The 70,611-nt window shown below is 40.1% G+C and overlaps 1 protein-coding gene, 9 long non-coding RNA genes and 1 pseudogene across 15 annotated transcripts in view; 10 read left to right on the forward strand and 1 right to left on the reverse strand.

Moving 5' to 3' along the window:
* Nucleotides 1-8,905: 8,905 nt before the first annotated feature.
* Nucleotides 8,906-9,298, reverse strand: LOC117150098. Its single transcript, XR_004460662.1, has 2 exons — nt 9,187-9,298; nt 8,906-9,128 (listed from the first exon to the last, which is right to left on the reverse strand). It is a non-coding gene; the product is annotated as an uncharacterized LOC117150098 (long non-coding RNA).
* A 1,221-nt stretch (nt 9,299-10,519) lies between these two features.
* Nucleotides 10,520-12,607, forward strand: LOC117150097 (annotated as a pseudogene).
* A 1,094-nt stretch (nt 12,608-13,701) lies between these two features.
* On the forward strand, nt 13,702-16,382 carry LOC117150102. Its single transcript, XR_004460666.1, has 3 exons — nt 13,702-13,790; nt 13,988-14,270; nt 16,340-16,382. It is a non-coding gene; the product is annotated as an uncharacterized LOC117150102 (long non-coding RNA).
* Nucleotides 16,383-19,848: 3,466 nt separating this feature from the next.
* LOC117150100 lies at nt 19,849-20,264 on the forward strand. The gene is made up of 3 exons (XR_004460664.1): nt 19,849-19,965; nt 20,069-20,153; nt 20,211-20,264. It is a non-coding gene; the product is annotated as an uncharacterized LOC117150100 (long non-coding RNA).
* A 3,503-nt stretch (nt 20,265-23,767) lies between these two features.
* LOC117150101 lies at nt 23,768-24,183 on the forward strand. Its single transcript, XR_004460665.1, has 3 exons — nt 23,768-23,884; nt 23,988-24,072; nt 24,130-24,183. It is a non-coding gene; the product is annotated as an uncharacterized LOC117150101 (long non-coding RNA).
* Nucleotides 24,184-32,519: 8,336 nt separating this feature from the next.
* On the forward strand, nt 32,520-33,110 carry LOC117150099. Its single transcript, XR_004460663.1, has 3 exons — nt 32,520-32,687; nt 32,791-32,875; nt 32,933-33,110. It is a non-coding gene; the product is annotated as an uncharacterized LOC117150099 (long non-coding RNA).
* Nucleotides 33,111-44,657: 11,547 nt separating this feature from the next.
* LOC117150107 lies at nt 44,658-45,361 on the forward strand. 2 transcript variants are annotated; one of them, XR_004460673.1, is made up of 4 exons: nt 44,658-44,760; nt 44,822-44,996; nt 45,100-45,184; nt 45,242-45,361. It is a non-coding gene; the product is annotated as an uncharacterized LOC117150107 (long non-coding RNA). The 2 variants fall into 2 exon arrangements; XR_004460674.1 differs by having other exon boundaries at nt 44,669-44,734.
* Nucleotides 45,362-50,252: 4,891 nt separating this feature from the next.
* LOC117150105 lies at nt 50,253-50,956 on the forward strand. Of its 2 annotated transcripts, none has more exons than XR_004460671.1 (4): nt 50,253-50,355; nt 50,417-50,591; nt 50,695-50,779; nt 50,837-50,956. It is a non-coding gene; the product is annotated as an uncharacterized LOC117150105 (long non-coding RNA). The 2 variants fall into 2 exon arrangements; XR_004460672.1 differs by having other exon boundaries at nt 50,264-50,329.
* A 4,891-nt stretch (nt 50,957-55,847) lies between these two features.
* On the forward strand, nt 55,848-56,551 carry LOC117150104. Of its 2 annotated transcripts, none has more exons than XR_004460669.1 (4): nt 55,848-55,950; nt 56,012-56,186; nt 56,290-56,374; nt 56,432-56,551. It is a non-coding gene; the product is annotated as an uncharacterized LOC117150104 (long non-coding RNA). The 2 variants fall into 2 exon arrangements; XR_004460670.1 differs by having other exon boundaries at nt 55,859-55,924.
* Nucleotides 56,552-61,427: 4,876 nt separating this feature from the next.
* Nucleotides 61,428-62,131, forward strand: LOC117150103. Of its 2 annotated transcripts, none has more exons than XR_004460667.1 (4): nt 61,428-61,530; nt 61,592-61,766; nt 61,870-61,954; nt 62,012-62,131. It is a non-coding gene; the product is annotated as an uncharacterized LOC117150103 (long non-coding RNA). The 2 variants fall into 2 exon arrangements; XR_004460668.1 differs by having other exon boundaries at nt 61,439-61,504.
* A 7,561-nt stretch (nt 62,132-69,692) lies between these two features.
* LOC117150095 overlaps nt 69,693-70,611 on the forward strand; it is a 1,307-nt gene continuing 388 nt past the window's right edge. Inside the window, exons 1-2 of one of the 2 annotated variants that reach the window (XM_033316934.1) lie at nt 69,693-70,101; nt 70,174-70,596. In XM_033316934.1, the coding sequence (XP_033172825.1) occupies nt 70,363-70,596 (234 nt within the window). In that variant the 5' untranslated portion in view covers nt 69,693-70,101; nt 70,174-70,362. The remainder of the gene's footprint in view (nt 70,102-70,173; nt 70,597-70,611) is intronic. The other variant, XM_033316935.1, reaches the window with a different exon arrangement.

Genomic DNA, 70,611 nt, shown 5'->3' on the forward strand with positions numbered 1-70,611 from the left:
TTTGGCTTGACGTTCAAGCCTCGGTATCGAGCTTTTCTAATATGGACTTTGGACTTAAGGGATATGATCAAGTGAAGAGAAAAAGCTTCTGACTTTAATGTTTTATGCTTCTCTGGATCAAGTGCACTTGCTCTTGATACAAGGGCTTTGGCTTTATAATTTGACACTTTTGTTTTCGAGACTGCGAGTCCGAAGTTTGAACGTGGGGACGTGAATGTTTAGTCTACTTGTGGGTGATTATTGGAGTTGGGATTTTTCCACTCAACCTTGGTTTTGAGGATCTTATGACCGTCCATTATGGTTTGGGGTTTTTTCCATTCAACCTTGGTTTTGAGGATCTTATGACAATTTGTTCTTATATGATATTTGTTGGGGTACATAGGGGGTGTATTTGGGTGTACATACTGTATGTGTAGTGGTGTGTAGGCATATGCTTAAGTCTTAGGGACTTATGGATATGTCACTATATATATATATAGATTTATGCGTGTGCTTATTTTTATAATATATATATATTTTTGTGTGTGACAAGTAAATGTATATCTTTTCACGAATATGGTATTGTAGTAAGTGCCTATGCAATATTAAGAACAATTAAATAAAATAGCATATTAACTTATGGCAGCACTTTGTTGCTAATGTTTATGTTATGTTTATGCACGCAGTTAGGCCAGGGCGGATGTAACATGATCACCCACTCGAAGGCCACAAAGTATAAGTGCATTGCCCACTCGAAGGCAAAAAAGTATAAGTGCATGGTCAGCATTCACACGCCGACCAAATACATATTACATACGTACATACATATCTCGCTCTCCCGATAAGCCCAGATATATAAGATATACATAAGAACGCCGCTCCGCCGCTGGCGTACCCGGCAGCGCAGCTACGCGAATTAGCCTAAGTCCAAATATATTGAATACTGTAAGAGCAGACACTCTTTAGACATTGAGCTGGCAGAACCATTTCTGCCTACTCCAAAATATAGGAAGAAAATCGAATAAATAAAAAGTCAGCCTGACGGCTGCACTCAACTACGAAACAAACTCGTGTTCTCAATTGGGGCACATCTTTACATGGCGACCGTGACAGTCGTCCAACGCTGGACGAATTGACCCAAGTTAGTGTCAAGACAAAGGAATACTGGACTGGAAGAAGACACAAAGGAATAATTAAATGGAACCAAAACTAACCTAAAAACTAAGGAAGAATTGACCAAAGCTGGAATACTGGACTGGAAGAAGACACCACACAAGGAATAATTAAATGGAATTCCCAAAACTAAGGAAGAATCTGAGTGAGTAGAGTTCTATTGAGTATGGGAAAACACCGTGGCGGTTTGAAAACTAAGCTGAATAAACGTATAGCCCACGTAAGGTGGCTAATATACGGTCAGCAAACGCCACCGGTTTGGTCGACAGCTCTAAAGCTACAAGCAGATCTAGACCACTTGCTGCAATATCAGCAAGAATTAAGGACCCATAAACTCGAGAAAACTCACTCAGATAACATTAAAAATATACCCGAAATTAATGAATTCCAAAACACCAGGCATGTCCAGCACCAGCACCAGCATTAACAAAGCCAAAGAAGTCCTGCCCCCCTGGCTGCGAAGGAATCTGGAGTCCCCACTGCCTGGGGACTTGTGAGCGACCATCGACGTCTTCCAGCGGCGAAGAAATAGACAGCAGCGAGGGAGTGTCAGCGTGCACCCCCGGCGACGCCCAGCTGACACCCAACAAATAGACAGCAGCGAGGGAGTGTCAGCGTGCCACCCCCGGCGACGCCCAGCTGACACCTGATGAGCATCATCAACAGCAGAATATAATAATAATATATATAAATATATAGTAAATATAAATATATAGATAAGAAAAATTGTAAGAAATATTGTAAAACGGAGCATATACTATTATGCCCTGTTAACCCAATATGGCCCGTGAAGCCATAGCTAGAATCAGGCAGGCAACAATGTAAAATACAATTTTTTTTGTACTCTTGCGAACATTGAAAGATTTTATAAATAGATAATTCCAAACATAAATGTCTATAGAGACAAATGAAATAAGTAAAACTGAAAATAAAAGTATATACAAAGAAAATTTTCTATTCTATTCTCCAAAATATAAAATTAGTATACCCAAAATGGGTCTAATAGACACTAAACTGTGGACTCTACAGCCAATGTAATAAATAAAGTAAAGTCCAAAATGCAGACTTGTTCTGGATAACCATAATACTAATTGTAATTGCATTAATTATGGTATCCAATGCATTAATAAAAATATACAAACTGCATAACAAGTGTCTTAAGAAACGATACCGTAGCACTGCTAACGGTATAGATAATATTTAAGGAAGATCTTTAATAAAGTCAATTATGAATGAAAATACGAAAAAATTATATGAAGAAAAAATAATAAATAAAAAATATAAAACGTAATATTGAATTTATCTAGATTAAAACTAAAAAAAAAATATACAAATGCATAAATTTGAAGTTATGAGTATACCACAGCATGGACTGGGAAAAGCTTGTTGATCAGATAAAAGATCCAAATGAAAATTTCAGAAAATCCTATAAGTGCTTAACGCAAAACAGATCAACACAAGCTGTAACAATTAATAGGAATGCCCAAGTCTTGGTAAATAGTTATAATGAAATCAGAGAGTTGATCCAACAAAATAGAAAGAATTTGGAACGCAAACCGTGTGCTAAGGCTTTGGAACTACTGGTGACATTAAGAGAAAAATTAATACTTATAAAAATAAATTCAGTCTCCAGATAGAAATTCCAACCATAGTAAACACCCACTAAGAATAAATTTGAATGAAGACAGCACTAACTCTGACGAGGAAAGATAGGACTATAGTCAAGGAAGACATTAAAGAGGAAGATCTTCACGATCTAACTATACCAGCAAAATTAATGCTGAAGAACGACGATAAAACAAATAACGCAGCCGACTCCGAAAATAACTTAACCATGGCAGAAGAAGCAGCTGCCATTAGGTCTTACATTAGGGAATCGCCTGCACAGTGCCAGAATTTGATGGGCAAAAGATCCATTTACAAAGATTCATTAAGGCAATCAAATTGGTAGACCTAGCTAAGGGACCATTTGAAGACATTGCAGTTGAGGTCATTAAGTCAAAAATAGTTGGCACAATTTTGAACTCAGTGACAATGAAACGACAATTCCAGCAATTATAAACAAATTGCAGAAAGTAGTTGTCGGTGAGACATCCAGTAATGTCAAAGCAAAGCTAGCAACAGTTCAGCAGAGAGGTAAAACTGCAACGCAATTTACCGCTGAAGTTGATAGCCTGAGAAAACTTTTAGAAGCTTCCTATATCGATGAGGGTATACCTCTAGAACATGCCACTGGTCTAAGCACCAAATAGGCAATTGAAACCATGATACATCGTGCTGAGCACGAAAGTATCAAAACAGTACTGGAAGCAGGGACTTGCACCACTATGGATGCAGCGATAAGCGCATACATAAGAACGAGTACAAGAGTTACCGGTGACATCAATAAAGTGATGTACTTTAGAGTAACAGACCCAATAGAGGATACGGAAATGCCAATAGAGGTAGTAACCGCGGTAGAGGCTTTAATAACAATAGTATTAGAGGCAACTACCATAACGGTTACCAAAATAACGGTTACCAGAATAACGGTTATCAAAACCGCTATAATGGAAATAATAACCGTTATAATGGCTATAACAGAGGCCGTTATAATGGAAACAGAGGCCGTAACAACAGTCAGAATAACTACAACAGAAACAATGCCAATGTACGAGTAATCCAAGAACAGGGAAACTCGCAACAGCCTTTAGGTACTCAGTAGAAGAAGATCGTAGAGTATACACCATCAATTATAATCTCAACATATTTTCTACATTCATTCATGCCAAAACAGGCGTAAAACTAGTTTTTCTACTTGATACAGGTGCAGATATCTCTATTCTCAAAGAGAACTCTGACAAATTTTCTAATATTCAAATAACCAATAAAATAAACATTCAAGGCATAAGCCAACAGAAAATTCAGTCTCGAGGACAGACTTTTATTGAGATACAGACAGGTAAATACGTTATCCCACACGATTTTCATTTAGTAGATAAAAACTTTCCAATACCGTGTGATGGAATAATCGGAATAGATTTCATAAAAAAATATAATTGCCAAATCGATTTAAACCAAGAAGAAGATTGGTTTATAATTAGACCAAACAATTTGAAATTTCCAATATATATTCCCATAGCATACAGCTCTGGTATTAACACAACGTTATTACCAGCAAGATCCCAAGTTGTCCGAAGATTAATAGTATCATCAAAAGATGATAACATTTTAATTCCAAACCAGGAAATTCAAACTGGTATTTATGTTGCAAATACAATCGCAACATCAAGTAATACATTTGTCCGAATTTTAAATACAACCGATTCCGACCAATTAGTCAATATGGACACTCTAAAATATGAGCCACTTTCGAACTACAATGTAGTTCAGGCAAATAGTGAACACAGAAATAAAACTGTCTTATCTCAATTAAAGAAAAATTTCCCCGAATTGTTTAAATCACAATTAGAAAATATATGCAGCGAATATATAGATATATTTGCATTAGAATCAGAGCCTATAACAGTTAATAATTTTTATAAACAACAGTTGAGATTAAAAGATGATGAGCCAGTATACACAAAAAATTATAGAAGTCCTCATAGTCAAGTGGAAGAAATACAAGCCCAAGTTCAGAAATTAATAAAAGATAAAATAGTTGAACCATCAGTTTCACAGTACAATAGCCCTTTGCTATTAGTACCCAAAAAGTCAAGCCCGAATTCTGATAAAAAGAAATGGAGATTAGTAATAGACTATCGCCAAATTAATAAGAAACTTTTAGCTGACAAATTTCCACTACCGAGAATAGATGATATTTTGGACCAACTTGGTCGAGCAAAATATTTCTCCTGCCTTGATTTAATGTCAGGTTTTCATCAAATCGAACTGGATGAAGGCTCGAGAGATATAACATCTTTCTCAACCAGCAATGGCTCATATCGTTTCACGCGATTGCCATTTGGCTTAAAAATAGCGCCTAATTCATTCCAAAGAATGATGACTATAGCATTCTCCGGAATAGAACCGTCTCAAGCATTCCTTTATATGGATGACTTAATAGTCATAGGTTGTTCCGAAAAACATATGCTTAAAAACCTCACTGAAGTTTTTGGTAAATGCAGGGAATACAACCTAAAGTTACATCCTGAAAAATGTTCATTTTTCATGCATGAAGTCACATTTTTGGGACACAAATGCACAGACAAAGGAATTTTGCCGGATGACAAAAAATATGATGTCATTCAGAACTACCCAGTTCCACATGATGCGGACAGCGCTAGACGTTTTGTAGCATTTTGCAATTACTACAGACGTTTTATCAAAAATTTCGCCGACTATTCGCGGCACATAACAAGATTATGTAAAAAGAATGTTCCATTCGAGTGGACAGATGAATGTCAAAAAGCATTCATACATTTAAAATCTCAGCTAATTAACCCAACACTCTTGCAGTACCCAGACTTCAGCAAAGAATTTTGCATAACAACAGATGCAAGCAAGCAAGCGTGTGGCGCAGTTTTAACTCAAAACCATAATGGCCACCAACTCCCAGTTGCTTATGCATCCAGAGCTTTTACGAAAGGTGAAAGCAATAAGAGTACAACAGAACAAGAGTTAGCAGCAATTCATTGGGCAATAATACATTTCAGACCATACATTTACGGAAAACATTTCACTGTGAAAACAGACCATAGACCATTGACATATTTATTCTCGATGGTGAACCCCAGCTCTAAATTAACTAGAATAAGGCTTGAACTAGAGGAATATAATTTTACAGTAGAGTATCTAAAGGGCAAGGACAATCATGTAGCAGATGCGTTATCAAGAATAACCATCAAAGAGCTAAAAGATATAACTGGAAATATATTAAAAGTCACTACAAGATTTCAAAGTAGAAAAAGAAGTAGGAAAAGAACAATTGGATTTGCAAAAGCAAACCAAAGAAATAGCTTCAGAGCCCAACGTATACGAAGTCATAACAAATGACGAGGTACGAAAAGTAGTGACATTGCAATTGAATGACTCGATATGTTTATTTAAACATGGAAAGAAAATCATTGCAAGATATGATGTTGGTGATCTTTATACTAATGGAATTCTTGATTTAGATCAATTTCTCCAAAGGCTTGAATTGCAGGCCGGTATATATGATATCAGCCAAATCAAAATGGCACCGTGGAAAAAAATCTTTGAACACGTTTCAATAGATAAATTTAAAAATATGGGCAATAAAATATTAAAGAATTTAAAAGTAGCGCTACTTATCCCGGTGACCCAAATAAATAATGAAAAAGAAAAAGAAGCTATATTGTCTACATTACATGATGATCCAATACAAGGAGGGCATACAGGCATTACAAAAACCTTGGCCAAGGTCAAAAGACATTATTACTGGAAAAATATGAGTAAATACATAAAAGAGTACGTAAGAAAATGTCAAAAATGCCAAAAAGCAAAAACAACAAAGCACACAAAGACTCCAATGACTATAACTGAAACACCAGAACATGCTTTCGATAGAGTTGTTGTGGACACAATTGGTCCACTACCCAAGTCAGAAAATGGTAACGAGTACGCAGTCACTCTCATATGTGATTTAACCAAGTACTTAGTTGCCATACCAATAGCAAATAAAAGCGCAAAAACAGTCGCAAAAGCTATATTTGAATCTTTTATTCTAAAGTACGGTCCAATGAAGACGTTCATAACGGACATGGGAACAGAGTATAAGAATTCAATAATTACTGACCTGTGTAAATATTTGAAAATAAAAAATATAACATCAACAGCTCATCACCACCAGACAGTTGGAGTAGTAGAAAGAAGTCATAGAACTTTAAACGAGTATATACGATCCTACATATCGACGGACAAAACCGATTGGGACGTATGGCTTCAATATTTCGTATACTGCTTCAACACGACCCCATCTATGGTACATAATTATTGTCCATATGAATTAGTTTTCGGTAGAAGAAGTAATTTACCAAAACATTTTAATAAACTACATAGCATAGAACCAATATATAACATAGATGATTACGCTAAGGAGAGTAAATATAGGTTAGAGGTAGCATATGCTCGAGCAAGAAAACTTCTTGAAGCACACAAAGAAAAAAATAAAGAAAATTATGACTTAAAAGTAAAAGACATAGAATTAGAAGTAGGAGATAAAGTTTTACTAAGAAATGAGGTAGGTCATAAATTAGACTTTAAATATACGGGGCCCTATAAGATAGAAAGCATAGGAGATAATAACAATATTACGCTACTTACTAATAAAAACAAAAAACAAATAGTTCATAAAGATAGATTAAAGAAATTTCATTCATGATTGAATTTAAACTTATATTTTCCTTAATCATTTATACAAATTTTCCATACACTACGTATATTTTTATCTTTGCATTATAAAATCAACTATTGTTGTTCAAACAAAAACACAAACAAAATAAAAATAAAAATAAAATAATTTGCATTTAATAATCAAAATAACTTCACTAGGTTACGTTATTTTCAAAAGGAGGGAGATGTAGTATGTGCCTATGCAATATTAAGAACAATTAAATAAAATAGCATATTAACTTATGGCAGCACTTTGTTGCTATGTTTATGTTTATGTTTATGCACGCAGTTAGGCCAGGGCGGATGTAACATGATCACCCACTCGAAGGCCACAAAGTATAAGTGCATTGCCCACTCGAAGGCAAAAAGTATAAGTGCATGGTCAGCATTCCAACGCCGACCAAATACATATTACATACGTACATACATATCTCGCTCTCCCGATAAGCCCAGATATATAAGATATACATAAGAACGCCGCTCCGCCGCTGGCGTACCCGGCAGCGCAGCTACGCGAATTAGCCTAAGTCCAAATATATTGAATACTGTAAGAGCAGACACTCTTTAGACATTGAGCTGGCAGAACCATTTCTGCCTACTCCAAAATATAGGAAGAAAATCGAATAAATAAAAAGTCAGCCTGACGGCTGCACTCAACTACGAAACAAACTCGTGTTCTCAATTGGGGCACATCTTTACAGTATATTTTGATTTTAACTTATTGTAATATGGTTTGTGGTTTGGTTGTGATAAATGGCGAAGAATTTTGTATCGATTTTACGATTTAGTTTCTTTGTGCACTTTGTTTCACTGTTAGCGTAAACACTTAAATGCATTTACAAATGTCACTTTCACGTCTTTTGCGAATAGATGTTTGTGTCACAATTAATGTTACTATATATTTTTATATTTGATTTGCGTTTTTGCATACAAAATTGATATTTTCACAACGATCTTGCTTCACTGGAGGACAACTCTTGAATGATCTAAAGAATTTTAATATTGCCTTACCATAGCTGTGGTCTGTGGCAGCGACGTCGACGACGCTGACTTTGGCGCCATAGATGTCGCGACGAAAATTTTTATTATATATTTTTTTTAATTTTTTCCGTTGCAAACCCTGTGGTAGTAGTTGGGTAATACCCGTGATCGGACGACATTTACCGTTTCTCGGCTTAGCTGTATTTAGCTGTTAGTCGTGAGTCGGCGGTGGCGACTCGCAACGCCAGCCAGGCGACGTCGTCGACGCTAAGTAGGCGCCGGAGTCGTCGCGCAGAACTGCCGAATTGATATACATGCTTATATGTATGTGTATGTATGTATTATATGTGTGTTTGTATATATGTATTTTTTTTTTGTACGTTTTGTATGTATGTTCACATCAGCTACTGTAATGTAAGCGAACTATTCGACCGATATGAATTCGGCACCTCACACTGCCATATAGAGGATAGCGTGTGAACAAATAGAACACGGCTAACGAATACACTTGCTGATTGAACATTTCGTTGCGGATGGGCATAGGCGCCTGTTTCATCCGTGAGCCTAGGTGGCCCTTTGTTGATCGTTACGAGTGGGCATAGGCGCCTGTTTCACTCGGGAACCTAGTTGGTTCTTATGCGATGCACTTAACTTGTATACATCTGTATTTTCGATATCTATTATACTTTCACTTTGCCATTTATCACTTCCAATGCTTACTTTGCTAATAATATTATTCCAATCTGCATTGCGTGGGGTCTTCGTCCTCGGCTCTTCTTCTAGTCCAATGACGAGTCCGACTGCGCCAGTTACCGGTCGTGGGTTAGGGCAACTATGTTTCACAGTAGCATTGGTTAAGGAATGCTTAAACTGTTCCAATTAAACACGTCCTCGTTGGTTGAAGTGAACAAAGCGAATGTTTTTTGATAGTGATAATTGTGCTGCTCACAGGCAGCTCTTATATATATATGTGTGTGTTTTGCTACATAGTTCCGCAAGTAGATCGCTCTGTCCCTGTCTCGCATACTTCTGTAAGTTGTGTGTGTTGGTGCTGCTCAGAGTCCCGGTTGATGGCATAGGCGTAGTACGGGAAGTCTGCAGGGGAACACTGAAAGTGGTAACTCTCTGTCCCTGTCTCGCATACTTCTGTAAGTTGTGTGTGTTGGTGCTGCTCAGAGTCTCGGTTGATGGCATAGGCGTAGTACGGGAAGTCTGCAGGGGAACACTGAAAGTGGTAACTCTCTGTCCCTGTCTCGCATACTTCTGTAAGTTGTGTGTGTTGGTGCTGCTCAGAGTCCCGGTTGATGGCATAGGCGTAGTACGGGAAGTCTGCAGGGGAACACTGAAAGTGGTAACTCGCGCGCCTCTGTCGGTTTTATAATCTCAACTGACTTGCAAAATTGGGCTAGGCGCGTAGGCGGGCTTTTTCGATAGCTCAAAGGCACGGCGGAATATCGATATGCTATCAATTTCCCTGCAGCTCGTTATCGATATTTCGTGCCTTTTTTTTTTTGTGGGCTTATCGGCTATTATCTTTTTTGCCGCCAGCCTATCGCCTATCGGGCAGAAATACTAGAAATGTTCAAGTTAGTATTTTTGTATCGTATTGAGGACCCATGCGGGTCCCACCCCAACACCCTGGCGAGAAGGTTTATCCACCCCCCGAGAAAAAGAAGGCTCTCCCATCGAGATTATTATAATTATTTTTTCATGAAATAAAAAAAAAACAATTAAATATTGTTAAAGTAGTTTAAATTGTAAAGTAATGTATAAGTAATGTATATATTGGTATGCCTATGCTGTAGATTCCAATTAATAAAATTTACAAAAAAAAAACTATATTTGATAGGAGCTGTTAGAGTTTACAAAATATAATTTTAGGCCTTGTAATAAACGTCAAGTTCATATACATTGTCAGTAGAATATTTGGAGCTTCCAAATGCCAATCTACTGATTCTGGCACCATACCATACCTTTCAGGCCTTTGTGCTGTAATATAGAAGTAGCCCCGTGAAAACGCACTCAACTGCATTCGCTGTCTTATTTTAATTGAATTTAAGCGGAGAGCAGCTCTCGCGTTCGTCTAGTCGCGCTGGTCAGTCGTGGGGTGACAGTGTTGCAACTAAAATGGATTATGAGCCATCCGAAAAGATCATTGGTAATTTAATTTCCCTAAGTGGTACTGCGCTACTCTTCCCAAACCGTTGAACTTTGTTCCTTTTCGAGAAGAGCAGCAGATTAATGAAATTTTTTTCGGCAGATCGCTACCATGTCATCCGTAAATTGAGCTGTGGCGACTACTCTACTGTTTGGCTTTGCTGGGACTTGCAGGCAATGAGATATGTGGCAATTAAAATTTTCAAGTCGGCACCGCACTTTGACAAGACGATAAGGCACGAAATAAAGATACTCAAGACGGTGCGCGAGACCGATCCATCGAATCCACGCCGTCGCAAAACCGTCCAGATGCTGGACGACTTCAAGATCACCGGCCTTAATGGCACCCATATTTGTATTGTGTTCGAGATGCTGGGTGACAATCTCCTGAAACTCATACGGAAGTCCCAATTACGCGGTATTCCACTGGCCAACGTCAAAGCTATTACCCGCCAGGTGCTGGAGGGTCTTGACTATCTTCACACGTGCTGCCAGATCATCCACACGGACATAAAGCCCGAGAATGTCTTCCTGTGCGTGGACGAGCCTCATGTGCGCTCACGCTCCGTGGAGAATACATCTTCGGCTACGAATGGACCGCATTCGGACCTAACCCTTTCAACACTTCCTCCGCCGCCGCAAGCAAAGCACAAGGCTAAACAGGATCCGGCGTTATAGGAATGCAATGTCAACGTAAAGATCGCCGATCTGTGCAAATCTTGTTGGGTTAATAATCACTTGACTGAGGACATTCAAACGCGCCAATATCGGTCACTAGAAGTTATTATCGGTGCGGGCTATAACACCTCTGCGGATATCTGGAGCACTGCATGCATGGTATTCGAACTGGCCACCGGTGACTATATTTTTGAGCCACACTCCGGCGAATCTTACACCCGCGACGAGGACCATTTGGCCCACATCATCGAGCTGCTGGGTCCAATACCGCGGTACATTTTGTTAAACGCCACCTATGCGGCGAAGTCGTTTTAAGCCCTGGGGCCTAATGGACGTTCTTCTGGAGAAGTACGAGTGGTCGCAAAAGGATGCGGCGTCATTCGCTTCGTTCCTTAAGCCCATGCTCGAGCTCGATCCGAACAAGCGTGCCACCGCTGAGGAGTGTCTGCAGCACCCGTGGCTTAGATAAGATACGATGCAACCTGGTTGTTGGCTGCGTGCCACCCAGCCAGCAACAGCAGATGGAGGGGGAGCTCTAGCAGGAACCGGAACAGGAAAAGGAACAAGAGCAATAGCACTAAAAGGTGGATCACTGGCAGTAACAGCAGACGGAGAAGTTGGAAGGGGCTATATAGAATCTTCGGCATCGGTGGCTACTTTGGCTTCCATCTCATCAATTGCTTCCATATCGGCTGCAGCAATGGCGGCACTGAAGGACCGACCTTATTTGGTTGCCCCCTTCGTAACCACAGCCTCAGCACCACCCACTCCACATCCCCACGCATCCATTTCGACAAACACGGCCAGCACAGTGCCAGCTACACCTACACGTCGTCGCATCGCTCCCGAAAACGATTTGGACTTGGTTGAGGACTTGGGTGTGGCACTTGCTCAAATAGAGGACCCGCAGACACCCACCAAGAACAAATCGCATCGCTTTTTCTGGCGCAAGGCACTGCAACGTGTCTTCCAGCGTCGTAAGTGACGGCGTCCCGCTGCCCCGCTCGTCGCTGTCGTCGTCGCAACCTGGCTGAGATGCATCTGCGCCTGCTGTGCCACTGCGTGCAGCCCGCGTGGCCCTGCTCAGCTGCATCCGCTGGCGAACCCTGGCAACATACGCAACAACAACTTTTACTTCAGCAACCACCAAAGCATCAGCAGCCAACCAGCATTATAGCAGTCTCCGTGATCCAGTTAACTCAATTAAATTGAAATTATAATATTGTATTACCGCCTACACGAACACGTCCCCACGAATCCTGTACATAGGCTCGACAGTTCTCGATACCATTATTCATTTTTATTTAAAGCGACTCATAAGAGTGCGATGGTAGAGCAAGAGCAGTGCCGCATAGAAACCATATATGTGTTAGTGTACATTTACCCGAGATGGGAATCGGCAAATATACATTTATAAGAGTACGTAGTTAAATGAAATGGAGTCGATCCATCGATGGGTGTCTCACACGCGCCATCGTAGATTCGATGGAATAGGGCAGTAGGGCAGCGCGTCTGAATTTTTATAAGCATATGTATATGTACATGGATGCAGAAACTTGAGCTGAACATAACAATAATGAGAGCGTAGTTAATTAGTTAATCCTCGGCTTAGTGATCGACATGATCAATTTGAAATGGCATTAGTAACTCTTAAACACGTAACCTGAAATAGAAAAGCGAATGCTTTTCTATAACGTAACAACCACAAGTGAAAGTATCCTTAATTAAAGCATCCGCCTCAAAAAATCGTATTCTTCAACATTAAATAGTAGAGCAAGCGCAAAATAATTGCAGCTTTATCAAATAGATAAATGTTCAAGACACAGACACACCAAATTTGGCACTTTATCAAGACTAGAGCCACACAAAATTTATGAAATTTTTCTGCCCTATCACGTATATATAATTAAATGTGTGCAATACTCATATGTGAAAAAAAATATAATTTTATTTCACTGAATGATTACAATTTTTTATTTTTGTTGAAGAACACCGACCGATTACAATTAGGTCTCAAACTGAACTCATCTAATTATTCTGATTTGATTGACGTTCAAGCCTCGGTATCGAGCTTTTCTGATATGGACTTTGGACTTAAGGGATCTGATTTTACTTTGTAGGTGGAGGTACGGAGACTTAATGAGTTCTGTTCCGCATTCACAATTTATTTTGCCTTTACATTTTATGCAATATGTAGGTACAATTATTTGAATTTAGAGTTTAACATTGCATGAGGTGAGTTTGGGGCTTGGGCATAGTTAGTATTTAATATTAAGTTAGTATTTTTTTTGTAAGCTTTAGATTATAGACAGAGACATGGACTGGTAACATTATCGTCTTGCATATTTTGTTTACATTAATAAATTGTAGTGATTTTACAAAAAACATTGAAATTTAGGACTAACATTGTGTAATTTAGTTCTTTTCAGGTACCCCCGCCAGAAGGACGGAAGCATGGAGACGCTGAGGAGCCTAAGGAGTCATCACAGGTGAGTTTTTGTTGTGTGTTGGCTGCGGACTGTTGCGGCCGCTGGAAGTGGGCCACTTGCAACCAGTTTGTCCGGCCTGAGTTGCAGGTGAATTGTTCTCGGTAGCAGCATCCCGCGCCGCCGTCATTTGGTGAAGATCCGTTATATCGTCAGTGGCAGATTTATGCAATTGTTTAATGAGTTCGTTTGTATTGCAGATGCAAATTGCCGGTCGTCAGGAAGAGGAGTTGCGAAGAGTAATCCCACGCAGCTGTCATTGCATTTTATTGAGCTGCTGGCATTATGGTGGTGGCGTTCGTCTCGTGGCAGAGAAGTCGTCAGTGAGGATTGTAGCTCGGTCTATCACCGAGGAAAGCCAGGTGCGCCGCGTCTTGTGGCCATAGCGTCAGGATTGGCAGCTTGGGGCCGCCGGTTCGAGATTTGTTGCAGAGGGCCGCCGCAACGTGATAGGCATGGAAATGAATGTAAGAATAGTATTTGGTAAGTATTATATATGTTATTTGTTTTTTATGATTGCATTAATTTTTGTTGTTTCAGGTACTTTGAGTGGAATTTAATTTAAGGTAAGTATTATATTTGTTTATATAGTTGCGTTTGTTATTGTTTTTCAGGTACTTAATGAGGAAGCTAGTCTGGGGTGAGTATTGTATTGCTTTTATAATTGCGTTGATTTTTTTTGCTTTTCAGGTACGTTTTGTGAGGGCTAATTTGGAGGCCCTTGTTATTGTGTTATTGCAGCTGGAATGCCGCGATTTTGGAGTCATCAAGTTGGCAATTAGATAAGTATTATATTATAAATATATATTTCCCGGTAATAGCTTGTGTTCCCTTGTTTCAATAGTTGTAGTCTTGGAAGCTGGAGCTGCGTGCTTGACATCAGCAGGATGGAGCCCTCTATTATCATCTGCTACTTTGTCTGTCCGGTTTGTTATTGTCTATATGCTCTTGAGTAATTTTTTTATCGAATTCTTATTCTTAGGGACGGATTTTGAGGCTTTTAAATGTGTTGTCAGCTCCGCGCTAGTGATCCTTGATAATGCAGTGGCATCAGGAGGTGGAGACGGCGTCGTAAAATTGTCAAGTTTTTGTGTTTATAATCGGGAAAGCTGCCGCTTTTGTTTTTCTTTTGCGGAGACCGCCTCTTCTTGTTGGTTGCATTGGATCACTAGTTGGCTGTGGTCAAGGAGGTAAGAGCCATATTTGATTGTTTTGTTTAATTTCTTATTGGTTCATTGTTTTGTTTTCAGATTTTAGCGTCAACTAATGTAGGCGCTCGTCGATCTGGGAGATTTTAATTTTTACTTTGTAGGTGGAGGTACGGAGACAGGTTGAATTCTGTTCCGCATCCACAATTTATTTTGCCTTTGATTACATTTTATGCAATATGTAGGTACAATTATTTGAATTTAGAGATTGACATTGCATGAGGTTAGTTTGGGGCTTGGACATAGTTAGTATTTAATATCAAGTTAGTATTTTTTTATTTTAGTATAGTATTTAGTATAGTATTATTGTAAGCTTTAGATTATAGACAGAGACATGGACTGGTAACATTATCGTCTTGCATATTTTGTTTACATTAAAAAATTTGAGTGATTTTACAAAAAACATTGAAATTTAGGACTAACATTGTATAATTTATTTCTTTTAAAGTACCCCCGCCAGAAGGACGGAAGCATCGAGTCGCTGGAGGCCTCGAGAGTCATTGGAGGTGAGTATTAGTTGTGTTTTGGCAGGAAATTAGCTGCGGACGCTGGATGCGCGCCACTTGCAATATGTATGTCCGTAAAGCGTTGCAGGTAGTTTATTGGTGGTAAGTTTATCCCGCGCCGCTGTCATTTGGTGGTTTTCTCTTCCACCCTCAGTGGTAGATGTTTGCAATTATTTATTTAGTTTGTTAAATTGCAGGTCAGCTTCGCCGGTCGTCGGGAAGAGGAAGAGAAAGGTCCCGCCCAGCGGTCGTCACGTAGTTCTGGAGCTGCTGCCATTATTGTGGTGGGATCTGTCTCGTTTTGGCAGAGGAGTCCTTAGTGATGATTGTGGCTTGGTCGTTCATCTAGAGTGGCTAGGTGCGCCGCGTTTTGTGGCCATTTCGCCAGGGTTTGCAGCTTGGAGCCTCCGGAACGGGATAAGTTGCCGAGGGCCGTCGCAACGATTGGGGCCATGGAAATGGAAGTAAAATTAGAGATTGGGTGAGTATATATTTGTTATTTGATTGTGTGATTGTGTAATTTTGTGTTTTTTCAGGTACATTTGGTGGGAGGTAAGTATTATATTTATAATTTATTTGTTTTTATAATTATTGCATTAATTTTTGTTTTTCAGGTACATTAGGTGGAAGCTAGTCTGGTGGTGAGTATTATAATTGTTTTAATGGTTGCATTAATATTTTGTTTTTCAGGTACGTTTTGTAACTAATTAGGAGGCCCTTTGTTTTTGGAAAATAGCAACGGAAGAGCCGCGGGTTTAGTGTCGTCGAGTTGGCAATTAGATAAGTGTTTTGTTAAAGTAATTAATTCCCAGTATTAGCTTGTGCTTTCTTGTTTCAGAGTTTACAATCTTGGAAAAAACAGTTGCATGCTTATCTTCAGCAAGATGGAATCGCCGCCTGTTGTCGCCTGTTAATTTGCCTGTCCGGTTTGCCTTGTCCTTAATTAATTATCTTTTGTATCATATTCTTATTAATTTTCCTTTCGTTGTAGGTTAGCGGAAAATTCGTGGGAGATGCGATACTGAGGAAAAGTATACAATTTGAGGACAAATAATGCGGTTTATTTGTGTGGCGTCAGCTCTGCGCTAGTGATCCTTATTGAAGCAGTGGCATCAGGAGGTGGAGACGGCATAGTTATATTGTCGGTTTTTTGTGTTAAAAGGCGCAAAAATTGGCGATTTTGTTTTACGATTGGTGGGCCCATCTCCTCTTGTCTAATGCATAGGCTGTAGGTAAGCTATTGTCTGCGGTCGGTGCGGTAAGTGCTTTATTTGATTTAATTTTGTTTATTTAATTTGTTGTTGATTGTTTGCTTTTAGGTTTTGGCGTCAGCTCTCTGTTGGCGCTCGTCAAGCTGGAAGTTTATGGGAGCAGCCATGGAAATGGAAGTAAAATTAGAGATTAGGTGAGAAATATATTTGTTATTTGATTTGTTGATTGTGTAATTTTGTGTTTTTTCAGGTACATTTGGTGGGAGGTAAGTATTATATTTATAATTTACTTGTTTTTATAATTATTACATTAATTTTTGTTTTGGTTTTTCAGGTACATTAGGTGGAAGCTAATCTGGTGGTGAGTATTATAATTGTTTTTATGGTTGCATTAATATGGCCCTTTGTTTTTGGAACATAGCAACGGAAGAGCCGCGGGTTTAGTGTCGTCGAGTTGGCAATTAGATAAGTGTTTTGTTAAAGTAATTAATTCCCAGTATTAGCTTGTGCTTCCTTGTTTCAGAGTTTACAATCTTGGAAAAAGCAGTTGCAGGCTTATCGTAAGCAAGCTGGAGCCTGGCGCCTGTTGTCGCCTGTTAATTTGCCTGTCCGGTTTGCTTTGTCCTTAATTAATTATCTTTTGTATCATATTCTTAATAATTTTCCTTTCGTTGTAGGTTAGCGGAAAATTCGTGGGAGATGCGATACTGAGGAAAAGTATACAATTTGAGGACAAATAATGCGGTTTATTTGTGTGGCGTCAGCTCTGCGCTAGTGATCCTTATTGAAGCAGTGGCATCAGGAGGTGGAGACGGCATCGTAATATTGTCGATTTTTTGTGTTAAAAGTCGCAAAAATTGGCGATTTTGTTTTACGATTGGTGGGCCCATCTCCTCTTGTCTAATGCATAGGGTGTAGGTAAGCCATTGTCTGCGGTCGGTGCGGTAAGTGCTTTATTTGATTTAATTTTGTTTGTTTAATTTGTTGTTGATTGTTTGCTTTTAGGTTTTAGCGTCAGCTCTCTGTTGGCGCTCGTCAAGCTGGAAGTTTATGGGAGCAGCAGAGTGTCCTGATCGACGTGGAAGCAGCGTTGTTGGCCCATCTTTTGTAGGGCATCAATTATGTAGATTTCAGCGGTGATAATGGATACTTCAAAGGACCGTGCGGCGTGAAATTTCAGGTAAGTGACGTTGTGCATAAGTTGCTGAAGCGAGTCGCCTTTTATTCATCATGTTTCTGCCGCGCTAATCCTTTTCATATCGATCTTCCGATTCATCTTTTAGGCCTTGGTTGGTTTTTTTTTCCGTATCGTTTCTCAGGATCAGTTGGAGTGCATTATCGTTGGCTTTATAATCCGGATGCGTTGAGGTGAGGGTATTATTTAGGTTTTTGTACCGTCCCTCTAATTGGTTTGTTTTTCCTCAGGATTTTACGTTTAGCATGAGAAGAGGAAATGTATCATTGTTGTCAAGAGAGAAGGCAGGTCGAGTTGGCAATTAGATAAGTGTTTTGTTAAAGTAATTAATTCCCAGTATTAGCTTGGGCTTCCTTATTTCAGAGTTTACAATCTTGGAAAAAGCAGTTGCAGGCTTATCGTCAGCAAGGAGCCTGGCGCCTGTTGTCGCCTGTTAATTTGCCTGTCCGGTTTGCTTTGTCCTTAATTAATTATCTTTTGTATCATATTCTTAATAATTTTCCTTTCGATGTAGGTTAGCGGAAAATTCGTGGGAGATGCGATACTGAGGAAAAGTATACAATTTGAGGACAAATAATGCGGTTTATTTGTGTGGCGTCAGCTCTGCGCTAGTGATCCTTATTGAAGCAGTGGCATCAGGAGGAAGAGACGGCATCGTAATATTGTCGATTTTTTGTGTTAAAAGTCGCAAAAATTGGCGATTTTGTTTTACGATTGGTGGGCCCATCTCCTCTTGTCTAATGCATAAGCTGTAGGTAAGCCATTGTCTGCTGTCGGTGCGGTAAGTGCTTTATTTGATTTAATTTTGTTTGTTTAATTTGTTGTTGATTGTTTGCTTTTAGGTTTTAGCGTCAGCTCTCTGTTGGCGCTCGTCAAGCTGGAAGTTTATGGGAGCAGCAGAGTGTCCTGATCGACGTGGAAGCAGCGTTGTTGGCCCATCTTTTGTAGGGCATCAATTATGTAGATTTCAGCGGTGATAATGGATACTTCAAAGGACCGTGCGGCGTGAAATTTCAGGTAAGTGACGTTGTGCATAAGTTGCTGAAGCGAGTCGCCTTTTATTCATCATGTTTCTGCCGCGCTAATCCTTTTCATATCGATCTTCCGATTCATCTTTTAGGCCTTGGTTGGTTTTTTTTTCCGTATCGTTTCTCAGGATCAGTTGGAGTGCATTATCGTTGGCTTTATAATCCGGATGCGTTGAGGTGAGGGTATTATTTAGGTTTTTGTACCGTCCCTCTAATTGGTTTGTTTTTCCTCAGGATTTTACGTTTAGCATGAGAAGAGGAAATGTATCATTGTTGTCAAGAGAGAAGGCAGGTCGAGTTGGCAATTAGATAAGTGTTTTGTTAAAGTAATTAATTCCCAGTATTAGCTTGGACTTCCTTATTTCAGAGTTTACAATCTTGGAAAAAGCAGTTGCATGCTTATTTTCAGCAAGATGGAACCGCCTGTTGGCGCCTGTTGTCGCCTGTTAATTTGCCTGTCCGATTTGCCTTGTCCTTAATTAATTATCTTTTGTATCATATTCTTATTAATTTTCCTTTCGTTGTAGGTTAGCGGAAAATTCGTGGGAGATGCGATACTGAGGAAAAGTATACAATTTGAGGACAAATAATGCGGTTTATTTGTGTGGCGTCAGCTCTGCGCTAGTGATCCTTATTGAAGCAGTGGCATCAGGAGGTGGAGACGTCATAGTAATATTGTCGATTTTTTGTGTTAAAAGGCGCAAAAATTGGCGATTTCGTTTTACGATTGGTGGGCCCATCTCCTCTTGTCTAATGCATAAGCTGTAGGTAAGCCATTGTCTGCTGTCGGTGCGGTAAGTGCTTTATTTGATTTAATTTTGTTTGTTTAATTTGTTGTTGATTGTTTGCTTTTAGGATTTAGCGTCAGCTCTCTGTTGGCGCTCGTCAAGCTGGAAGTTTAAGGGAGCAGCAGAGTGTCCTGATCGACGCGGAAGCAGCGTTGTTGGCCCATCTTTTGTAGGGCATCAATTATGTAGATTTCAGCGGTGATAATGGATACTTCAAAGGACCGTGCGGCGTGAAATTTCAGGTAAGTGACGTTGTGCATAAGTTGCTGCAGCGAGTCGCCTTTTATTCATCATGTTTCTGCCGCGCTAATCCTTTTCATATCGATCTTCCGATTCATCTTTTAGGCCTTGGTTGGCTTTTTTTTCCGTATCCTTTCTCAGGATCAGTTGGAGTGCATTGTCGTTGGCTTTATAATCCGGATGCGTTGAGGTGAGGGTATTATTTAGGTTTTTGTACCGTCCCTCTAATTGGTTTGTTTTTCCTCAGGATTTTACGTTTAGCATGAGAAGAGGAAATGTATCATTGTTGTCAAGAGAGAAGTCAGCTCGAGTTGGCAATTAGATAAGTGTTTTGTTAAAGTAATTAATTCCCAGTATTAGCTTGGGCTTCCTTATTTCAGAGTTTACAATCTTGGAAAAAGCAGTTGCACGCTTATCTTCAGCAAGATGGAACCGCCTGTTGGCGCCTGTTGTCGCCTGTTAATTTGCCTGTCCGGTTTGCCTTGTCCTTAATTAATTATCTTTTGTATCATATTCTTAATAATTTTCCTTTCGTTGTAGGTTAGCGGAAAATTCGTGGGAGATGCGATACTGAGGAAAAGTATACAATTTGAGGACAAATAATGCGGTTTATTTGTGTGGCGTCAGCTCTGCGCTAGTGATCCTTATTGAAGCAGTGGCATCAGGAGGTGGAGACGGCATCGTAATATTGTCGATTTTTTGTGTTAAAAGTCGCAAAAATTGGCGATTTCGTTTTACGATTGGTGGGCCCATCTCCTCTTGTCTAATGCATAAGCTGTAGGTAAGCCATTGTCTGCTGTCGGTGCGGTAAGTGCTTTATTTGATTTAATTTTGTTTGTTTAATTTGTTGTTGATTGTTTGCTTTTAGATTTTAGCGTCAGCTCTCTGTTGGCGCTCGTCATGCTGGAAGTTTATGGGAGCAGCAGAGTGTCCTGATCGACGTGGAAGCAGCGTTGTTGGCCCATCTTTTGTAGGGCATCAATTATGTAGATTTCAGCGGTGATAATGGATACTTCAAAGGACCGTGCGGCGTGAAATTTCAGGTAAGTGACGTTGTGCATAAGTTGCTGAAGCGAGTCGCCTTTTATTCATCATGTTTCTGCCGCGCTAATCCTTTTCATATCGATCTTCCGATTCATCTTTTAGGCCTTGGTTGGTTTTTTTTTCCGTATCGTTTCTTAGGATCAGTTGGAGTGCATTATCGTTGGCTTTATAATCCGGATGCGTTGAGGTGAGGGTATTATTTAGGTTTTTGTACCGTCCCTCTAATTGGTTTGTTTTTCCTCAGGATTTTACGTTTAGCATGAGAAGAGGAAATGTATCATTGTTGTCAAGAGAGAAGGCAGGTCGAGTTGGCAATTAGATAAGTGTTTTGTTAAAGTAATTAATTCCCAGTATTAGCTTGGGCTTCCTTATTTCAGAGTTTACAATCTTGGAAAAAGCAGTTGCATGCTTATCTTCAGCAAGATGGAACCGCCTGTTGGCGCCTGTTGTCGCCTGTTGTCGCCTGTTAATTTGACTGTCCGGTTTGCCTTGTCCTTAATTAATTATCTTTTGTATCATATTCTTATTAATTTTCCTTTCGTTGTAGGTTAGCGGAAAATTCGTGGGAGATGCGATACTGAGGAAAAGTATACAACTTGAGGACAAATAATGCGGTTTATTTGTGTGGCGTCAGCTCTGCGCTAGTGATCCTTATTGAAGCAGTGGCATCAGGAGGTGGAGACGTCATAGTAATATTGTCGATTTTTTGTGTTAAAAGGCGCAAAAATTGGCGATTTTGTTTTACGATTGGTGGGCCCATCTCCTCTTGTCTAATGCATAGGCTGTAGGTAAGCTATTGTCTGCGGTCGGTGCGGTAAGTGCTTTATTTGATTTAATTTTGTTTATTTAATTTGTTGTTGATTGTTTGCTTTTAGGTTTTGGCGTCAGCTCTCTGTTGGCGCTCGTCAAGCTGGAAGTTTATGGGATCAGCCATGGAAATGGAAGTAAAATTAGAGATTGGGTGAGAAATATATTTGTTATTTGATTTTTTGATTGTGTAATTTTGTGTTTTTTCAGGTACATTTGGTGGGAGGTAAGTATATATTTATAATTTACTTGTTTTTATAATTATTGCATTAATTTTTGTTTTTGTTTTTCAGGTACATTAGGTGGAAGCTAATCTGGTGGTGAGTATTATAATTGTTTTTATGGTTGCATTAATATTTTGTTTTTCAGGTACGTTTTGTAACTAATTAGGAGGCCCTTTGTTTTTGGAACATAGCAACGGAAGAGCCGCGGGTTTAGTGTCGTCGAGTTGGCAATTAGATAAGTGTTTTGTTAAAGTAATTAATTCCCAGTATTAGCTTGTGCTTCCTTGTTTCAGAGTTTACAATCTTGGAAAAAGCATTTGCAGGCTTATCGTCAGCAAGATGGAGCCTGGCGCCTGTTGTCGCCTGTTAATTTGCCTGTCCGGTTTGCTTTGTCCTTAATTAATTATCTTTTGTATCATATTCTTATTTATTTTCCTTTCGTTGTAGGTTAGCGGAAAATTCGTGGGAGATGCGATACTGAGGAAAAGTATACAATTTGAGGACAAATAATGCGGTTTATTTGTGTGGCGTCAGCTCTGCGCTAGTGATCCTTATTGAAGCAGTGGCATCAGGAGGTGGAGACGTCATAGTAATATTGTCGATTTTTTGTGTTAAAAGGCGCAAAAATTGGCGATTTCGTTTTACGATTGGTGGGCCCGTCTCCTCTTGTCTAATGCATAGGCTGTAGGTAAGCTATTGTCTGCGGTCGGTGCGGTAAGTGCTTTATTTGATTTAATTTTGTTTATTTAATTTGTTGTTGATTGTTTGCTTTTAGGTTTTGGCGTCAGCTCTCTGTTGGCGCTCGTCAAGCTGGAAGTTTATGGGAGCAGCCATGGAAATGGAAGTAAAATTAGAGATTGGGTGAGAAATATATTTGTTATTTGATTTTTTGATTGTGTAATTTTGTGTTTTTTCAGGTACATTTGGTGGGAGGTAAGTATATACTTATAATTTACTTGTTTTTATAATTATTGCATTAATTTTTGTTTTTGTTTTTCAGGTACATTTGGTGGAAGCTAATCTGGTGGTGAGTATTATAATTGTTTTTATGGTTGCATTAATATGGCCCTTTGTTTTTGGAACATAGCAACGGAAGAGCCGCGGGTTTAGTGTCGTCGAGTTGGCAATTAGATAAGTGTTTTATTAAAGTAATTAATTCCCAGTATTAGCTTGTGCTTCCTTGTTTCAGAGTTTACAATCTTGGAAAAAGCAGTTGCAGGCTTATCGTAAGCAAGCTGGAGCCTGGCGCCTGTTGTCGCCTGTTAATTTGCCTGTCCGGTTTGCTTTGTCCTTAATTAATTATCTTTTGTATCATATTCTTAATAATTTTCCTTTCGTTGTAGGTTAGCGGAAAATTCGTGGGAGATGCGATACTGAGGAAAAGTATACAATTTGAGGACAAATAATGCGGTTTATTTGTGTGGCGTCAGCTCTGCGCTAGTGATCCTTATTGAAGCAGTGGCATCAGGAGGTGGAGACGGCATCGTAATATTGTCGATTTTTTGTGTTAAAAGTCGCAAAAATTGGCGATTTTGTTTTACGATTGGTGGGCCCATCTCCTCTTGTCTAATGCATAAGCTGTAGGTAAGCCATTGTCTGCTGTCGGTGCGGTAAGTGCTTTATTTGATTTAATTTTGTTTGTTTAATTTGTTGTTGATTGTTTGCTTTTAGGATTTAGCGTCAGCTCTCTGTTGGCGCTCGTCAAGCTGGAAGTTTAAGGGAGCAGCAGAGTGTCCTGATCGACGCGGAAGCAGCGTTGTTGGCCCATCTTTTGTAGGGCATCAATTATGTAGATTTCAGCGGTGATAATGGATACTTCAAAGGACCGTGCGGCGTGAAATTTCAGGTAAGTGACGTTGTGCATAAGTTGCTGCAGCGAGTCGCCTTTTATTCATCATGTTTCTGCCGCGCTAATCCTTTTCATATCGATCTTCCGATTCATCTTTTAGGCCTTGGTTGGCTTTTTTTTCCGTATCCTTTCTCAGGATCAGTTGGAGTGCATTGTCGTTGGCTTTATAATCCGGATGCGTTGAGGTGAGGGTATTATTTAGGTTTTTGTACCGTCCCTCTAATTGGTTTGTTTTTCCTCAGGATTTTACGTTTAGCATGAGAAGAGGAAATGTATCATTGTTGTCAAGAGAGAAGGCAGCTCGAGTTGGCAATTAGATAAGTGTTTTGTTAAAGTAATTAATTCCCAGTATTAGCTTGGGCTTCCTTATTTCAGAGTTTACAATCTTGGAAAAAGCAGTTGCACGCTTATCTTCAGCAAGATGGAACCGCCTGTTGGCGCCTGTTGTCGCCTGTTAATTTGCCTGTCCGGTTTGCCTTGTCCTTAATTAATTATCTTTTGTATCATATTCTTATTAATTTTCCTTTCGTTGTAGGTTAGCGGAAAATTCGTGGGAGATGCGATACTGAGGAAAAGTATACAATTTGAGGACAAATAATGCGGTTTATTTGTGTGGCGTCAGCTCTGCGCTATTGATCCTTATTGAAGCAGTGGCATCAGGAGGTGGAGACGGCATAGTAATATTGTCGATTTTTTTGTGTTAAAAGGCGCAAAAATTGGCGATTTTGTTTTACGATTGGTGGGCCCATCTCCTCTTGTCTAATGCATGGGCAGTAGGTAAGCTATTGTCTGCGGTCGGTGCGGTAAGTGCTTTATTTGATTTAATTTTGTTTATTTAATTTGTTGTTGATTGTTTGCTTTTAGGTTTTGGCGTCAGCTCTCTGTTGGCGCTCGTCAAGCTGGAAGTTTATGGGAGCAGCCATGGAAATGGAAGTAAAATTAGAGATTGGGTGAGAATTATATTTGTTATTTGATTTTGTGATTGTGTAATTTTGTGTTTATTTCAGGTACATTTGGTGGGAGGTAAGTATTATATTTATAATTTACTTGTTTTTATAATTATTGCATTAATTTTTGTTTTTGTTTTTTAGGTACATTAGGTGGAAGCTAATCTGGTGGTGAGTATTATAATTGTTTTTATGGTTGCATTAATATTTTGTTTTTCAGGTACGTTTTGTAACTAATTAGGAGGCCCTTTGTTTTTGGAACATAGCAACGGAAGAGCCGCGGGTTTAGTGTCGTCGAGTTGGCAATTAGATAAGTGTTTTGTTAAAGTAATTAATTCCCAGTATTAGCTTGTGCTTCCTTGTTTCAGAGTTTACAATCTTGGAAAAAGCATTTGCAGGCTTATCGTCAGCAAGATAGAGCCTGGCGCCTGTTGTCGCCTGTTAATTTGCCTGTCCGGTTTGCTTTGTCCTTAATTAATTATCTTTTGTATCATATTCTTATTTATTTTCCTTTCGTTGTAGGTTAGCGGAAAATTCGTGGGAGATGCGATACTGAGGAAAAGTATACAATTTGAGGACAAATAATGCGGTTTATTTGTGTGGCGTCAGCTCTGCGCTAGTGATCCTTATTGAAGCAGTGGCATCAGGAGGTGGAGACGTCATAGTAATATTGTCGATTTTTTGTGTTAAAAGGCGCAAAAATTGGCGATTTCGTTTTACGATTGGTGGGCCCGTCTCCTCTTGTGTAATGCATAGGCTGTAGGTAAGCTATTGTCTGCGGTCGGTGCGGTAAGTGCTTTATTTGATTTAATTTTGTTTATTTAATTTGTTGTTGATTGTTTGCTTTTAGGTTTTGGCGTCAGCTCTCTGTTGGCGCTCGTCAAGCTGGAAGTTTATGGGAGCAGCCATGGAAATGGAAGTAAAATTAGAGATTGGGTGAGAAATATATTTGTTATTTGATTTTTTGATTGTGTAATTTTGTGTTTTTTCAGGTACATTTGGTGGGAGGTAAGTATATACTTATAATTTACTTGTTTTTATAATTATTGCATTAATTTTTGTATTTGTTTTTCAGGTACATTTGGTGGAAGCTAATCTGGTGGTGAGTATTATAATTGTTTTTATGGTTGCATTAATATGGCCCTTTGTTTTTGGAACATAGCAACGGAAGAGCCGCGGGTTTAGTGTCGTCGAGTTGGCAATTAGATAAGTGTTTTGTTAAAGTAATTAATTCCCAGTATTAGCTTGTGCTTCCTTGTTTCAGAGTTTACAATCTTGGAAAAAGCAGTTGCAGGCTTATCGTAAGCAAGCTGGAGCCTGGCGCCTGTTGTCGCCTGTTAATTTGCCTGTCCGGTTTGCTTTGTCCTTAATTAATTATCTTTTGTATCATATTCTTAATAATTTTCCTTTCGTTGTAGGTTAGCGGAAAATTCGTGGGAGATGCGATACTGAGGAAAAGTATACAATTTGAGGACAAATAATGCGGTTTATTTGTGTGGCGTCAGCTCTGCGCTAGTGATCCTTATTGAAGCAGTGGCATCAGGAGGTGGAGACGGCATCCTAATATTGTCGATTTTTTGTGTTAAAAGTCGCAAAAATTGGCGATTTTGTTTTACGATTGGTGGGCCCATCTCCTCTTGTCTAATGCATAAGCTGTAGGTAAGCCATTGTCTGCTGTCGGTGCGGTAAGTGCTTTATTTGATTTAATTTTGTTTGTTTAATTTGTTGTTGATTGTTTGCTTTTAGGATTTAGCGTCAGCTCTCTGTTGGCGCTCGTCAAGCTGGAAGTTTAAGGGAGCAGCAGAGTGTCCTGATCGACGCGGAAGCAGCGTTGTTGGCCCATCTTTTGTAGGGCATCAATTATGTAGATTTCAGCGGTGATAATGGATACTTCAAAGGACCGTGCGGCGTGAAATTTCAGGTAAGTGACGTTGTGCATAAGTTGCTGCAGCGAGTCGCCTTTTATTCATCATGTTTCTGCCGCGCTAATCCTTTTCATATCGATCTTCCGATTCATCTTTTAGGCCTTGGTTGGCTTTTTTTTCCGTATCCTTTCTCAGGATCAGTTGGAGTGCATTGTCGTTGGCTTTATAATCCGGATGCGTTGAGGTGAGGGTATTATTTAGGTTTTTGTACCGTCCCTCTAATTGGTTTGTTTTTCCTCAGGATTTTACGTTTAGCATGAGAAGAGGAAATGTATCATTGTTGTCAAGAGAGAAGGCAGCTCGAGTTGGCAATTAGATAAGTGTTTTGTTAAAGTAATTAATTCCCAGTATTAGCTTGGGCTTCCTTATTTCAGAGTTTACAATCTTGGAAAAAGCAGTTGCACGCTTATCTTCAGCAAGATGGAACCGCCTGTTGGCGCCTGTTGTCGCCTGTTAATTTGCCTGTCCGGTTTGCCTTGTCCTTAATTAATTATCTTTTGTATCATATTCTTAATAATTTTCCTTTCGTTGTAGGTTAGCGGAAAATTCGTGGGAGATGCGATACTGAGGAAAAGTATACAATTTGAGGACAAATAATGCGGTTTATTTGTGTGGCGTCAGCTCTGCGCTAGTGATCCTTATTGAAGCAGTGGCATCAGGAGGTGGAGACGGCATCGTAATATTGTCGATTTTTTGTGTTGAAAGTCGCAAAAATTGGCGATTTTGTTTTACGATTGGTGGGCCCATCTCCTCTTGTCTAATACATAAGCTGTAGGTAAGCCATTGTCTGCTGTCGGTGCGGTAAGTGCTTTATTTGATTTAATTTTGTTTGTTTAATTTGTTGTTGATTGTTTGCTTTTAGTTTTTAGCGTCAGCTCTCTGTTGGCGCTCGTCAAGCTGGAAGTTTATGGGAGCAGCAGAGTGTCCTGATCGACGTGGAAGCAGCGTTGTTGGCCCATCTTTTGTAGGGCATCAATTATGTAGATTTCAGCGGTGATAATGGATACTTCAAAGGAGCGTGCGGCGTGAAATTTCAGGTAAGTGACGTTGTGCATAAGTTGCTGCAGCGAGTCGCCTTTTATTCATCATGTTTCTGCCGCGCTAATCCTTTTCATATCGATCTTCCGATTCATCTTTTAGGCCTTGGTTGGCTTTTTTTTCCGTATCCTTTCTCAGGATCAGTTGGAGTGCATTGTCGTTGGCTTTATAATCCGGATGCGTTGAGGTGAGGGTATTATTTAGGTTTTTGTACCGTCCCTCTAATTGGTTTGTTTTTCCCTCAGGATTTTACGTTTAGCATGAGAAGAGGAAATGTATCATTGTTGTCAAGAGAGAAGGCAGGTCGAGTTGGCAATTAGATAAGTGTTTTGTTAAAGTAATTAATTCCCAGTATTAGCTTGGGCTTCCTTATTTCAGAGTTTACAATCTTGGAAAAAGCAGTTGCATGCTTATCTTCAGCAAGATGGAACCGCCTGTTGGCGCCTGTTGTCGCCTGTTAATTTGCCTGTCCGGTTTGCCTTGTCCTTAATTAATTATCTTTTGTATCATATTCTTATTAATTTTCCTTTCGTTGTAGGTTAGCGGAAAATTCGTGGGAGATGCGATACTGAGGAAAAGTATACAATTTGAGGACAAATAATGCGGTTTATTTGTGTGGCGTCAGCTCTGCGCTAGTGATCCTTATTGAAGCAGTGGCATCAGGAGGTGGAGACGGCATAGTAATATTGTCGATTTTTTTGTGTTAAAAGGGCAAAAATTGGCGATTTTGTTTTACGATTGGTGGGCCCATCTCCTCTTGTCTAATGCATGGGCAGTAGGTAAGCTATTGTCTGCGGTCGGTGCGGTAAGTGCTTTATTTGATTTAATTTTGTTTATTTAATTTGTTGTTGATTGTTTGCTTTTAGGTTTTGGCGTCAGCTCTCTGTTGGCGCTCGTCAAGCTGGAAGTTTATGGGAGCAGCCATGGAAATGGAAGTAAAATTAGAGATTGGGTGAGAATTATATTTGTTATTTGATTTTGTGATTGTGTAATTTTGTGTTTATTTCAGGTACATTTGGTGGGAGGTAAGTATTATATTTATAATTTACTTGTTTTTATAATTATTGCATTAATTTTTGTTTTTGTTTTTCAGGTACATTAGGTGGAAGCTAATCTGGTGGTGAGTATTATAATTGTTTTTATGGTTGCATTAATATGGCCCTTTGTTTTTGGAACATAGCAACGGAAGAGCCGCGGGTTTAGTGTCGTCGATTTGGCAATTAGATAAGTGTTTTGTTAAAGTAATTTATTCCCAGTATTAGCTTGTGCTTCCTTGTTTCAGAGTTTACAATCTTGGAAAAAGCAGTTGCAGGCTTATCGTCAGCAAGATGGAGCCTGGCGCCTGTTGTCGCCTGTTAATTTGCCTGTCCGGTTTGCTTTGTCCTTAATTAATTATCTTTTGTATCATATTCTTAATAATTTTCCTTTCGTTGTAGGTTAGCGGAAAATTCATGGGAGATGCGATACTGAGGAAAAGTATACAATTTGAGGACAAATAATGCGGTTTATTTGTGTGGCGTCAGCTCTGCGCGGGTGATCCTTATTGAAGCAGTGGCATCAGGAGGTGGAGACGGCATAGTAATATTGTCGGTTTTTTGTGTTAAAAGGCGCAAAAATTGGCGATTTTGTTTTACGATTGGTGGGCCCATCTCCTCTTGTCTAATGCATGGGCAGTAGGTAAGCTATTGTCTGCGGTCGGTGCGGTAAGTGCTTTATTTGATTTAATTTTGTTTATTTAATTTGTTGTTGATTGTTTGCTTTTAGGTTTTGGCGTCAGCTCTCTGTTGGCGCTCGTCAAGCTGGAAGTTTATGGGAGCAGCCATGGAAATGGAAGTAAAATTAGAGATTGGGTGAGAATTATATTTGTTATTTGATTTTGTGATTGTGTAATTTTGTGTTTATTTCAGGTACATTTGGTGGGAGGTAAGTATTATATTTATAATTTACTTGTTTTTATAATTATTGCATTAATTTTTGTTTTTGTTTTTCAGGTACATTAGGTGGAAGCTAATCTGGTGGTGAGTATTATAATTGTTTTTATGGTTGCATTAATATGGCCCTTTGTTTTTGGAACATAGCAACGGAAGAGCCGCGGGTTTAGTGTCGTCGAGTTGGCAATTAGATAAGTGTTTTGTTAAAGTAATTAACTACCAGTATTAGCTTGGGCTTCCTTGTTTCAGAGTTTACAATCTTGGAAAAAGCAGTTGCAGGCTTATCGTCAGCAAGATGGAGCCTGGCGCCTGTTGTCGCCTGTTAATTTGCCTGTCCGGTTTGCTTTGTCCTTAATTAATTATCTTTTGTATCATATTCTTAATAATTTTCCCTTCGTTGTAGGTTAGCGGAAAATTCGTGGGAGATGCGATACTGAGGAAAAGTAAACAATTTGAGGACAAATAATGCGGTTTATTTGTGTGGCGTCAGCTCTGCGCTAGTGATCCTTATTGAAGCAGTGGCATCAGGAGGTGGAGACGGCATCGTAATATTGTCGATTTTTTGTGTTAAAAGTCGCAAAAATTGGCAATTTGGTTTACGATTGGTGGGCCCATCTCCTCTTGTCTAATGCATAAGCTGTAGGTAAGCCATTGTCTGCTGTCGGTGCGGTAAGTGCTTTATTTGATTTAATTTTGTTTGTTTAATTTGTTGTTAATTGTTTGCTTTTAGGTTTTAGCGTCAGCTCTCTGTTGGCGCTCGTCAAGCTGGAAGTTTATGGGAGCAGCAGAGTGTCCTGGCCCATCTTTTGTAGGGCATCAATTATGTAGATTTCAGCGGTGATAATGGATACTTCAAAGGACCGTGCGGCGTGAAATTTCAGGTAAGTGACGTTGTGCATAAGTTGCTGAAGCGAGTCGCCTTTTATTCATCATGTTTCTGCCGCGCTAATCCTTTTCATATCGATCTTCCGATTCATCTTTTAGGCCTTGGTTGGTTTTTTTTTCCGTATCGTTTCTCAGGATCAGTTGGAGTGCATTATCGTTGGCTTTATAATCCGGATGCGTTGAGGTGAGGGTATTATTTAGGTTTTTGTACCGTCCCTCTAATTGGTTTGTTTTTCCTCAGGATTTTACGTTTAGCATGAGAAGAGGAAATGTATCATTGTTGTCAAGAGAGAAGGCAGGTCGAGTTGGCAATTAGATAAGTGTTTTGTTAATGTAATTAATTCCCAGTATTAGCTTGTGCTTCCTTGTTTCAGAGTTTACAATCTTGGAAAAAGCAGTTGCAGGCTTATCGTCAGCAAGATGGAGCCTGGCGCCTGTTGTCGCCTGTTAATTTGCCTGTCCGGTTTGCTTTGTCCTTAATTAATTATCTTTTGTATCATATTCTTAATAATTTTCCTTTCGTTGTAGGTTAGCGGAAAATTCGTGGGAGATGCGATACTGAGGAAAAGTATACAATTTGAGGACAAATAATGCGGTTTATTTGTGTGGCGTCAGCTCTGCGCTAGTGATCCTTATTGAAGCAGTGGCATCAGGAGGTGGAGACGGCATCGTAATATTGTCGATTTTTTGTGTTAAAAGTTGGCGATTTTGTTTTACGATTGGTGGGCCCATCTCCTCTTGTCTAATGCATAAGCTGTAGGTAAGCCATTGTCTGCTGTCGGTGCGGTAAGTGCTTTATTTGATTTAATTTTGTTTGTTTAATTTGTTGTTGATTGTTTGCTTTTAGGTTTTAGCGTCAGCTCTCTGTTGGCGCTCGTCAAGCTGGAAGTTTATGGGAGCAGCAGAGTGTCCTGATCGACGTGGAAGCAGCGTTGTTGGCCCATCTTTTGTAGGGCATCAATTATGTAGATTTCAGCGGTGATAATGGATACTTCAAAGGACCGTGCGGCGTGAAATTTCAGGTAAGTGACGTTGTGCATAAGTTGCTGAAGCGAGTCGCCTTTTATTCATCATGTTTCTGCCGCGCTAATCCTTTTCATATCGATCTTCCGATTCATCTTTTAGGCCTTGGTTGGTTTTTTTTTTCCGTATCGTTTCTCAGGATCAGTTGGAGTGCATTATCGTTGGCTTTATAATCCGGATGCGTTGAGGTGAGGGTATTATTTAGGTTTTTGTACCGTCCCTCTAATTGGTTTGTTTTTCCTCAGGATTTTACGTTTAGCATGAGAAGAGGAAATGTATCATTGTTGTCAAGAGAGAAGGCAGGTCGAGTTGGCAATTAGATAAGTGTTTTGTTAAAGTAATTAATTCCCAGTATTAGCTTGGGCTTCCTTATTTCAGAGTTTACAATCTTGGAAAAAGCAGTTGCATGCTTATCTTCAGCAAGATGGAACCGCCTGTTGGCGCCTGTTGTCGCCTGTTGTCGCCTGTTAATTTGACTGTCCGGTTTGCCTTGTCCTTAATTAATTATCTTTTGTATCATATTCTTATTAATTTTCCTTTCGTTGTAGGTTAGCGGAAAATTCGTGGGAGATGCGATACTGAGGAAAAGTATACAATTTGAGGACAAATAATGCGGTTTATTTGTGTGGCGTCAGCTCTGCGCTAGTGATCCTTATTGAAGCAGTGGCATCAGGAGGTGGAGACGTCATAGTAATATTGTCGATTTTTTGTGTTAAAAGGCGCAAAAATTGGCGATTTTGTTTTACGATTGGTGGGCCCATCTCCTCTTGTCTAATGCATAGGCTGTAGGTAAGCTATTGTCTGCGGTCGGTGCGGTAAGTGCTTTATTTGATTTAATTTTGTTTATTTAATTTGTTGTTGATTGTTTGCTTTTAGGTTTTGGCGTCAGCTCTCTGTTGGCGCTCGTCAAGCTGGAAGTTTATGGGAGCAGCAGAGTGTCCTGATCGACGCGGAAGCAGCGTTGTTGGCCCATCTTTTGCAGGGCATCAATTATGTAGATTTCAGCGGTGATAATGGATACTTCAAAGGACCGTGCGGCGTGAAATTTCAGGTAAGTGACGTTGTGCATAAGTTGCTGCAGCGAGTCGCCTTTTATTCATCATGTTTCTGCCGCGCTAATCCTTTTCATATCGATCTTCCGATTCATCTTTTAGGCCTTGGTTGGCTTTTTTTTCCGTATCCTTTCTCAGGATCAGTTGGAGTGCATTGTCGTTGGCTTTATAATCCGGATGCGTTGAGGTGAGGGTATTATTTAGGTTTTTGTACCGTCCCTCTAATTGGTTTGATTTTCCTCAGGATTTTACGTTTAGCATGAGAAGAGGAAATGTATCATTGTTGTCAAGAGAGAAGCAGGTCGACATGCGTCTCCGTCGGTCATAGTTTGTAGTTTGTACCTTAATTAATTAGGAATTAATTGTAAATACATGTATTTTTGGTTTTAATTGCTTTAGTTAAATTGTGAAGACTAATTAGGTTGGTCAGTTTTTTTTTTTATATAGATATTTTCAACGTCTAGTGACGCTGTCATTTTATTGTCCTCTAATTTTTGCTTAAAAAATATATAGTGACAATTTGTGGCAAATTACATTTTCAGATTTTTTTGTCTGCAGAATGCGTGCCATAATTACAAGTATTAATTTATAGTTTAAATTTGCAAGAGACATTTTTGAAATATTTGGCGGCAGTTTTGCGCGCCATGGTTCGAGTGTGAAATTTAAATTTAGATATTACGTTACTTAGGAAATAGCTTATGGAATGGGAGAAAATAGTTTTGGTAAGTAATTTTAAAATATATTTTGAAGATGATTTGGTATCCAGCGATGAGACTATAGCTGATGGCGGCGATTTTTTTGCGCGCGCCATGGTTCAAATGTGGAGTTTGAATTTAGATATATTACGTTAATTAGGAAATAGCTTATAGAATAGGAGAAAATAGTTTTGGTTTAGTAATTTTAGAATATAGTTGCGCGATGACTGGTATCCAGCGATGAGACTATAGCTGATGGCGGCGAGGATGAGCAGTTGCTAACGTCCGATGAGATGGATAAAACCGATGCCCATCCTCTGCTTTGGTTCACGTTCTGGCCGTCCATTAGTTGTTGTTGTTGCTGCTGGCTTCACTTTTAGCTACGGTTGCGCGCGCGCCTCTGTCGGTTTTATAATCTGAACTGACTTGCAAAATTGGGCTAGGCGCGTAGGCGGGCTTTTTCGATAGCTCAAAGGCACGGCGGAATATCGATATGCTATCAATTTCCCTGCAGCTCGTTATCGATATTTCGCGCCTTTTTTTTGGCGGGCTTATCGGCTATTATCTTTTTTGCCGACAGCCTATCGTCTATCGGGCAGAAATACTAGAAATGTTCAAGTTAGTATTTTTGTATTGTATTGAGGACCCATGCGGAAAGTAATATGCGGCGACTAGGTAGGTTCCCACCCCAACACCCTGGCGAGAAGGCTTATCCACCCCCCGAGAAAAAGAAGGCTCTCCCATCGAGATTATTATAATTATTTTTTCATGAAATAAAAAAAAAACAATTAAATATTGTTAAAGTAGTTTAAATTGTAAAGTAATGTATAAGTAATGTATATATTGGTATGCTTATGCTGTAGATTACAATTAATAAAATTTACAAAAAAAAAAACTTTATATTTGATAGAGCTGCTAGAGTTTACAAAATATAAAACAGGCCTTGTAATAAACGTCAAGTTTATATACATTGTCAGTAGAATATTTGGAGCTTCCAAATGCCAATCTACTGATTCTGGCCACCATACCTTTCAGGCCTTTGTGCTGTAATAAAGAAGTAGCCCCGTGAAAACGCACTCAACTGCATTCGCTGTCGTATTTTAATTGAATTTAAGCGGAGAGCAGCTCTCGCGTTCGTCTAGTCGCGCTTGGTCAGTCGTGAGGTGACAGTGTTGCAACTAAAATGGATTATGAGCCATCCGAAAAGATCATTGGTAATTTAATTTCCCTAAGTGGTACTGCGCTACTCTTCCCAAACCAAAGACACTAGAATAACAAGATGCGTAACGGCCATACAAATTTTTGGCACGCGATTTTTTGGCCGTGGCTCTAGAGGTGGCTCCAGGCTCTCTTGAGTTTTTGTTCGAGAGAGAAAGAGCGAAGTGCTACAGCAAACAGCTCTTTTCTACGCATACAGTGATAGCATACAACTGTATGTGTGCACACGTATGCTCATGTATTGTAAATTTGACAAAATATGCCCTTCACCTTAGAAGTTCGTTGACTTTAAATCTATATTATTTTTTATCAATTGGCACCATGCGAAAAATTCTTGTTTCGCATTGCCTCAACGTTATTATTATTTAAATAAAGCTTAGAAATAGTAATAGACGAATCTATGTACATCACAAAATAAATTTCGAAAATGACTTTATATTAGAATACTTGTCATTAGGGTATTCAGCTTGCGGCGTGAGAAAAATTAATAAGGCAATGATTGTTGAGTGCTTGTGTCCGCACTTCGTGCCTGACGATATGACTTTTGCAACGAACTGTTTTCATATTTTTATTTATTTTATTAATTTTTATTTTCTACTACGTATTATTATTTTTTATGAAATATTATTATGAAATATTATTATTTTTATTATTTATTAATAAAATTATTATTTTTATTATTTATTAATAAAATTATTATTTTTTTATGAAATTAAAAATAATTATTATTTTTATGAAATATTTATTTCTCAATGTTATGTCTTCTTTTTGGAAAATTTATGTTTCAAATTACAGTAGTTATAATAATTTCCTTTGTATTTGCTTTAATTATTATTATAATAATTATTATAATAGTCAGGGAATTTTTATTTTATTTCATCATATTGCTACGAAATTGGCCACAACTCCAAATATGTAAATTCGTTTCTTCGATCAGAATTGATTTTGGCCCGAAAATCGTCTTCTAGCACAACACGCACACATATACGCGTTCTCGTCTCTTGTTTTTACTCACACAAGCAAGCAAATTCTATTTTTACATTTCTTACGCTCTCAGCGTGAGCGAGCGGAAAGAGAGCAAATTTGGCCTTCACCAAAAAAGTGGCTGCATAGTGCCAAACGAATGTATGGCCGTTACGCATCTTGTTATTCTAGTGTCTTTGGTATCGCCCTATTGTTGCTTTCCTTATATTCCTCAACTTCACTTCATTATTTCATCAATATCCGAAACATTTTTATCAAATAAAATATCGACATCCCTTGCCTTGCTCAAGCTTTTTTTTTTTTTTTGCAATTTACATATTATTATTAATTTTTTTTTTTTTAAACTTATTGCGTTATTTATTGGATCTTCTCTTTTTGTGAGACTAACAATAATTATTCAAATCTTATTATATAACTTATATTAATTACAATGTGAAATAATTGTATTAGTTAGAGACGGCCCTAGGATTTCTTTGCTGGGCTGGAGAATCTTTGCGCTTCAGTCGGCTCTGACTGTAGACTCGCGAAAGCGACTTCGCGAGAGGATTTTCGTGTGCGGCGATCTTTGCTTGATGTTTACTTTTTTTCATCTGAATTTCCTCATTGACAAGGTTTATGTGGAGGTCTCTATGGATGCTTTCGCTGCGTAGGTACCATGGTGCCCCAGTGATAGTTCGCAGAATCGTGGACTGAGCTCGCTGTATGATTTCAATGTTGGTTTTTGAAGCGTTTCCCCATAGTTCACAGCCGTATGTCCAGATGGGTTTCAGCACGGTATTGTAGAGGAGTACTTTGTATTCCAGACTAAGGGGAGAGTTGTAGTTAATAAGCCAGTGAAGATTGGCTGCTTTAAGCTTCATATGAGTCCTCTTAGATTCTATATGTCGCCGCCAGGTGAGGCGTCTATCTAGGTGAACGCCGAGATATGTTACAACGTCTGCTTGTGGCATAAGTGTATTGTTCAGGGTACAGGGTGGGCAGGTTTGTCTGTTCAGTGTGAAGGTTACATGTCTGCTTTTGGTCTCGTTTATCTTAATGCGCCAGTCCGCAAACCATCTTTCCACTATTTTAAGATGGCAGGCAAGTTGCTCTGTTGCCTTTGCTGGGCATCTAGATCGGCTAAGTATTGCGGTATCGTCAGCAAACGTAGAGGTTGTGAGCTGATAGTTTGTAGGCATGTCTGCTGTGAATAGGGTGTAAAGAACGGGGCCCAGTACACTACCTTGGGGGACTCCAGCATTGATAACGCGGTCGTGTGAAGTTGAACTGTTACACCTGGTTGAGAACACTCTTTTGAAGAGATACGATTCGAACACTTTGTGCGTGTTCTGGGGAAGCAGTTTTGTTATCTTGTACATTAGTCCTTCCAGCCAGACTCGGTCAAATGCTTGTGCAACATCTAAGAATATAGCTGAACAGTATTCCCGGTGCTCAAAAGCGGTACGAATTTCGTTTGTGATGCGATTGACCTGTTCGATCGTTCCGTGATTTTTGCGAAAGCCAAACTGATGCGATGGTATTGTATTTCGCCTTCTTAAGTAGGGAGTTAGTTGTTTTAAAAATGCCTTTTCAAACAGTTTCGAGAGACACGTTAGGAGACTGATTGGTCTGTAGGATGAGGGTTGCGTTTTGTCTTTGCCTGGCTTGGGAATCATTACTATAACCGCCTTTTTCCACCTTTGGGGATAGTATCCAAGTTTCGTAATAGCGTTGAAGCAAAGACACTAGAATAACAAGATGCGTAACGGCCATACATTCGTTTGGCACTATGCAGCCACTTTTTTGGTGAAGGCCAAATTTGCTCTCTTTCCGCTCGCTCACGTTGAGAGCGTAAGAAATATAAAAATAGAATTTGCTTGCTTGTGTGAGTAAAAACAAGAGACGAGAACGCGTATATGTGTGCGTACTTGTTCTAGAAGACGATTTTTGGGCCGAAATCAATTCTGATCGAAGAAACGAATTTACATATTTGGAGTTGTGTCCAATTTCGTAGCAATATGATGAAATAAAATAAAAATTCCCTGACTATTATAATAATTATTATAATAATAATTAAAGCAAATACAAAGGAAATTATTATAACTACTGTAATTTGAAACATAAATTTTCCAAAAAGAAGACATAACATTGAGAAATAAATATTTCATAAAAATAATAATTATTTTTTAATTTCATAAAAAAATAATAATTTTATTAATAAATAATAAAAATAATAATTTTATTAATAAATAATAAAAATAATAATATTTCATAATAATATTTCATAAAAATAATAATACGTAGTAGAAAATAAAAATTAATAAAATAAATAAAAATATGAAAACAGTTCGTTGCAAAAGTCATATCGTCAGGCACGAAGTGCGGACACAAGCACTCAACAATCATTGCCTTATTAATATTTCTCACGCCGCAAGCTGAATACCCTAATGACAAGTATTCTAATATAAAGTCATTTTCGAAATTTATTTTGTGATGTACATAGATTCGTCTATTACTATTTCTAAGCTTTATTTAAATAATAATAACGTTGAGGCAATGCAAAACAAGAATTTTTCGCATGGTGCCAATTGATAAAAAATAATATAGATTTAAAGTCAACGAACTTCTAAGGTGAAGGGCATATTTTGTCAAATTTACAATACATGAGCATACGTGTGCACGCATACAGTTGTATGCTATCACTGTATGCGTAGAAAAGAGCTGTTTGCTGTAGCGCTCTCCGCTCTTTCTCTCTCGAACAAAAACTCAAGAGAGCCTGGAGCCACCTCTAGAGCCACGGCCAAAAAATCGCGTGCCAAAAATTTGTATGGCCGTTACGCATCTTGTTATTCTAGTGTCTTTGGTTGAAGAGATGGCATAAGGTCAGAACCGCACACGGTGGGAGTTCTATGATCATTTTTTCCACAAAGGGTTCCTTTTGCTGGTGGGCGATAGTTGTTTGATATATAGATGCTGGGCGTTGGCTTCCTCAAGCTTAAGTGCCCTGGCTAGTTTCCGTGTTGCTATTTTTAGATGTTCTTTAGCCGTTGGGGATCTATGATTCTGCCATTCTCTTCTTAGTCTTCGTTTTTCAAGTACTAGCTGTTCGATTTCACGATTTGTCTTGCTTTGATTTGTCATTTTGTGTGTGTCTGGAGGTGTAGAGGCCTTGGCTGCAGCAACAAGTGTTTCCTCTATCGATTTGACCAGGCGATCAACATCTTCGTCGGTGAATACTGTTTGATTTGGTTCCATGTGAGTACAAACATATTTCGCGTACCTTGCCCAGTTGGTCCTGTTGCCTGTCAGCCTGTAGGGCCGCTCAGTTATATGTGGTCGGTGCCAGAGAGTAAGTAGAACTGGAGAGTGATCAGATGATAGTTCTGCAAGTGACTCGGCCGTAATATTATTTCTTGGAATCTTTCTTGTTATTGCGAAGTCAATGAGATCCGGTAGCTTATTTGGATCTGCTGGCCAGTATGTAGGCCTACCCGGAGTCACATAATCGAGCTTGTTTCGCGGCTTAATGAGCGCGTTGTATAGTTGTTTGCCCTTTGGGTTCAGAAGACGTGATCCCCAGTGCGTATGCTTGGCATTGTAGTCACCGGCCGCTATGAATCGCTCACCGAGTGAGTTGAAAAATTACGAGAATTGGTCCTCAGAAACTACAAAACGAGGTGGGCAGTAGACTGCGGCCAGAGTGACGGGCCGCTGCTGGATTGCATGCTTATGGAAGTGGATTGCAGGTAGTCCATTTCAGTTCTGTTGTAAAGGTGGTGTTTGATGCGACTTCTGATAAGTATACCAGTGCCCGCACATTTTACATTTTATGACTTCATTTCTTTTGATCAAACAGTAATCGTATCTCTTGCCTCACTTCTTTCTTTTTTTCATTCTTTACCTTACCATTCTCTCTCTTTTGTCTCTATTATGTCACACTGTCAGGCTCTTGCTGCACTCCTTGCAACGATCTCACGCATCCTCATGCGTCATGGTCTCTCCGGACACTCATAGCTGTAGCTTTGTGAATAATTAACTCAGAGTATATGGTCTCTACGAGTGCCTCAGTCGGCGATCTCTCGCAGTGGTCTCTACGAGTGCCTCAGTCGGCGATCTCTCACATTGGTCTCTACGAGTGCCTCAGTCGGCGATCTCTCGCATTGGTCTGCGTCTACCTCAACAGGCATCGACCATAACTATTCGTGGGCCTACTATACGTTCTCTTGCTTGTCAAAGATCTCAACACATATCGGTCACCATCAAGCTTACCGCCATTACATATGGCCCCAAACCTTGGGTTTAGCTTTGTTTGATGCCACTCTTCACTCTTGAGCAAGACATGGTCGCCTATATTGAATCTTATTTCTTACATTGAGTCTTTTTTATTTATAAAATTAAAATTACAAATCTTTACGTAGCTAGAATTTGCCACTCATAAGCACAGCACCACTAATTCATCCTTCCATGAACACATCCGGTAATCCCTCTTTCTATATGGAATCAAAAAAAGTATGGAACGGACTCACCGGTTGAACTTCTTACTATTCCTGATGGTGAAGCTACAGTACAGATGTCAACACGTTTCTCGGTTACTTGGTCGTTTCCTCGTGATCGTCCTTTTGGACAGGCGGATGCGAAGTGCCCAAGCTCGTCGCATTTGAAACATTTGACTGTTAATCGGTCTTTTGATCCTTGTGTTGAACTTCAGTTGCGACTTCTTCCTAGATTTTGTGACCTCTGCCGAGCACGACATTCAGCATATTTATGTCCAGTCTTTCCACAATAATTGCATTCCACTTGAGAGAGATACTTAGACTTTTTACGCTCCGGGTCTGTTGTAGATGCGTCTTCATCAAGGTTCCGTTTTTTAAAAGTGTGCGCTTGTAGTTGTTGTTGCATGTCATTTCGAGTTTTAATATTGTTTGTAAAAACCCAGCGCGTCAATTTGTCATCAATTTGTGCCATGTGAGCCAGAGTAAGTGAAACCGCAATTTCCTCCAGATCAATAGATTTAAATTTGGACATAAGTAAGGTGACGATTCGGCTTCCATATTCGGTGTAACTTTCTCCAGACTTTGGTCGACCGTTCAAAATTTTCATCAGTGTGGCTGCAGACGTTTCGATGCCAACGAAGCGTTGAACGAAGAGTTCTTTAAATTGTGTCCATGTGATGCCAGCAAAGCATATTTGGGACAGCCATTGTGATGCACTTCCCTCTAGCGCCTTACTTAAAGTTATCATCAGGCTGCTACCTTCGGGCATTTTATCAGCAAAAATGAGATCCACTGTTGTACACCAAGCTGAGGCATCTGCACCAGCTCCCTCAGGATGAAACTTTGGGAGAGTTATATGTTTTCCCTTTTCATCAGTTGCCGATGCCTTTGGTGTCTGCATATTTTTGATGATCTCCAATAGGTTGTTGTTTTGCACTTGTAAAGCTGCCAGGTATGCATCGGTGATATTTGTAGGCAAAGCAGATCCCACTTCTGATGTCGCAGCGTTGGCATTTTCTTGAGCCTGATCTTCCATATTGGCAAATAAACTTTTCGAGTGAAGCGAATTCCAACCGGCGTGCGCGATCGTCTGTATGCAACTGACCATATTTTCTACGCATCGATCTATCCTTTACACACGCTAGCTGGACTACACTTGCCGACAGCGCGACAACGCCGTCGCCTCACTCGTAACGGTACTTTGGCTCCAGTCATATTCTACGTTGTAGTCAAATTCTAAGAATGTCCTCACAATATACCAAACTCATTGCGCAGCTGCGTCTTGCAAGCACAGTGGTCAAACCATGCTAATAATATGACAGACACGTACAGTGGTCAAATACATTCGTAATGCGACAAGTACATAGTTAAATGAAATGGAGTCGATCCATCGATGGGTGTCTCACACGCGCCATCGTCGATTCGATGGAATAGGGAAGTAGGGCAGCGCGTCTGAATTTTTATAAGCATATGTATATGTACATGGATGCAGAAACTTGAGCTGAACATAACAATAATGAGAACGTAGTTAATTAGTTTATCCTCGGCTTAGTGATCGACATGATCAATTTGAAATGGCATTAGTAACTCTTAAACACGTAAACTGAAATAGAAAAGCGAATGCTTTTCTATAACGTTACAACCACAAGTGAAAGTATCCTTAATTAAAGCATCCGCCTCAAAAAAATCGTATTGTTCAACATTAAATAGTAGAGCAAGCGCAAAATAATTGCGGCTTAATCAAATAGATAAATGTTCACGTATATATAATTAAATGTTTGCAATACTCATATGTGAAAAAAAATATAATATAAGTTAGAATTTTTTTTGTAAGCTTTAGATTATAGACAGAGACATGGACTGGTAACATTATCGTCTTGCATGTTTTTTTTACATTAAAACATTGTGTGATTTATTTCTTTTCAGATACCCCCGCCAGAAGGACGGAAGCATCGAGTCGCTGTGGCCAAAGACACTAGAATAACAAGATGCGTAACGGCCATACATTCGTTTGGCACTATGCAGCCACTTTTTTGGTGAAGGCCAAATTTGCTCTCTTTCCGCTCGCTCACGTTGAGAGCGTAAGAAATATAAAAATAGAATTTGCTTGCTTGCGTGAGTAAAAACAAGAGACGAAAACGCGTATATGTGTGCGTGCTGTGCTAGAAGACGATTTTCGGGCCGAAATCAATTCTGATCGAAGAAACGAATTTACATATTTGGAGTTGTGGCCAATTTCGTAGCAATATGATGAAATAAAATAAAAATTCCCTGACTATTATAATAATTATTATAATAATAATTAAAGCAAATACAAAGGAAATTATTATAACTACTGTAATTTGAAACATAAATTTTCCAAAAAGAAGACATAACATTGAGAAATAAATATTTCATAAAAATAATAATTATTTTTTAATTTCATAAAAAAATAATAATTTAATTAATAAATAATAAAAATAATAATTTTATTAATAAATAATAAAAATAATAATATTTCATAATAATATTTCATAAAAAATAATAATACGTAGTAGAAAATAAAAATTAATAAAATAAATAAAAATATGAAAACAGTTCGTTGCAAAAGTCATATCGTCAGGCACGAAGTGCGGACACAAGCACTCAACAATCATTGCCTTATTAATTTTTCTCACGCCGCAAGCTGAATACCCTAATGACAAGTATTCTAATATAAAGTCATTTTCGAAATTTATTTTGTGATGTACATAGATTCGTCTATTACTATTTCTAAGCTTTATTTAAATAATAATAACGTTAAGGCAATGCAAAACAAGAATTTTTCGCATGGTGCCAATTGATAAAAAATAATATAGATTTAAAGTCAACGAACTTCTAAGGTAAAGGGCATATTTTGTCAAATTTACAATACATGAGCATACGTGTGCACACATACAGTTGTATCCTATCACTGTATGCGTAGAAAAGAGCTGTTTGCTGTAGCGCTCTCCGCTCTTTCTCTCTCGAACAAAAACTCAAGAGAGCCTGGAGCCACCTCTAGAGCCACGGCCAAAAAATCGCGTGCCAAAAATTTGTATGGCCGTTACGCATCTTGTTATTCTAGTGTCTTTGCTGTGGCCTAAGGAGTCATTACAGGTGAGTTTTTGTTGTGTGTTGGCTGTGGACTGTTGCGGCCGCTGGAAGTGGGCCACTTGCAACAAGTTTGTCCGGCCGGAGTTGCAGTTGAATTGTTCTCGGTAGCAGCATCCCGCGCCGCCGTCATTTGGTGAAGATCCGTTATATCGTCAGTGGCAGATTTATGCAATTGTTTAATGAGTTCGTTTGTATTGCAGATGCAAATTGCCGGTCGTCAGGAAGAGGAGTTTCGAAGAGTAATCCCACGCAGCTGTCATTGCATTTTTATTGAGCTGCTGGCATTATGGTGGTGGCGTTCGTCTCGTGGCAGAGGAAAGCCAGGTGCCCCGCGTCTTGTGGCCATAGCGTCAGGATTGGCAGCTTGGGGCCGCCGGTTCGAGATTTGTTGAAGAGGGCCGCCGCAACGTGATAGGCATGGAAATGAATGTAAGAATAGTATTTGGTAAGTATTATATATGTAATTTGTTTTTTATGATTGCATTAATTTTTGTTGTTTCAGGTACATTGAGTGGAATTTAATTTAAGGTAAGTATTATATTTGTTTATATAGTTGCGTTTGTTATTGTTTTTCAGGTACTTAAGGAGGAAGCTAGTCTGGGGTGAGTATTGTATTGCTTTTATAATTGCGTTGATTTTTTTTGCTTTTCAGTTACGTTTTGTGAGTTCTAATTTGGAGGCCCTTGTTATTTTGTTATTGCAGCTGGAATGCCGCGATTTTGGAGTCATCAAGTTGGCAATTAGATAAGTATTATATTATAAATATATATTTCCCAGTAATAGCTTGTGTTCCCTTGTTTCAATAGTTGTAGTCTTGGAAGCTGGAGCTGCGTGCTTGATATCAGCAGGATGGAGCCGTCTATTATCATCTGCTACTTTGTCTGTCCGGTTTGTTATTGTCTATATGCTCTTGAGTAATTTTTGTATCGAATTCTTATTGATTTTCCTTTTATTGCAGGTTAGCGGAAAATTCGTTGAAGATACGATACTGAGGAGAAATATTTAATTTGTTGTTGATTGATTGTTTGCTTTTAGGTTTTGGCGTCAGCTCTCTGTTGGCGCTCGTCAAGCTGGAAGTTTATGGGAGCAGCCATGGAAATGGAAGTAAAATTAGAGATTGGGTGAGAATTATATTTGTTATTTGATTTTGTGATTGTGTAATTTTGTGTTTTTTCAGGTACATTTGGTGGGAGGTAAGTATTATATTTATAATTTATTTGTTTTTATAATTATTGCATTAATTTTTGTTTTTGTTTTTCTGGTACATTAGGTGGAAGCTAATCTGGTGGTGAGTATTTTAATTGTTTTTATGGTTGCATTAATATTTTGTTTTTCAGGTACGTTTTGTAATACTGAGGAAAAGTATACAATTTGAGGACAAATAATGCGGTTTATTTGTGTGGCGTCAGCTCTGCGCTAGTGATCCTTATTGAAGCAGTGGCATCAGGAGGTGGAGACGGCATCGTAATGTTGTCGATTTTTTGTGTTAAAAGTCGCAAAAATTGGCGATTTTGTTTTACGATTGGTGGGCCCATCTCCTCTTGTCTAATGCATAAGCTGTAGGTAAGCCATTGTCTGCGGTCGGTGCGGTAAGTGCTTTATTTGATTTAATTTTGGTTGTTTAATTTGTTGTTGATTGTTTGCTTTTAGGTTTTAGCGTCAGCTCTCTGTTGGCGCTCGTCAAGCTGGAAGTTTATGGGAGCAGCAGAGTGTCCTGATCGACGCGGAAGCAGCGTTGTTGGCCCATCTTTTGCAGGGCATCAATTATGTAGATTTCAGCGGTGATAATGGATACTTCAAAGGACCGTGCGTCGTGAAATTTCAGGTAAGTGACGTTGTGCATAAATTGCTGCAGCGAGTCGCCTTTTATTCATCATGTTTCTGCCGCGCTAATCCTTTTCATATCGATCTTCCGATTCATCTTTTAGGCCTTGGTTGGTTTTTTCTTTCGTATCGTTTCTCAGGATCAGCTGGAGTGCATTGTCGTTGGCTTTATAATCCGGATGCGTTGAGGTGAGGGTATTATTTAGGTTTTTGTACCGTCCCTCTAATTGGTTTGTTTTTCCTCAGGATTTTACGTTTAGCATGAGAAGAGGAAATGTATCATTGTTGTCAAGAGAGAAGCAGGTCGACATGCGTCTCCGTCGGTCATAGTTTGTAGTTTGTACCTTAATTAATTAGGAATTAATTGTAAATACATGTATATTTGGTTTTAATTGCTTTAGTTAAATTGTGAAGGCTAATTAGGTTGGTCAGTTTTTTTTTTATATAGATATTTTCAACGTCTAGTGACGTTGTCATTTTATTGTCCTCTAATTTTTGCTTAAAAAATATATAGTGACAATTTGTGGCAAATTACATTTTCGGATTTTTTTGGCTGCAGAATGCGTGCCATAATTACAAGTATTAATTTATAGTTTAAATTTGCAAGAGACATTTTTGAAATATTTGGCGGCAGTTTTGCGCGCCATGGTTCGAGTGTGAAATTTAAATTTAGATATTACGTTACTTAGGAAATAGCTTATGGAATGGAAGAAAATAGTTTTGGTAAGTAATTTTAAAATATATTTTAAAGATGATTTGGTATCCAGCGATGAGACTATAGCTGATGGCGGCGATTTTTTTGCGCGCGCCATGGTTCAAATGTGGAGTTTGAATTTAGATATATTACGTTAATTAGGAAATAGCTTATAGAATAGGAGAAAATAGTTTTGGTTTAGTAATTTTAGAATATAGTTGAGCGATGACTGGTATCCAGCGATGAGACTATAGCTGATGGCGGCGAGGATGAGCAGTTGCTATCGTCCGATGAGATGGATAAAACCGATGCCCATCCTCTGCTTTGGTTCACGTTCTGACCGTCCATTAGTTGTTGTTGTTGCTGCTGGCTTCACTTTTAGCTACGGTTGCGCGCGCGTCTCTGTCGGTTTTATAATCTGAACTGACTTGCAAAATGATGAGATGAGACTATAGCTGATGGCGGCGATTTTTTTGCGCGCGCCATGGTTCAAATGTGGAGTTTGAATTTAGATATATTACGTTAATTAGGAAATAGCTTATAGAATAGGAGAAAATAGTTTTGGTTTAGTAATTTTAGAATATAGTTGAGCGATGACTGGTATCCAGCGATGAGACTATAGCTGATGGCGGCGAGGATGAGCAGTTGCTATCGTCCGATGAGATGGATAAAACCGATGCCCATCCTCTGCTTTGGTTCACGTTCTGACCGTCCATTAGTTGTTGTTGTTGCTGCTGGCTTCACTTTTAGCTACGGTTGCGCGCGCGCCTCTGTCGGTTTTATAATCTGAACTGACTTGCAAAATTGGGCTAGGCGCGTAGGCGGGCTTTTTCGATAGCTCAAAGGCACGGCGGAATATCGATATGCTATCAATTTCCCTGCAGCTCGTTATCGATATTTCGCGCCTTTTTTTTGGCGGGCTTATCGGCTATTATCTTTTTTGCCGACAGCCTATCGTCTATCGGGCAGAAATACTAGAAATGTTCAAGTTAGTATTTTTGTATTGTATTGAGGACCCATGCGGAAAGTAATATGCGGCGACTAGGTAGGTTCCCACCCCAACACCCTGGCGAGAAGGCTTATCCACCCCCCGAGAAAAAGAAGGCTCTCCCATCGAGATTATTATAATTATTTTTTCATGAAATAAAAAAAAAACAATTAAATATTGTTAAAGTAGTTTAAATTGTAAAGTAATGTATAAGTAATGTATATATTGGTATGCCTATGCTGTTGATTCCAATTAATAAAATTTACAGCAGACGGAGAAGTTGGCAGGGGCTATATAGAATCTTCGGCATCGGTGGCTACTTTGGCTTCCATCTCATCAATTGCTTCCATATCGGCTGCAGTAATGGAGGCACTGAAGGACCGACCTTATTTGGTTGCACCCTTCGTAACCACAGCCTCAGCACCACCCACTCCACATCCCCACGCATCCATTTCGACAAACACGGCCAGCACAGTGCCAGCTACACCTACACGTCGTCGCATCGCTCCTGAAAACGATTTGGACTTGGTTGAGGACTTGGGTGTGGCACTTGCTCAAATAGAGGACCCGCAGACACCCACCAAGAACAAATCGCATCGCTTTTTCTGGCGGAAGGCACTGCGACGTGTCTTCCAGCGTCGTAAGTGACGGCGTCCCGCTGCCCCGCTGGCATCGTCCCGCCCGTCGCTGTAGCCGTCGCAACCTGGCTGAGATGCATCTGCGCCTGCTGTGCAGGATCCACTGAGTGCAGCCCGCGTGGCCCTGCTCAGCTGCATCCGCTGGCGAACCCTGGCAACATACGCAACAACAACTTTTACTTCAGCAACCACCAAAGCATCAGCAGCCAGCCAGCATTACAGCAGTCTCCGTGATCCAGTTAACTCAATTAAATTGAAATTATAATATTGTATTACCGCCTACACGAACACGTCCCCACGAATCCTGTACATAGGCTCGACAGTTCTCGATACCATTATTCATTTTTATTTAAAGCGACGCATAAGAGTGCGATGGTAGAGCATGAGCAAGTGCCGCATAGAAACCATATATGTGTTAGTGTACATTTACCCGAGATGCGAATCGGCAAATCTACATTTATAAGAGTATGTCGCAGCGTTGGCATTTTCTTGAGCCTGATCTTCCATATTGGCAAATAAACTTTTCGAGTGAAGCGAATTCCAACCGGCGTGCGCGATCGTCTGTATGCAACTGACCGTATTTTCTACGCATCGATCTATCCTTTACACACGCTAGCTGGACTACACTTGCCGACAGCGCGACAACGCCGTCGCCTCACTCGTAACGGTACTTTGGCTCCAGTCATATTCTACGTTGTAGTCAAATTCTAAGAATGTCCTCACAATATACCAAACTCATTGCGCAGCTGCGTCTTGCAAGCACAGTGGTCAAACCATGCTAATAATATGACAGACACGTACAGTGGTCAAATACATTCGTAATGCGACAAGTACATAGTTAAATGAAATGGAGTCGATCCATCGATGGGTGTCTCACACGCGCCATCGTCGATTCGATGGAATAGGGAAGTAGGGCAGCGCGTCTGAATTTTTATAAGCATATGTATATGTACATGGATGCAGAAACTTGAGCTGAACATAACAATAATGAGAACGTAGTTAATTAGTTTATCCTCGGCTTAGTGATCGACATGATCAATTTGAAATGGCATTAGTAACTCTTAAACACGTAAACTGAAATAGAAAAGCGAATGCTTTTCTATAACGTTACAACCACAAGTGAAAGTATCCTTAATTAAAGCATCCGCCTCAAAAAAATCGTATTGTTCAACATTAAATAGTAGAGCAAGCGCAAAATAATTGCGGCTTAATCAAATAGATAAATGTTCACGTATATATAATTAAATGTTTGCAATACTCATATGTGAAAAAAAATATAATATAAGTTAGAATTTTTTTTGTAACTTTAGATTATAGACAGAGACATGGACTGGTAACATTATCGTCTTGCATGTTTTTTTTACATTAAAACATTGTGTGATTTATTTCTTTTCAGATACCCCCGCCAGAAGGACGGAAGCATCGAGTCGCTGTGGCCTAAGGAGTCATTACAGGTGAGTTTTTGTTGTGTGTTGGCTGTGGACTGTTGCGGCCGCTGGAAGTGGGCCACTTGCAACAAGTTTGTCCGGCCGGAGTTGCAGTTGAATTGTTCTCGGTAGCAGCATCCCGCGCCGCCGTCATTTGGTGAAGATCCGTTATATCGTCAGTGGCAGATTTATGCAATTGTTTAATGAGTTCGTTTGTATTGCAGATGCAAATTGCCGGTCGTCAGGAAGAGGAGTTTCGAAGAGTAATCCCACGCAGCTGTCATTGCATTTTTATTGAGCTGCTGGCATTATGGTGGTGGCGTTCGTCTCGTGGCAGAGGAAAGCCAGGTGCCCCGCGTCTTGTGGCCATAGCGTCAGGATTGGCAGCTTGGGGCCGCCGGTTCGAGATTTGTTGAAGAGGGCCGCCGCAACGTGATAGGCATGGAAATGAATGTAAGAATAGTATTTGGTAAGTATTATATATGTAATTTGTTTTTTATGATTGCATTAATTTTTGTTGTTTCAGGTACATTGAGTGGAATTTAATTTAAGGTAAGTATTATATTTGTTTATATAGTTGCGTTTGTTATTGTTTTTCAGGTACTTAAGGAGGAAGCTAGTCTGGGGTGAGTATTGTATTGCTTTTATAATTGCGTTGATTTTTTTTGCTTTTCAGTTACGTTTTGTGAGTTCTAATTTGGAGGCCCTTGTTATTTTGTTATTGCAGCTGGAATGCCGCGATTTTGGAGTCATCAAGTTGGCAATTAGATAAGTATTATATTATAAATATATATTTCCCAGTAATAGCTTGTGTTCCCTTGTTTCAATAGTTGTAGTCTTGGAAGCTGGAGCTGCGTGCTTGATATCAGCAGGATGGAGCCGTCTATTATCATCTGCTACTTTGTCTGTCCGGTTTGTTATTGTCTATATGCTCTTGAGTAATTTTTGTATCGAATTCTTATTGATTTTCCTTTTATTGCAGGTTAGCGGAAAATTCGTTGAAGATACGATACTGAGGAGAAATATTTAATTTGTTGTTGATTGATTGTTTGCTTTTAGGTTTTGGCGTCAGCTCTCTGTTGGCGCTCGTCAAGCTGGAAGTTTATGGGAGCAGCCATGGAAATGGAAGTAAAATTAGAGATTGGGTGAGAATTATATTTGTTATTTGATTTTGTGATTGTGTAATTTTGTGTTTTTTCAGGTACATTTGGTGGGAGGTAAGTATTATATTTATAATTTATTTGTTTTTATAATTATTGCATTAATTTTTGTTTTTGTTTTTCTGGTACATTAGGTGGAAGCTAATCTGGTGGTGAGTATTTTAATTGTTTTTATGGTTGCATTAATATTTTGTTTTTCAGGTACGTTTTGTAATACTGAGGAAAAGTATACAATTTGAGGACAAATAATGCGGTTTATTTGTGTGGCGTCAGCTCTGCGCTAGTGATCCTTATTGAAGCAGTGGCATCAGGAGGTGGAGACGGCATCGTAATGTTGTCGATTTTTTGTGTTAAAAGTCGCAAAAATTGGCGATTTTGTTTTACGATTGGTGGGCCCATCTCCTCTTGTCTAATGCATAAGCTGTAGGTAAGCCATTGTCTGCGGTCGGTGCGGTAAGTGCTTTATTTGATTTAATTTTGTTTGTTTAATTTGTTGTTGATTGTTTGCTTTTAGGTTTTAGCGTCAGCTCTCTGTTGGCGCTCGTCAAGCTGGAAGTTTATGGGAGCAGCAGAGTGTCCTGATCGACGCGGAAGCAGCGTTGTTGGCCCATCTTTTGCAGGGCATCAATTATGTAGATTTCAGCGGTGATAATGGATACTTCAAAGGACCGTGCGTCGTGAAATTTCAGGTAAGTGACGTTGTGCATAAATTGCTGCAGCGAGTCGCCTTTTATTCATCATGTTTCTGCCGCGCTAATCCTTTTCATATCGATCTTCCGATTCATCTTTTAGGCCTTGGTTGGTTTTTTCTTTCGTATCGTTTCTCAGGATCAGCTGGAGTGCATTGTCGTTGGCTTTATAATCCGGATGCGTTGAGGTGAGGGTATTATTTAGGTTTTTGTACCGTCCCTCTAATTGGTTTGTTTTTCCTCAGGATTTTACGTTTAGCATGAGAAGAGGAAATGTATCATTGTTGTCAAGAGAGAAGCAGGTCGACATGCGTCTCCGTCGGTCATAGTTTGTAGTTTGTACCTTAATTAATTAGGAATTAATTGTAAATACATGTATATTTGGTTTTAATTGCTTTAGTTAAATTGTGAAGGCTAATTAGGTTGGTCAGTTTTTTTTTTATATAGATATTTTCAACGTCTAGTGACGTTGTCATTTTATTGTCCTCTAATTTTTGCTTAAAAAATATATAGTGACAATTTGTGGCAAATTACATTTTCGGATTTTTTTGGCTGCAGAATGCGTGCCATAATTACAAGTATTAATTTATAGTTTAAATTTGCAAGAGACATTTTTGAAATATTTGGCGGCAGTTTTGCGCGCCATGGTTCGAGTGTGAAATTTAAATTTAGATATTACGTTACTTAGGAAATAGCTTATGGAATGGAAGAAAATAGTTTTGGTAAGTAATTTTAAAATATATTTTAAAGATGATTTGGTATCCAGCGATGAGACTATAGCTGATGGCGGCGATTTTTTTGCGCGCGCCATGGTTCAAATGTGGAGTTTGAATTTAGATATATTACGTTAATTAGGAAATAGCTTATAGAATAGGAGAAAATAGTTTTGGTTTAGTAATTTTAGAATATAGTTGAGCGATGACTGGTATCCAGCGATGAGACTATAGCTGATGGCGGCGAGGATGAGCAGTTGCTATCGTCCGATGAGATGGATAAAACCGATGCCCATCCTCTGCTTTGGTTCACGTTCTGACCGTCCATTAGTTGTTGTTGTTGCTGCTGGCTTCACTTTTAGCTACGGTTGCGCGCGCGTCTCTGTCGGTTTTATAATCTGAACTGACTTGCAAAATGATGAGATGAGACTATAGCTGATGGCGGCGATTTTTTTGCGCGCGCCATGGTTCAAATGTGGAGTTTGAATTTAGATATATTACGTTAATTAGGAAATAGCTTATAGAATAGGAGAAAATAGTTTTGGTTTAGTAATTTTAGAATATAGTTGAGCGATGACTGGTATCCAGCGATGAGACTATAGCTGATGGCGGCGAGGATGAGCAGTTGCTATCGTCCGATGAGATGGATAAAACCGATGCCCATCCTCTGCTTTGGTTCACGTTCTGACCGTCCATTAGTTGTTGTTGTTGCTGCTGGCTTCACTTTTAGCTACGGTTGCGCGCGCGCCTCTGTCGGTTTTATAATCTGAACTGACTTGCAAAATTGGGCTAGGCGCGTAGGCGGGCTTTTTCGATAGCTCAAAGGCACGGCGGAATATCGATATGCTATCAATTTCCCTGCAGCTCGTTATCGATATTTCGCGCCTTTTTTTTGGCGGGCTTATCGGCTATTATCTTTTTTGCCGACAGCCTATCGTCTATCGGGCAGAAATACTAGAAATGTTCAAGTTAGTATTTTTGTATTGTATTGAGGACCCATGCGGAAAGTAATATGCGGCGACTAGGTAGGTTCCCACCCCAACACCCTGGCGAGAAGGCTTATCCACCCCCCGAGAAAAAGAAGGCTCTCCCATCGAGATTATTATAATTATTTTTTCATGAAATAAAAAAAAAACAATTAAATATTGTTAAAGTAGTTTAAATTGTAAAGTAATGTATAAGTAATGTATATATTGGTATGCCTATGCTGTTGATTCCAATTAATAAAATTTACAGCAGACGGAGAAGTTGGCAGGGGCTATATAGAATCTTCGGCATCGGTGGCTACTTTGGCTTCCATCTCATCAATTGCTTCCATATCGGCTGCAGTAATGGAGGCACTGAAGGACCGACCTTATTTGGTTGCACCCTTCGTAACCACAGCCTCAGCACCACCCACTCCACATCCCCACGCATCCATTTCGACAAACACGGCCAGCACAGTGCCAGCTACACCTACACGTCGTCGCATCGCTCCTGAAAACGATTTGGACTTGGTTGAGGACTTGGGTGTGGCACTTGCTCAAATAGAGGACCCGCAGACACCCACCAAGAACAAATCGCATCGCTTTTTCTGGCGGAAGGCACTGCGACGTGTCTTCCAGCGTCGTAAGTGACGGCGTCCCGCTGCCCCGCTGGCATCGTCCCGCCCGTCGCTGTAGCCGTCGCAACCTGGCTGAGATGCATCTGCGCCTGCTGTGCAGGATCCACTGAGTGCAGCCCGCGTGGCCCTGCTCAGCTGCATCCGCTGGCGAACCCTGGCAACATACGCAACAACAACTTTTACTTCAGCAACCACCAAAGCATCAGCAGCCAGCCAGCATTACAGCAGTCTCCGTGATCCAGTTAACTCAATTAAATTGAAATTATAATATTGTATTACCGCCTACACGAACACGTCCCCACGAATCCTGTACATAGGCTCGACAGTTCTCGATACCATTATTCATTTTTATTTAAAGCGACGCATAAGAGTGCGATGGTAGAGCATGAGCAAGTGCCGCATAGAAACCATATATGTGTTAGTGTACATTTACCCGAGATGCGAATCGGCAAATCTACATTTATAAGAGTATGTCGCAGCGTTGGCATTTTCTTGAGCCTGATCTTCCATATTGGCAAATAAACTTTTCGAGTGAAGCGAATTCCAACCGGCGTGCGCGATCGTCTGTATGCAACTGACCGTATTTTCTACGCATCGATCTATCCTTTACACACGCTAGCTGGACTACACTTGCCGACAGCGCGACAACGCCGTCGCCTCACTCGTAACGGTACTTTGGCTCCAGTCATATTCTACGTTGTAGTCAAATTCTAAGAATGTCCTCACAATATACCAAACTCATTGCGCAGCTGCGTCTTGCAAGCACAGTGGTCAAACCATGCTAATAATATGACAGACACGTACAGTGGTCAAATACATTCGTAATGCGACAAGTACATAGTTAAATGAAATGGAGTCGATCCATCGATGGGTGTCTCACACGCGCCATCGTCGATTCGATGGAATAGGGAAGTAGGGCAGCGCGTCTGAATTTTTATAAGCATATGTATATGTACATGGATGCAGAAACTTGAGCTGAACATAACAATAATGAGAACGTAGTTAATTAGTTTATCCTCGGCTTAGTGATCGACATGATCAATTTGAAATGGCATTAGTAACTCTTAAACACGTAAACTGAAATAGAAAAGCGAATGCTTTTCTATAACGTTACAACCACAAGTGAAAGTATCCTTAATTAAAGCATCCGCCTCAAAAAAATCGTATTGTTCAACATTAAATAGTAGAGCAAGCGCAAAATAATTGCGGCTTAATCAAATAGATAAATGTTCACGTATATATAATTAAATGTTTGCAATACTCATATGTGAAAAAAAATATAATATAAGTTAGAATTTTTTTTGTAACTTTAGATTATAGACAGAGACATGGACTGGTAACATTATCGTCTTGCATGTTTTTTTTACATTAAAACATTGTGTGATTTATTTCTTTTCAGATACCCCCGCCAGAAGGACGGAAGCATCGAGTCGCTGTGGCCTAAGGAGTCATTACAGGTGAGTTTTTGTTGTGTGTTGGCTGTGGACTGTTGCGGCCGCTGGAAGTGGGCCACTTGCAACAAGTTTGTCCGGCCGGAGTTGCAGTTGAATTGTTCTCGGTAGCAGCATCCCGCGCCGCCGTCATTTGGTGAAGATCCGTTATATCGTCAGTGGCAGATTTATGCAATTGTTTAATGAGTTCGTTTGTATTGCAGATGCAAATTGCCGGTCGTCAGGAAGAGGAGTTTCGAAGAGTAATCCCACGCAGCTGTCATTGCATTTTTATTGAGCTGCTGGCATTATGGTGGTGGCGTTCGTCTCGTGGCAGAGGAAAGCCAGGTGCCCCGCGTCTTGTGGCCATAGCGTCAGGATTGGCAGCTTGGGGCCGCCGGTTCGAGATTTGTTGAAGAGGGCCGCCGCAACGTGATAGGCATGGAAATGAATGTAAGAATAGTATTTGGTAAGTATTATATATGTAATTTGTTTTTTATGATTGCATTAATTTTTGTTGTTTCAGGTACATTGAGTGGAATTTAATTTAAGGTAAGTATTATATTTGTTTATATAGTTGCGTTTGTTATTGTTTTTCAGGTACTTAAGGAGGAAGCTAGTCTGGGGTGAGTATTGTATTGCTTTTATAATTGCGTTGATTTTTTTTGCTTTTCAGTTACGTTTTGTGAGTTCTAATTTGGAGGCCCTTGTTATTTTGTTATTGCAGCTGGAATGCCGCGATTTTGGAGTCATAAAGTTGGCAATTAGATAAGTATTATATTATAAATATATATTTCCCAGTAATAGCTTGTGTTCCCTTGTTTCAATAGTTGTAGTCTTGGAAGCTGGAGCTGCGTGCTTGATATCAGCAGGATGGAGCCGTCTATTATCATCTGCTACTTTGTCTGTCCGGTTTGTTATTGTCTATATGCTCTTGAGTAATTTTTGTATCGAATTCTTATTGATTTTCCTTTTATTGCAGGTTAGCGGAAAATTCGTTGAAGATACGATACTGAGGAGAAATATTTAATTTGTTGTTGATTGATTGTTTGCTTTTAGGTTTTGGCGTCAGCTCTCTGTTGGCGCTCGTCAAGCTGGAAGTTTATGGGAGCAGCCATGGAAATGGAAGTAAAATTAGAGATTGGGTGAGAATTATATTTGTTATTTGATTTTGTGATTGTGTAATTTTGTGTTTTTTCAGGTACATTTGGTGGGAGGTAAGTATTATATTTATAATTTATTTGTTTTTATAATTATTGCATTAATTTTTGTTTTTGTTTTTCTGGTACATTAGGTGGAAGCTAATCTGGTGGTGAGTATTTTAATTGTTTTTATGGTTGCATTAATATTTTGTTTTTCAGGTACGTTTTGTAATACTGAGGAAAAGTATACAATTTGAGGACAAATAATGCGGTTTATTTGTGTGGCGTCAGCTCTGCGCTAGTGATCCTTATTGAAGCAGTGGCATCAGGAGGTGGAGACGGCATCGTAATGTTGTCGATTTTTTGTGTTAAAAGTCGCAAAAATTGGCGATTTTGTTTTACGATTGGTGGGCCCATCTCCTCTTGTCTAATGCATAAGCTGTAGGTAAGCCATTGTCTGCGGTCGGTGCGGTAAGTGCTTTATTTGATTTAATTTTGTTTGTTTAATTTGTTGTTGATTGTTTGCTTTTAGGTTTTAGCGTCAGCTCTCTGTTGGCGCTCGTCAAGCTGGAAGTTTATGGGAGCAGCAGAGTGTCCTGATCGACGCGGAAGCAGCGTTGTTGGCCCATCTTTTGCAGGGCATCAATTATGTAGATTTCAGCGGTGATAATGGATACTTCAAAGGACCGTGCGTCGTGAAATTTCAGGTAAGTGACGTTGTGCATAAATTGCTGCAGCGAGTCGCCTTTTATTCATCATGTTTCTGCCGCGCTAATCCTTTTCATATCGATCTTCCGATTCATCTTTTAGGCCTTGGTTGGTTTTTTCTTTCGTATCGTTTCTCAGGATCAGCTGGAGTGCATTGTCGTTGGCTTTATAATCCGGATGCGTTGAGGTGAGGGTATTATTTAGGTTTTTGTACCGTCCCTCTAATTGGTTTGTTTTTCCTCAGGATTTTACGTTTAGCATGAGAAGAGGAAATGTATCATTGTTGTCAAGAGAGAAGCAGGTCGACATGCGTCTCCGTCGGTCATAGTTTGTAGTTTGTACCTTAATTAATTAGGAATTAATTGTAAATACATGTATATTTGGTTTTAATTGCTTTAGTTAAATTGTGAAGGCTAATTAGGTTGGTCAGTTTTTTTTTTATATAGATATTTTCAACGTCTAGTGATTGTCCTCTAATTTTTGCTTAAAAAATATATAGTGACAATTTGTGGCAAATTACATTTTCGGATTTTTTTGGCTGCAGAATGCGTGCCATAATTACAAGTATTAATTTATAGTTTAAATTTGCAAGAGACATTTTTGAAATATTTGGCGGCAGTTTTGCGCGCCATGGTTCGAGTGTGAAATTTAAATTTAGATATTACGTTACTTAGGAAATAGCTTATGGAATGGAAGAAAATAGTTTTGGTAAGTAATTTTAAAATATATTTTAAAGATGATTTGGTATCCAGCGATGAGACTATAGCTGATGGCGGCGATTTTTTTGCGCGCGCCATGGTTCAAATGTGGAGTTTGAATTTAGATATATTACGTTAATTAGGAAATAGCTTATAGAATAGGAGAAAATAGTTTTGGTTTAGTAATTTTAGAATATAGTTGAGCGATGACTGGTATCCAGCGATGAGACTATAGCTGATGGCGGCGAGGATGAGCAGTTGCTATCGTCCGATGAGATGGATAAAACCGATGCCCATCCTCTGCTTTGGTTCACGTTCTGACCGTCCATTAGTTGTTGTTGTTGCTGCTGGCTTCACTTTTAGCTACGGTTGCGCGCGCGTCTCTGTCGGTTTTATAATCTGAACTGACTTGCAAAATGATGAGATGAGACTATAGCTGATGGCGGCGATTTTTTTGCGCGCGCCATGGTTCAAATGTGGAGTTTGAATTTAGATATATTACGTTAATTAGGAAATAGCTTATAGAATAGGAGAAAATAGTTTTGGTTTAGTAATTTTAGAATATAGTTGAGCGATGACTGGTATCCAGCGATGAGACTATAGCTGATGGCGGCGAGGATGAGCAGTTGCTATCGTCCGATGAGATGGATAAAACCGATGCCCATCCTCTGCTTTGGTTCACGTTCTGACCGTCCATTAGTTGTTGTTGTTGCTGCTGGCTTCACTTTTAGCTACGGTTGCGCGCGCGCCTCTGTCGGTTTTATAATCTGAACTGACTTGCAAAATTGGGCTAGGCGCGTAGGCGGGCTTTTTCGATAGCTCAAAGGCACGGCGGAATATCGATATGCTATCAATTTCCCTGCAGCTCGTTATCGATATTTCGCGCCTTTTTTTTGGCGGGCTTATCGGCTATTATCTTTTTTGCCGACAGCCTATCGTCTATCGGGCAGAAATACTAGAAATGTTCAAGTTAGTATTTTTGTATTGTATTGAGGACCCATGCGGAAAGTAATATGCGGCGACTAGGTAGGTTCCCACCCCAACACCCTGGCGAGAAGGCTTATCCACCCCCGAGAAAAAGAAGGCTCTCCCATCGAGATTATTATAATTATTTTTTCATGAAATAAAAAAAAAACAATTAAATATTGTTAAAGTAGTTTAAATTGTAAAGTAATGTATAAGTAATGTATATATTGGTATGCCTATGCTGTTGATTCCAATTAATAAAATTTACAGCAGACGGAGAAGTTGGCAGGGGCTATATAGAATCTTCGGCATCGGTGGCTACTTTGGCTTCCATCTCATCAATTGCTTCCATATCGGCTGCAGTAATGGAGGCACTGAAGGACCGACCTTATTTGGTTGCACCCTTCGTAACCACAGCCTCAGCACCACCCCACCACATCCCCACGCATCCATTTCGACAAACACGGCCAGCACAGTGCCAGCTACACCTACACGTCGTCGCATCGCTCCTGAAAACGATTTGGACTTGGTTGAGGACTTGGGTGTGGCACTTGCTCAAATAGAGGACCCGCAGACACCCACCAAGAACAAATCGCATCGCTTTTTCTGGCGGAAGGCACTGCGACGTGTCTTCCAGCGTCGTAAGTGACGGCGTCCCGCTGCCCCGCTGGCATCGTCCCGCCCGTCGCTGTAGCCGTCGCAACCTGGCTGAGATGCATCTGCGCCTGCTGTGCAGGATCCACTGAGTGCAGCCCGCGTGGCCCTGCTCAGCTGCATCCGCTGGCGAACCCTGGCAACATACGCAACAACAACTTTTACTTCAGCAACCACCAAAGCATCAGCAGCCAGCCAGCATTACAGCAGTCTCCGTGATCCAGTTAACTCAATTAAATTGAAATTATAATATTGTATTACCGCCTACACGAACACGTCCCCACGAATCCTGTACATAGGCTCGACAGTTCTCGATACCATTATTCATTTTTATTTAAAGCGACGCATAAGAGTGCGATGGTAGAGCATGAGCAAGTGCCGCATAGAAACCATATATGTGTTAGTGTACATTTACCCGAGATGCGAATCGGCAAATCTACATTTATAAGAGTATGTCGCAGCGTTGGCATTTTCTTGAGCCTGATCTTCCATATTGGCAAATAAACTTTTCGAGTGAAGCGAATTCCAACCGGCGTGCGCGATCGTCTGTATGCAACTGACCGTATTTTCTACGCATCGATCTATCCTTTACACACGCTAGCTGGACTACACTTGCCGACAGCGCGACAACGCCGTCGCCTCACTCGTAACGGTACTTTGGCTCCAGTCATATTCTACGTTGTAGTCAAATTCTAAGAATGTCCTCACAATATACCAAACTCATTGCGCAGCTGCGTCTTGCAAGCACAGTGGTCAAACCATGCTAATAATATGACAGACACGTACAGTGGTCAAATACATTCGTAATGCGACAAGTACATAGTTAAATGAAATGGAGTCGATCCATCGATGGGTGTCTCACACGCGCCATCGTCGATTCGATGGAATAGGGAAGTAGGGCAGCGCGTCTGAATTTTTATAAGCATATGTATATGTACATGGATGCAGAAACTTGAGCTGAACATAACAATAATGAGAACGTAGTTAATTAGTTTATCCTCGGCTTAGTGATCGACATGATCAATTTGAAATGGCATTAGTAACTCTTAAACACGTAAACTGAAATAGAAAAGCGAATGCTTTTCTATAACGTTACAACCACAAGTGAAAGTATCCTTAATTAAAGCATCCGCCTCAAAAAAATCGTATTGTTCAACATTAAATAGTAGAGCAAGCGCAAAATAATTGCGGCTTAATCAAATAGATAAATGTTCACGTATATATAATTAAATGTTTGCAATACTCATATGTGAAAAAAAATATAATATAAGTTAGAATTTTTTTTGTAACTTTAGATTATAGACAGAGACATGGACTGGTAACATTATCGTCTTGCATGTTTTTTTTACATTAAAACATTGTGTGATTTATTTCTTTTCAGATACCCCCGCCAGAAGGACGGAAGCATCGAGTCGCTGTGGCCTAAGGAGTCATTACAGGTGAGTTTTTGTTGTGTGTTGGATGTGGACTGTTGCGGCCGCTGGAAGTGGGCCACTTGCAACAAGTTTGTCCGGCCGGAGTTGCAGTTGAATTGTTCTCGGTAGCAGCATCCCGCGCCGCCGTCATTTGGTGAAGATCCGTTATATCGTCAGTGGCAGATTTATGCAATTGTTTAATGAGTTCGTTTGTATTGCAGATGCAAATTGCCGGTCGTCAGGAAGAGGAGTTTCGAAGAGTAATCCCACGCAGCTGTCATTGCATTTTTATTGAGCTGCTGGCATTATGGTGGTGGCGTTCGTCTCGTGGCAGAGGAAAGCCAGGTGCCCCGCGTCTTGTGGCCATAGCGTCAGGATTGGCAGCTTGGGGCCGCCGGTTCGAGATTTGTTGAAGAGGGCCGCCGCAACGTGATAGGCATGGAAATGAATGTAAGAATAGTATTTGGTAAGTATTATATATGTAATTTGTTTTTTATGATTGCATTAATTTTTGTTGTTTCAGGTACATTGAGTGGAATTTAATTTAAGGTAAGTATTATATTTGTTTATATAGTTGCGTTTGTTATTGTTTTTCAGGTACTTAAGGAGGAAGCTAGTCTGGGGTGAGTATTGTATTGCTTTTATAATTGCGTTGATTTTTTTTGCTTTTCAGTTACGTTTTGTGAGTTCTAATTTGGAGGCCCTTGTTATTTTGTTATTGCAGCTGGAATGCCGCGATTTTGGAGTCATAAAGTTGGCAATTAGATAAGTATTATATTATAAATATATATTTCCCAGTAATAGCTTGTGTTCCCTTGTTTCAATAGTTGTAGTCTTGGAAGCTGGAGCTGCGTGCTTGATATCAGCAGGATGGAGCCGTCTATTATCATCTGCTACTTTGTCTGTCCGGTTTGTTATTGTCTATATGCTCTTGAGTAATTTTTGTATCGAATTCTTATTGATTTTCCTTTTATTGCAGGTTAGCGGAAAATTCGTTGAAGATACGATACTGAGGAGAAATATTTAATTTGTTGTTGATTGATTGTTTGCTTTTAGGTTTTGGCGTCAGCTCTCTGTTGGCGCTCGTCAAGCTGGAAGTTTATGGGAGCAGCCATGGAAATGGAAGTAAAATTAGAGATTGGGTGAGAATTATATTTGTTATTTGATTTTGTGATTGTGTAATTTTGTGTTTTTTCAGGTACATTTGGTGGGAGGTAAGTATTATATTTATAATTTATTTGTTTTTATAATTATTGCATTAATTTTTGTTTTTGTTTTTCTGGTACATTAGGTGGAAGCTAATCTGGTGGTGAGTATTTTAATTGTTTTTATGGTTGCATTAATATTTTGTTTTTCAGGTACGTTTTGTAATACTGAGGAAAAGTATACAATTTGAGGACAAATAATGCGGTTTATTTGTGTGGCGTCAGCTCTGCGCTAGTGATCCTTATTGAAGCAGTGGCATCAGGAGGTGGAGACGGCATCGTAATGTTGTCGATTTTTTGTGTTAAAAGTCGCAAAAATTGGCGATTTTGTTTTACGATTGGTGGGCCCATCTCCTCTTGTCTAATGCATAAGCTGTAGGTAAGCCATTGTCTGCGGTCGGTGCGGTAAGTGCTTTATTTGATTTAATTTTGTTTGTTTAATTTGTTGTTGATTGTTTGCTTTTAGGTTTTAGCGTCAGCTCTCTGTTGGCGCTCGTCAAGCTGGAAGTTTATGGGAGCAGCAGAGTGTCCTGATCGACGCGGAAGCAGCGTTGTTGGCCCATCTTTTGCAGGGCATCAATTATGTAGATTTCAGCGGTGATAATGGATACTTCAAAGGACCGTGCGTCGTGAAATTTCAGGTAAGTGACGTTGTGCATAAATTGCTGCAGCGAGTCGCCTTTTATTCATCATGTTTCTGCCGCGCTAATCCTTTTCATATCGATCTTCCGATTCATCTTTTAGGCCTTGGTTGGTTTTTTCTTTCGTATCGTTTCTCAGGATCAGCTGGAGTGCATTGTCGTTGGCTTTATAATCCGGATGCGTTGAGGTGAGGGTATTATTTAGGTTTTTGTACCGTCCCTCTAATTGGTTTGTTTTTCCTCAGGATTTTACGTTTAGCATGAGAAGAGGAAATGTATCATTGTTGTCAAGAGAGAAGCAGGTCGACATGCGTCTCCGTCGGTCATAGTTTGTAGTTTGTACCTTAATTAATTAGGAATTAATTGTAAATACATGTATATTTGGTTTTAATTGCTTTAGTTAAATTGTGAAGGCTAATTAGGTTGGTCAGTTTTTTTTTTATATAGATATTTTCAACGTCTAGTGATTGTCCTCTAATTTTTGCTTAAAAAATATATAGTGACAATTTGTGGCAAATTACATTTTCGGATTTTTTTGGCTGCAGAATGCGTGCCATAATTACAAGTATTAATTTATAGTTTAAATTTGCAAGAGACATTTTTGAAATATTTGGCGGCAGTTTTGCGCGCCATGGTTCGAGTGTGAAATTTAAATTTAGATATTACGTTACTTAGGAAATAGCTTATGGAATGGAAGAAAATAGTTTTGGTAAGTAATTTTAAAATATATTTTAAAGATGATTTGGTATCCAGCGATGAGACTATAGCTGATGGCGGCGATTTTTTTGCGCGCGCCATGGTTCAAATGTGGAGTTTGAATTTAGATATATTACGTTAATTAGGAAATAGCTTATAGAATAGGAGAAAATAGTTTTGGTTTAGTAATTTTAGAATATAGTTGAGCGATGACTGGTATCCAGCGATGAGACTATAGCTGATGGCGGCGAGGATGAGCAGTTGCTATCGTCCGATGAGATGGATAAAACCGATGCCCATCCTCTGCTTTGGTTCACGTTCTGACCGTCCATTAGTTGTTGTTGTTGCTGCTGGCTTCACTTTTAGCTACGGTTGCGCGCGCGTCTCTGTCGGTTTTATAATCTGAACTGACTTGCAAAATGATGAGATGAGACTATAGCTGATGGCGGCGATTTTTTTGCGCGCGCCATGGTTCAAATGTGGAGTTTGAATTTAGATATATTACGTTAATTAGGAAATAGCTTATAGAATAGGAGAAAATAGTTTTGGTTTAGTAATTTTAGAATATAGTTGAGCGATGACTGGTATCCAGCGATGAGACTATAGCTGATGGCGGCGAGGATGAGCAGTTGCTATCGTCCGATGAGATGGATAAAACCGATGCCCATCCTCTGCTTTGGTTCACGTTCTGACCGTCCATTAGTTGTTGTTGTTGCTGCTGGCTTCACTTTTAGCTACGGTTGCGCGCGCGCCTCTGTCGGTTTTATAATCTGAACTGACTTGCAAAATTGGGCTAGGCGCGTAGGCGGGCTTTTTCGATAGCTCAAAGGCACGGCGGAATATCGATATGCTATCAATTTCCCTGCAGCTCGTTATCGATATTTCGCGCCTTTTTTTTGGCGGGCTTATCGGCTATTATCTTTTTTGCCGACAGCCTATCGTCTATCGGGCAGAAATACTAGAAATGTTCAAGTTAGTATTTTTGTATTGTATTGAGGACCCATGCGGAAAGTAATATGCGGCGACTAGGTAGGTTCCCACCCCAACACCCTGGCGAGAAGGCTTATCCACCCCCCGAGAAAAAGAAGGCTCTCCCATCGAGATTATTATAATTATTTTTTCATGAAATAAAAAAAAAACAATTAAATATTGTTAAAGTAGTTTAAATTGTAAAGTAATGTATAAGTAATGTATATATTGGTATGCCTATGCTGTTGATTCCAATTAATAAAATTTACAGCAGACGGAGAAGTTGGCAGGGGCTATATAGAATCTTCGGCATCGGTGGCTACTTTGGCTTCCATCTCATCAATTGCTTCCATATCGGCTGCAGTAATGGAGGCACTGAAGGACCGACCTTATTTGGTTGCACCCTTCGTAACCACAGCCTCAGCACCACCCCACCACATCCCCACGCATCCATTTCGACAAACACGGCCAGCACAGTGCCAGCTACACCTACACGTCGTCGCATCGCTCCTGAAAACGATTTGGACTTGGTTGAGGACTTGGGTGTGGCACTTGCTCAAATAGAGGACCCGCAGACACCCACCAAGAACAAATCGCATCGCTTTTTCTGGCGGAAGGCACTGCGACGTGTCTTCCAGCGTCGTAAGTGACGGCGTCCCGCTGCCCCGCTGGCATCGTCCCGCCCGTCGCTGTAGCCGTCGCAACCTGGCTGAGATGCATCTGCGCCTGCTGTGCAGGATCCACTGAGTGCAGCCCGCGTGGCCCTGCTCAGCTGCATCCGCTGGCGAACCCTGGCAACATACGCAACAACAACTTTTACTTCAGCAACCACCAAAGCATCAGCAGCCAGCCAGCATTACAGCAGTCTCCGTGATCCAGTTAACTCAATTAAATTGAAATTATAATATTGTATTACCGCCTACACGAACACGTCCCCACGAATCCTGTACATAGGCTCGACAGTTCTCGATACCATTATTCATTTTTATTTAAAGCGACGCATAAGAGTGCGATGGTAGAGCATGAGCAAGTGCCGCATAGAAACCATATATGTGTTAGTGTACATTTACCCGAGATGCGAATCGGCAAATCTACATTTATAAGAGTATGTCGCAGCGTTGGCATTTTCTTGAGCCTGATCTTCCATATTGGCAAATAAACTTTTCGAGTGAAGCGAATTCCAACCGGCGTGCGCGATCGTCTGTATGCAACTGACCGTATTTTCTACGCATCGATCTATCCTTTACACACGCTAGCTGGACTACACTTGCCGACAGCGCGACAACGCCGTCGCCTCACTCGTAACGGTACTTTGGCTCCAGTCATATTCTACGTTGTAGTCAAATTCTAAGAATGTCCTCACAATATACCAAACTCATTGCGCAGCTGCGTCTTGCAAGCACAGTGGTCAAACCATGCTAATAATATGACAGACACGTACAGTGGTCAAATACATTCGTAATGCGACAAGTACATAGTTAAATGAAATGGAGTCGATCCATCGATGGGTGTCTCACACGCGCCATCGTCGATTCGATGGAATAGGGAAGTAGGGCAGCGCGTCTGAATTTTTATAAGCATATGTATATGTACATGGATGCAGAAACTTGAGCTGAACATAACAATAATGAGAACGTAGTTAATTAGTTTATCCTCGGCTTAGTGATCGACATGATCAATTTGAAATGGCATTAGTAACTCTTAAACACGTAAACTGAAATAGAAAAGCGAATGCTTTTCTATAACGTTACAACCACAAGTGAAAGTATCCTTAATTAAAGCATCCGCCTCAAAAAAATCGTATTGTTCAACATTAAATAGTAGAGCAAGCGCAAAATAATTGCGGCTTAATCAAATAGATAAATGTTCACGTATATATAATTAAATGTTTGCAATACTCATATGTGAAAAAAAATATAATATAAGTTAGAATTTTTTTTGTAACTTTAGATTATAGACAGAGACATGGACTGGTAACATTATCGTCTTGCATGTTTTTTTTACATTAAAACATTGTGTGATTTATTTCTTTTCAGATACCCCCGCCAGAAGGACGGAAGCATCGAGTCGCTGTGGCCTAAGGAGTCATTACAGGTGAGTTTTTGTTGTGTGTTGGCTGTGGACTGTTGCGGCCGCTGGAAGTGGGCCACTTGCAACAAGTTTGTCCGGCCGGAGTTGCAGTTGAATTGTTCTCGGTAGCAGCATCCCGCGCCGCCGTCATTTGGTGAAGATCCGTTATATCGTCAGTGGCAGATTTATGCAATTGTTTAATGAGTTCGTTTGTATTGCAGATGCAAATTGCCGGTCGTCAGGAAGAGGAGTTTCGAAGAGTAATCCCACGCAGCTGTCATTGCATTTTTATTGAGCTGCTGGCATTATGGTGGTGGCGTTCGTCTCGTGGCAGAGGAAAGCCAGGTGCCCCGCGTCTTGTGGCCATAGCGTCAGGATTGGCAGCTTGGGGCCGCCGGTTCGAGATTTGTTGAAGAGGGCCGCCGCAACGTGATAGGCATGGAAATGAATGTAAGAATAGTATTTGGTAAGTATTATATATGTAATTTGTTTTTTATGATTGCATTAATTTTTGTTGTTTCAGGTACATTGAGTGGAATTTAATTTAAGGTAAGTATTATATTTGTTTATATAGTTGCGTTTGTTATTGTTTTTCAGGTACTTAAGGAGGAAGCTAGTCTGGGGTGAGTATTGTATTGCTTTTATAATTGCGTTGATTTTTTTTGCTTTTCAGTTACGTTTTGTGAGTTCTAATTTGGAGGCCCTTGTTATTTTGTTATTGCAGCTGGAATGCCGCGATTTTGGAGTCATCAAGTTGGCAATTAGATAAGTATTATATTATAAATATATATTTCCCAGTAATAGCTTGTGTTCCCTTGTTTCAATAGTTGTAGTCTTGGAAGCTGGAGCTGCGTGCTTGATATCAGCAGGATGGAGCCGTCTATTATCATCTGCTACTTTGTCTGTCCGGTTTGTTATTGTCTATATGCTCTTGAGTAATTTTTGTATCGAATTCTTATTGATTTTCCTTTTATTGCAGGTTAGCGGAAAATTCGTTGAAGATACGATACTGAGGAGAAATATTTAATTTGTTGTTGATTGATTGTTTGCTTTTAGGTTTTGGCGTCAGCTCTCTGTTGGCGCTCGTCAAGCTGGAAGTTTATGGGAGCAGCCATGGAAATGGAAGTAAAATTAGAGATTGGGTGAGAATTATATTTGTTATTTGATTTTGTGATTGTGTAATTTTGTGTTTTTTCAGGTACATTTGGTGGGAGGTAAGTATTATATTTATAATTTATTTGTTTTTATAATTATTGCATTAATTTTTGTTTTTGTTTTTCTGGTACATTAGGTGGAAGCTAATCTGGTGGTGAGTATTTTAATTGTTTTTATGGTTGCATTAATATTTTGTTTTTCAGGTACGTTTTGTAATACTGAGGAAAAGTATACAATTTGAGGACAAATAATGCGGTTTATTTGTGTGGCGTCAGCTCTGCGCTAGTGATCCTTATTGAAGCAGTGGCATCAGGAGGTGGAGAAGGCATCGTAATATTGTCGATTTTTTGTGTTAAAAGTCGCAAAAATTGGCGATTTTATTTTACGATTGGTGGGCCCATCTCCTCTTGTCTAATGCATAAGCTGTAGGTAAGCCATTGTCTGCGCTCTGTGCGGTAAGTGCTTTATTTGATTTAATTTTGTTTGTTTAATTTGTTGTTGATTGTTTGCTTTTAGGTTTTAGCGTCAGCTCTCTGTTGGCGCTCGTCAAGCTGGAAGTTTATGGGAGCAGCAGAGTGTCCTGATCGACGCGGAAGCAGCGTTGTTGGCCCATCTTTTGCAGGGCATCAATTATGTAGATTTCAGCGGTGATAATGGATAATTCAAAGGACCGTGCGTCGTGAAATTTCAGGTAAGTGACGTTGTGCATAAATTGCTGCAGCGAGTCGCCTTTTATTCATAATGTTTCTGCCGCGCTAATCCTTTTCATATCGATCTTCCGATTCATCTTGTAGGCCTTGGTTGGTTTTTTTTTTCGTATCGTTTCTCAGGATAGGTAGGTGTAGGTACGGAGACAGAATGAATTCTGTTCCGCATCCACAAATTTATTTTGCCTTTGATTACAATAACTGCAATATGTAGGTACAATAATTTGAATTTTAGAGTTTAACATAGCATGGGGTGAGTTTGGGGCTTGGACATACTTAGTATTTAATATTAAGTTAGTATTTTTTTGTAGGCTTTAGATTATAAACAGGGACATGGACTGGTAACATTATCGTCTTGCATGTTTTGTTTACATTAATAAATTGTGGCTATTTTACAAAAAACATTGAAATTTAGGACTAACATTGTGTAATTTATTTCTTTTCAGGTACCCCCGCCAGAAGGACGGAAGCATCGAGTCGCTAAGGAGCCTAAATGGTCATCACAGGTGAGTTTTTGTTGTGTGTTGGCTGTGGACTGTTGCGGCCGCTGGAAGTGGGCCACTTGCAACAAGTTTGTCCGGACGGAGTTGCAGTTGAATTGTTCTCGGTAGCAGCATCCCGCGCCGCCGTCATTTGGTGAAGATCCGTTATATCGTCAGTGGCAGATTTATGCAATTGTTTAATGAGTTCGTTTGTATTGCAGATGCAAATTGCCGGTTGTCAGGAAGAGGAGTTGCGAAGAGTAATCCCACGCAGCTGTCATTGCATTTTTATTGAGCTGCTGGCGTTATGGTGGTGGAGTTCGTCTCTAGAAGAGAAGTCGTCAGTGCGGATTGTAGCTCGGTCAGGAGAGCCAGGTGCGCCGCGTCTTTTGGCCATAGCGTCAGGATTGGCAGCTAGGGGCCGCCGGTTCGAGATTTGTTGAAGAGGGCCGCCGCAACGTGATAGGCATGAAAATGAATGTAAGAATAGTGTTTGGTAAGTATTATTATTTTTTTTTTTTTTTAATATTTTCAGCGCCTGTTGGTGCTGTCATTTTATTGTACTCTGATTTTAGTTTTTTTGAAATATATAGTTACAATTTATGGCATTTTACAGTTTTGGATCGGCGGCGGTTGTGCGCGCCATGGCTATAAGAGTTATTTAAGAATTATAATTTCGAGGACAATTTTGATTTGCTTGGCAGCAGTTATCCGCGCCATGATTTAAGTTAGGATTTTACGTTAAGTAGACTTAGCTTATGGTAGTTGAAATTTTTATAAGTAGTAGTAGTTTTAAGCTTAAGTAATTTAATAAGAGAAAATTTGTAGTATTAGGGGGAAACAGTTTTGGGTGGATGTATATTCTAAATTAAATTGTTGTGGCATAGGATTCCAGCGATGAGACTCCAGCTGATGGCGGCGACGACGAGCAGTTGCTATCATCCGAGGAGATAGATAGCACTGTTGCCCATCCTTCACTTTGGTCTCCATTATGTCCGTCCATTTTGTATGCTGCGTTTCCTCGTGTTCACTTTGGGTAGCTGTTTCACTGGCGCCTCTGTCGGATTTTTAATCAACACTGACGCGCCGTTTTGGTCGGGCAGCCTAGGCGGGCTATTGGACTTTGATAAATCGGAGGGAAAAAAGCACGGCTAGTAATCGGCGTTCTGGCGATTTTCCCGTCAGAATGGTTACCGATATATCGCTTCGCGTTGGCCGATGTCATTGGTCATTATCAGTAGCTGGTCTCACTACTCCTGGGCTTCGATAAATCGGAGGTAAAAGCAACATAGCTGGTAATCGATGTTCTGGCATTTTTCCCGCTACAAATCTGAAGGGAAAAAACTGATCCAGATTTCTTTCTTCCAGATTTGATACGCCGGTGATTGTTGTCCAGGATGATTGTCCAGTGGTCAGGTAAGGAGTCGGAAAAACAATGATCAGCTGGCTCGCCAATATATTCAGACATCCGGAAGGAAGGATTTGTCCGCAGGATAATCGACGTCTCATACGTCGTACGGCGAACCGGTTGGCAAGGAATGCGACTGCGGCAGAACCATTACCTGCTACTGCTGTCGCTGCCGCCGCTGCTGTTGTTGCATTATGGTGGTGGCTGCGTCGCCGCTGCTGTTGCTGCTAGTGGTGAATGCGTCGCTGCTGTTGTTGTTGCTGGTGGTGACTACGTCGCTGCTGTTGCTGCTGATGGTGGTGGCTGCGTCGCTGCTGTTGCCGCTGCTGGTGGCGACCGCGTCTCTGCTGTTGTTGTTGCTGGTGGTGACTGCGTCGCTGCTGGTGGTGACTGCGTCGCTGCTGGTGGTGACTGCGTCGCTGCTGGTGGTGACTGCGTCGCTGCTGGTGATGACTGCGTCGCTGCTGGTGGTGACTGCGTCGTTGCTGTTGCTGTGTCTCCGTTCGCGTTTATTAGACGCTGCTGTTGCTGCTGTGCTAGCTACGGGCTGGCGGGCGGTGCTGATGGTGACTTCGTCGTTGCTCTTGCTGTGTCTCCGTTCGCGTTTATTAGACGCTGCTGTTGCTGCTGTGCTAGCTACGGGCTGGCGGGCGGTGCTGACCTGGAAACGTCGTTGAGCTGCTATCCGGCCGGATCGTCGTCGTTGTTGCTGTTTGCCACACCGCCACGGAGACGCTAGCTTGAATGGAAACAGCCTGCCTGGTCCGTCTACCCTGATGCGAGCATACAAACTGCAGCTGGAGGGAGGCATTCGTCGAGTCCAACGTCGTTGCCAGGAGACATGCTAGGTTGGCCAGGAATGCTCTTTTGGTACACAACTGTGAAAGATGGATGGATAATACAAGTTTTCTTCTTTCCAGGGTAAAACGCCGCTGTTAACTGGTCCAGTGTGTTGACCAGGGTCAAGACAAAAAGTCGGGTCGTCAAAATTTCCAAATGGCTGTTGAGGCGAGAAAACTCCCTGCTGTTGCTGCAGCTGTTTGTTGTTGCTTCTGCTTGGGAATGTGTTTACGCCTGCTGATCCCGTTTATTAATGAAGGCGCTACTTGATGCTGCTGTACTGGCATCGAAGTGGTGGGCGAGAGACAAGTTGGCATCATTCTCGAAGCTCCCATCAGGCCTGGTCATCTTACGTTCCAGTGTCACTGATCACCACATCCTACGCGGTGATGCCAGCATGTATCAGGCGTCGGCCATTCGGGTCCGTCAGCCCTGATGCAGGCATCCCAATTTCGGCAGGAAGGAAAACAAGCGCCGCAGTTCAGGTGCTTTTACAGGAACAGGTTTTCAGGAATGAC

This window comes from Drosophila mauritiana, unplaced genomic scaffold (assembly GCF_004382145.1).
Source record: "Drosophila mauritiana strain mau12 unplaced genomic scaffold, ASM438214v1 Y_32, whole genome shotgun sequence".
Classification (NCBI taxonomy): Eukaryota; Metazoa; Arthropoda; class Insecta; order Diptera; family Drosophilidae; genus Drosophila; species Drosophila mauritiana.